Raw genomic sequence first — 60,948 nt, 5'->3', positions numbered from 1 at the left:
CCGCCTTGATTTCTCACCCTGTGAAGCAGAATCTGGGTGCGAGGACAAAGCCAGGTAGAAAGGGCGGCAAGTGCATTAGGAAAATGGAGTCAGAACAAGGACTCCAGTTTCCGCTACTGGAAGATGGCACCGGGCATACTGCGGGGATTAAGAGAGATTGTTTTTCTCCACTTTGGAGCAGCATCCAAGCTTCAAGTCTTAAGTTCCTATGTCTCAGTGAAAAAGCCCGGGAAGAAAGACGCATAGGTAGGTTCCCGGGTTGCACTTGCGGAACCGCGCCACCTCCCCACGGGGGCGGAGTCCGGGCCGGGCCTCGGCGGGCCCCGCCCCCGGAGGGCGGAAGCCGGTCGGCCCTCGCCGCCTGGGCTTGGGCGTGTCCCCGCGGGCGCACGGCATGCTGGGAAGGCGCCCGCGCGGCGGCCATTTTGTCTTATCGGCTCTTCTGTAGAGGAGGCTTTTCGGCCTTAGAGCGGGCCGGTGGCTGGGGGGTGCTTGGCGACGGTGTCGCCGGCATTTTCGTTGGTGGGTGCCAGGGCTGGTGGGAGCAGCCGCCCGAAGGAAGCACCATGATTTCGGCCGCGCAGTTGCTGGATGAGTTGATGGGCCGGGACCGAAACCTTGCCCCGGATGAGAAGCGCAGCAACGTGCGGTGGGACCACGAGAGCGTAAGTCCCGCGGGCCTAGGGCCTGCGCCCGGGCGCCGTGGGGGAGGGGAGCGGGCGCGGGCTTGGGACCCGCCAGGCCGCGGTAGTATTTGGGGCTTCGGCGGTGCCGGGGCCGAGCGTGTCCTGGTGGCCTAGGAAGCCAGGAGGACGCTCAGGAAGGACGATTCCGCCCTGATCTGGGGACGGGGTGATTTGTTTTTGTTGTTCTAGTATAGAGGAAGTCCAAGGGAGTCCTTGGTAGAATTGAAAAGCACCTTGATGAGGCGGGGAAACGCGGGAAAGGAAGGATAAGATAGCAGCATTTTATTATATCTAGCTGCTCTGAGTTTTCACCTCGTTATGAAATAGGGAAAAGGAGAGATTATTCCGTTATTTGGGTTGAGTGTCGTATTTAGACTAAAATTTCTGACCAGAATTAGTGATAAAATTGTCTCAGTATCTTACTTTCAAAGGTGATTCCATTTTGACGTTTGCACGGTAGAACAGATTTAAAAGAATATCTTGTGTTTACCGTGACAGTTTACACATATTGTTGGGTAACTGTTCTAATTAAGCCCTTCATGCATTTGTTAAGGTTTTTTCCCCCACATAAAATTCATTTGCTTCTCTTAACATTACGAATAAAAAATATTCTAACTCCAGTTTCACAGGTGAGGCTTTAGCAGCTCACCGAAAGTCTCTTGGTAAGTGGGGAAACTAAACACAATTTTTGTAGTCCTGTTCACTTTCTGTAATTCTGTGAAACTGATTCTCCGCAAATACTCTAATGTATTTTAAATATTTTGATCCAGTTTTGAACATGCAGTATAACCTTTTTTGTCAATCTTAACGTGAAGAATAGATGTAGAATTTAATTTTACTTTCCAGTTATAATCAAACACGGTAAAAGTTAAAACAGTGCTAATCAAATAAATAGGAAGAAAGTTGAGCAGAAATGCTTTTGTAGAAAATTAGTTGCTTCGTTTCAACATAGGATTTGGTTAAAGTAAAATTTCTTTTTTGCAATGCAGGAAAACAAGTTGATAAATGAGTCCTTTTATAAAACATAAGTATGATTGACTAAGGTGTGTAGTGAGGTGCTACTTGATTCCAAAGTGGAAGGAAGTGTTCTTAGAGTAGAATTCTTCGTGTAGGCTATGTGAATCTTTTAAAGAGATTGTTTGTTGTTTGACATTTGGGCTCCCCCCATTTGTTACTATAGGAAACTAAGAGTAACTCTGTTACTTGATTCTCTCTCTTCAGGCATCTGTGTAACAGTAAAGTAACTTTCTCAAAAATTTCTTACCACTAACTCAGTAATCTTTAAATCCAAGTTTTGCAAAGGTTAAAAAAGTAACATTACACTGTGATGTGATTCAGCTGATGTACAAAAAGGACATTTGTGTATTTTGAGTTCAAGAGAAAAATGCTTTTAGTTGCACTGCTCATCAGCTGGAGCGGCCTTACATCTCTACCCCCATGGGTTTGAACATGTCTTGTGAAGAAACTCTTTTCCTTTGCAATAGTAATTTATTGCCACATTGCATTGTATGTGATGGGCTTATGACTTTGCAATAATGAGGCTCTCAGAATAGCTATTTAGGTTTTATGTCATCTCAGCCGTAATCTGCTTTTCTTTCAGTTTTAATGCTTTTTACTGATTTTTAACTTTTAGTTTTTGTCACGAAAGTATTTCATGCCTTTAATAACCAAATGCACTTCATTCTAGATTAAAGGACATCAGGTTAATTACTAACATTTCAGGTAACTATCTACCAGAAAGAGGTTAGTGGTGTTAACCAGGAACAAAGCATTTGACTTCTTTAAAAAAAGTGGAATTATTGTAGGGTATGATAAAGTTAGGGAAGGTCAAGATAACATTTCCAGGTCTTTTGCATGTTGTTATTCTGTTGGCTGTTGGCACTAATTCTGGAGGGATGAACAAACTCACATGCAATAAAGGCTTTATCATCTAATGTTTTTGCATTCCTGTTCTATCTAGAAATTGTTCTTGACTGTTCTTTCGCTAAGTAGGAATAGCATTTCAGCCGAGCAAGTTCCTTTTCTTTCCTTTGGAATAGGGAGGAATGAATACTCCCAAAAGGAAGCAACAATATATTAAAACTCCAGTTGCCGTGGCATTTTAGATATTTAACAAAATGGAAACTACCTTAATGTTAAGAATATTCCCTAGGTAGCTGTATTTTACTAATCTGTTGTTTTAAATGATGATTTATGTATCTTACTCCCCTGAAAATCTGTTCTGGTCTGGGGGAAGGGCCCAGAAATCTGCATTTTAAAAAACAATGGGTTGGCCTGGAGTGGTGGCTCACACCTGTTGTCCTAGCACTCTGGGAGGCTGAGGTGGGTGGGTTGCTTGAGATCCAGACCAGCCTGAGCAAGAGCGAGACCTCGTCTCTAAAAAATAACCAAGCATTGTGGTGGGCACCTTTAGTCCCAGCTATTCGGGAGGCTGAGGGTAGAGGATCACTTAAGTCCAAGAGTTTTAGGTTGCTGTGAGCTATGACACTACGGCACTCTACCAAGGGTGACAGAGTGAGACTCTGTCTTAAAAAAAAAAAAAAAGGCTCCTTTTAGGCATTCTAAAGATTGTAAACTACTGCTTCCCGACCCATGTTGATTATTCCTGGGCTTTTAATTGTGCTGATGTACACAATTAAATTGTAATTGATATTAGTGTTACTGGAGGAAGAGGATCCAGCGATCTTTCACAGTCAGCCAATATGCAGAAACAGGGATAGGTCCACCAAACTTTTGTCAGAAGGCCGGCGATTCTGGAGAACAGTGATAGTAGCCTCTCCAAGATGGTTCTGTTCTTCCATTTCCAAAATCACAGTTTTATACATAAAAGTTCAAAGACCACATTAATCCTTATTTTAAATAATAATCAGCATAACTCAGTGATTCCAATTCAAAAGTTAATCTCCTAAATCAATCCATCTAAACTACTCAAGATAGGTTACTTAGGCCTAAAACTGACTAGACCAGCTTTGTCATTTTGGCCCACACCTGACTGACTCCATCTTATTTTCACTACATATTCTTTAATTAGTTTGGTAGACTTCATAGCTGTGCTTTTTCCTTCCTTGTCAGTGATGTGTGAGCAAGTAGTACTTGGGGAAACTTAATTTTATTTTATTATTTTGGGGTGGGTGGGGCAGAGACTCAAGCTGTTTCCCTGGGTAGAGTGTGGTGGCGTTACAGCTCACAGCAACCTCCAACTCTTGGGCTTAAGTGGTTCTCTTGCCTCAGCCTCCCAAGTAGGTGGGACTACAGGCGCTGCCGCAATGCCCGGCTGGTTTTTTTTGTTGTTGTTGTTACAGTTGTCATTTTTGTTGTAGCAGGCTTGGGCGGGGTTCGAATCCTCCAGCCTCCATGTATGTGGCCGGCGTCCAACCCACTGAGCTGTGGGCGCTGCCGGGAAGCTTAGTTTTAAGTGAAGGATGCAACTGTGATGCAAACCATCAACCATTTTTTTAGGCACATTTAACCATCACCAAGAAGCGCTTTTCTGGGGTTAGTGCTTCACAGGCATTTCCAACTTGATAGATTGCTAACTTCTGGATCTGAGAGATAGAAAGTAGTTTAGTTTTCAGGTAAAGTCAAATCAACTTTAAGACTTCCAAAGATTCATTGACACAGGCTCTTGCCTCTTTAATTTGTATTTTGCATTTGCTTGAGATAGTGGGTTTTTGTTGTTGTTTTGCATTAAGTAGTTTATGTCTGCTTTGTTTGGTTAATGCTAAACAGAAATGAGGAAAGTATATGATTGCAACTGCTTAGGATAAGGTTGTTTTAGTTAGAGTTCACGTAGGGGGAAGATTTCATTGTTTACCAGAGAAGGCATTAGTAGCCCATATTATTAGAAGATTGCAGAGAATTATAAAGTCTGGTCTGGAGCTTTTATTGTTTTTTATGTAATACAACAGGAATTTTGTAGTTTAAATTGAAGTTTTCACATTCTAGCTCTCACTCTGAAAATGAAATTATTTAACTGTTGATTTAACTCTGATTCTAATAATAACCTGAGATGAGATTTCTCTTAACATTTATCAGAAGCATGCCTTCTGTTCAGTGAAGGCTTAATAATTGATGAATGGAATTGAACTAAATTAAATATTCTTTTCCAAAAATTTTGGAATGTTAGCAGATACTGTCATTGACACTGAAAAATTGTTTAGAAAAGGAAGAACAGTAAGGCTTCCGTCCACATTTCTGTGAACTTTTTCGTTAACTCTCAAAAAGGTTAAAGAAAAGGGAAATTCAAATTTCCCTCGAATTTGGGAGGGAAATTGAAAGCAAAAAAATCAGTGATTATAGTACATGACATCTACTATAAGTATTTTATTAGTTTTCCTTCTGGCAGTCACCAAAACCTTCTTTCTGTTAGAAATTTAGGCATTTCTGCCTCATTCTATAGTAGTTGCCTTCTCAGAATTGCCAGCAGTCGATTTATTCTATTTGTATATAACTGCTATTTCTTTTTCTTCCCAAAAGAAAATTAGAGTGAAAGTATAATCAACTCTCAAGATACCCGCACACAACATAATTAAAAAATACCAACACATGGTAGTTATAATTTCCTCTATCTACTCCATTATTTTCAAGCAATTTTGTCATTTCAACTTGTAAGATACCTGTCTTTAAAATATAAGGACATTAAAGAAAAATACAACCACAATACAGTTATCACACTGAAAATAGTAAGGTATTTCATAAATATTTGGTTGCTTTCCTTTGGGTATAACATTATATGTGTTATTAGACTAGACACAAAGGGAGAAGGGAGCTTAAGTTTGTAACACCGTTTTAAACTGATACAGTGCTTCATTCTATGAAATATGCTTAATTTTCTCATCGTTTCATACTAGTTAAGTTGGGGAAGTTCTTGTATTCATTTTTTTAACGAAAAAAGTTCTTAGACAAAACTATACTGGTGTGTTGAAGCAGTCAATGTGTTGGTGACAAATGAAGGAGTACTGTGTGGTAAGTGCCACAAAACCAAGTACAGGGCGGCGCCTGTGGCTCAGTCAGTAAGGCGCCGGCCCCATATACCGAGGGTGGCGGGTTCAAACCTGGCCCCGGCCAAACTGCAACCAAAAAATAGCCGGGCATTGTGGCGGGCGCCTGTAGTCCCAGCTACTCAGGAGGCAGAGGCAAGAGAATCGCTTAAGCCCAGGAGTTGGAGGTTGCTGTGAGCTGTGTGAGGCCACGGCACTCTACCGAGGGCCATAAAGTGAGACTCTGTCTCTACAAAAAAAAAAAAAAACAAGTACAGTTGGCCCTTGAACAATAAGGGTTTAAACTTTAGTTTTAGTAAGTCCACTCATACACATATTTGTTTCCAGTAAATACATTGGAATTTTGGGGGAGCAATTTAAAAAAGTGCACAAGTGAACCACATAGCCTAGAAATATAAAAAAATTAAGGAAAAGTTAGGTATGTCATGAATGCATAAAATATATGTAGATAATAAGGCTAGGTGCAGTGGCTCAGGCCTGTAATCCCAGCACTCTAGGAGGCTTCCCTTGAGTTCAGGAGTGTGAAACCAGCCTGAGCAAGAATAAGACCCCCATCTCTACTAAAACTAGAAAAATTAGCTAGGTGTTGTGGCAGGTGCCTGTAGTCTCAGCTACTTGAAAGCTACTTGAAAGGCTGAGGCAGGAGGAACCCAGGAGTTTGAGGTTGCTGAGCTAGGCTGATGCCGTGACACTCTAGCCTGGGCAACAGAGTGACACTCTTCTCTCAAAAGGAAAAAAAAAAAATATATATATATATATATGTGTGTGTGTGTAGATAATAGTCTCATCATTTACAATCATAAGATATACACTAATCTATTATAAAAAGTCAGAATTTTGCTGGGCATGGTGGCTCACGCTTGTAATCCTAGCACTTGGGAGGTTGAGGCAGGTGGATTGCCTGAGCTCATGGGTTCGAGAACAGCTTGAGCCAGAGTGAGTTGAGACTTTGTCTCTAAAAGTAGCCGAGCACTGTGGCAGGTACCTGTAGTCCCGGCTGCTCTGGCTGAGGCAAGAGTATTGCTTGAGCCCAAGAGTTTAAGGTTGCCGTGAGCTATAATGCCAAGGTACTGTACCGAGGGCGACAAAGTGAGATGCTGTCTCAAAAAAAAAGTTTGAGTTTATTAAAACTTACATTCCAGGGCGGCGCCTGTGGCTCAGCGGGTAGGGCGCCGGTCCCATATGCCGGAGGTGGTGGGTTCAAACCCAGCCCCGGCCAAATTAAAAAAAAAAAAAAAAAAAACTTACATTCCAATTTATCAAAACTTACATAAATACTTAAAGAATGTATATGGCACCATTCACAATTGGGAGAACATAAAAGATGCAGTATTAAATCATAACTGGCATGTACTATATACTACTGTAATAATTTTGTAGCCTCCTTGTTTTTGTGCTGTGTTCAGCTGTTGCTAGTATCCTATCAGCTTTAAAAGCCCTGTGATGCTAATCATCTGCATGTGAGTAGTACATCTATCTAGTAAATTGTTGCAGCAGTAAAAAGCAATCTCTTGTGGTTCTTGTGTATTTTTTCATTGTACTTAGTGTGCTGTCATAAACCTTGAGTAACACCATGGGACCCATAGGAAGGGTGAGCTGGAATTGCTCCCAAGGAGCAGCATGTACAAGAAGTCATGTACAAGAAAAAGTTATATACTGTATAGTTTGAGATTTGAAGCTGTGGTTGCCCATCATTTCAGACAGATGATTCATCTTCTAAATAGATGATGTAAGCTTAGGATTCTGATAAATGCAGTATGGTATAGTAAATATATTTTGTTTTCTCTAGCTTTATTATAAGAATTGAATATATAATACAACAAACAAAATAAGTATTGATTGACGGTTAATGTTATCAGTAAGGCTTCCAGTCATTAGTAGGCTATTAATAGTTAAGTTTGGGGGGAGTTAAAATTTATACTTAGATTTTCAGCTCCTGGGGGTCAGTGCCTGTCTTAATCCATTTGTGTTGCTGGGGTTTATTTAGCATAGTACTTCAGGCTATATAAGAACCATGGTGCCAGCATCTGCTACTGGTGGGGACCTTAGACTGCTTCCACTCTTAGGGGAAGGGAAGTGGCCTGTGCAAAGATCATGTGGCAACAGAGCACAGGGGTCCAGATTCTTTCAGTCAACAGTTGGGGTGGGTGTGGGGACTAAATGAAAACTCATTCCTTCAAGAATGGCACCAAGCCATTTGTCAGGGGATCTGCCCCCACCTTCAACAAAAAAACTATATCCAAACAGGAGCAGCTCTCCTACCCCATTGGTTCAGGAGGCAACTGTATAATAGGGTGCAGAGAACACACAGGAGAGAGGAGTTACTTAACACATACTGGGATGGATATTCTGGAAAGCCTTGGCTGACAAAGTGACTCTAAAATACTGGGACCTTAGGGATTGATAGGATTTAGCCTAAGGGAGAATGGAGAGTAGACAAATGTTACTAGCCCGAAGAAAGGGCTGGAGACAATTAGTGAATTTGGCAAGTTGTAAATAGTGTTACAGCTTGTTTAGTTTTGTTAGGTGGAGGAGCGTGGCTAGATTGCTGGAAACCTTATTTTGAATGGTTTTTGTAAGCCCGAAAGTTCATTTCATGGGCGAACAATTGAAGGCTTCTAAACAAGAGAGTTGTTTGCCATCAGGCTGGTGTGTAAAATTGTTTTGAAGTTTTACTAGAACTTTGTATGGGCAATTGTGGCACAGATGAAACATAAAGTATAAGTTGTCAGGGACTGAATCTTTTTATTATAAGCTCTATTACTAAAAATTACTCCTCTTGGGCGGTGCCTGTGGCTCAGTGGGTAAGGCGCCGGCCCCGTATACCGAGGGTGGTGGGTTCAAACCCAGCCCCGGCCAAACTACAACAAAAAAATAGCCGGGTGTTGTGGCGGGTGCCTGTAGTCCCAGCTACTCTGGAGGCTGAGGCAAGAGAATCGTCTAAGCCCAAGGATTTGGAGGTTGCTGTGAGCTGTGCTGCCGCAGCACTCTACCAAGGGTTAATAAGTGAGACTGTCTCAAAAAAAAATAAAAGATTACTCCTCTTTGCCTACAGGCACTGGAGGCCCATCACTATATATGGCGAATGTATCCCACTTTGTAAGCTTTCTTACTCTGTAAGCCTATCTTTCTCTTCCTTAATAAACTTTGTTTCATGCTTGCAAAAAAGAAAATTAATCTCTTGTGGGGTTTATCTGGTTTTTTAAACTTGGCAAATGCAGTTATTTGAGCTAAAAGGAAGACATTTGCATTGTAAATGCCTGCTGTAATCAGAGTTGAACTTAAAGGAGGAAGTCATTTAAGGGTTGTTAATAGGTTCTTGCAACTGTGACTTTAAGGGATGTGATCCTTGACAAAACCAATTTTACTATAGGCTAATTTTTATAAACAAGAATAAATTGCTATGGCATATATCTGGTCACAAAAACTCACTAAACTTGTAAAGGCCCAAAACACCTCTAATATTAAACATTAAAGTAAATGCGAACTGTTCATACATTTAAGAAAGATTAATAAAAAACTACAGTTATTTACCCAGTTTTTGGTAAGTCAGTGATGGCAGTCGTGGTGATGGATTAAGTCAAGGAGTAAATGTTCACAAAGTGGAAATTGTAAGGAACACTTTCTACCACCTCATAGTTGAAATAAAACCAGTCTCATGGCAGGCTCCCTGAGTGGTTTTGGACCACATCATTTATTGTTGTGCATGTGTATGATTGTCATATACTTTATGAATTGTTATTTTATAATAATTTATATTCATTCTTTTCACACTTGGTTGTTCCAGTTTAGGTTGCAGTTGGCCATAGTCTTTCCCAGCAGCTCAGGGCACAAAGGCCAGAACCAATCGTGGACAGGATGCTCTTCCATCACAGGGCACACTCACACACCTACACTCACTCAGGCTGGGATTATTTAGACACACCAGTTCACCTACTGTGCACAGCTTTGGAATATGGGAAGAGGCTGGAGTACTGGGGAAAACCCATGCAGACATGGGGAGAACTTACTTGCAAACCCCACACAATGGCCATAGCCACAAATCAGGTTTTTTGGTTTTTTTTCTGTGGTTTTTGGTCCGGGCTGGGTTTGAACCTGCCACCTCCATCATATGGGACTGGCACCCTATACATATATATATATTTTGAGATGAGGCTCTCTCACTGAGGCTCTAGTACAGTGGTACATTTATAGCTCACTCTTTTTTTTTTTTTTTAATTGCCCTCAGTAGAGTGCTGTTGCGTCACAGCTCACAGCAACCTCCAACTCCTGGGCTTAGGTGATTCTGTTGCCTCAGCCTCCCAAGTAGCTGGGACTACAGGCACCCGCCACAACACCCAGGTATTTTTTTGTTGCAGTTTGGCCAGGGCCGGGTTCGAACCCGCCCCTCTTGGTATATGGGCCCAGTGCTCTACCCAGTGAGCCACAGGCGCGGCCCTATAGCTCACTTTTTTTTTTTTTTTGAGACAGCGTCTCACTTTGTCCCCCGTGGTAGAGTACTGTCGCATCACAGCTCACAGCAACCTCCAGCTCTTGGTCTAGGGCGATTCTCTGGCCTCAGCCTCCCGAGTACCTGCGGCTATAGGTGCCCAGCTATTTTTGTTGCAGTTGCCATCGCTGTTTTAGCTGTCCAGCTAAAGAATAAATTGCTATGGCATATAGTACTTTAGGTTCAAACCCGTCACCCTCTGTATCTGGGGCCGGTGCCCTACCCACTGAGCCACAGGCACCGCCCCTTATACCTCACTCTTGAGCTCAAGTGATCCTCCTGCCTCAGTCTCCTGAGTAGCTGAGGCCACAGGTGCATACCACCTTGCCTATCTTTTTTTTTTTTGAGGTAATCTCACTATGTTGCCCTGGGTAGAGCGCTGTGACATCACAGCTCACAGCATCCTCAAACTTTTGGGCCTAAGAGATTCTCCTGCCTCAGCCTCCCAAGTAGCTGGCCCAGGCCAGGCTCAAACCCTCCAGCCTCCATGTATGTTGCTGGCACCATAACCACTGTGCTATGGGCTCTGAGCCTAATTTTTTATTTTTTTGTAGAGACAAGAGTCTGGCTATGTTGCCCAAGTTGGTTTCAAACTCTTGGCCTCAAGTGGTCCTCTTGCCTTAGCCTCCCAAAGTTCTGGCCCTGGCTTGTTGCCAGTGTTTAGATTTTTAGGATTAGACTAATTCTAATATTATGGAAAATATTTGCTTACCTAAAGGGAGAATTAATGTTGCTTGCTGTTTGATTTAAATAGATAGAGAAGGAAAAAGTCATTAAGGTGTTCTTAGTGTACTTTTGTGATTAGAAGAAATTGATAATAGGTTGGGCAGCGCCTGTGGCTCAGTTGGTAAGGCGCCGGCCCCATATACCGAGGGTGGCGGGTTCAGACCCGGCCCCGGCTGAACTGCACCCAAAAAATAGCCGGGTGTTGTGGCGGGCGCCTGTAGTCCCAGCTACTCGGGAGGCTGAGGCAAGAGTATCGCTTAAGCCCAGGAGGTTGAGGTTGCTGTGAGCCATGTGATGCCATGGCACTCTACCGAGGGCCATTAAAGTGAGACTCTGTCTCTACAAAAAAAAAGAAATTGATACTAGGAATTGAGAATACCTATGTTTGAAGAAGTAAATGTTAGAGAAAAGGGACTATTTGTTAAGGTGTGTTAGCATTTTCCCAGTTAAATATATATACTGTACTTAAAATCAATACGTGTCTTCCTTACATTAAACGATTTTCTCATTTAATGATTGATTACATTAAGGTTATGAGAGAATTGATTTTACTGTTTTATGTTTTCGGAGCTTAGAATTACTAAAATTGCTTTAAAAATACTCTTTGGTTTTTTTTGTTTGTTTTTTTGAGACATTGTCTCACTTTGTTGCCCTCGGTAGAGTGCTTGGCATCACAGATCACAGCAACCTCCAGCTCTTGGGCTTAGGCGATTCTCTTGCCTTAGCCTCCCAGTAGCTGGGACTACAGGCACCCGTCACAACGCCTGGCTATTTCTTTTTTGTTGTTGTTGCAGTTTGGCCCGGGTCAGATTGAACCCACCACCCTTGATATATGGGGCTGGCACCCTACTCACTGAGCCACCAGTGCCGTCCTATTCCAGTATGTTTTAACATATTTGGCCGCCCTATTCCAGTATGTTTTAATGTATCTGAGCCACTTGTAGGATAGTTTCCTAGAAAGATGAAAGTAACGTACATTTTACATTTTGGTGGATCCTGTCAAATTGTCCCTTGGCCCTCTAGTATTTGGAGTGTCTCTTTACTATCACTGCATCTAACACCAGATATTGTTTTAATTTTTTTGACAGTTTATTTGTTTGTTTGTTTGTTTTGTTTTCTGAGACAATAGTCTTACTATGTCGCCCTCAGTAGAATGCTGGGCATCGCAGCTCACAGCAACCTCAAACTCTTGGGCTTAACCGATTCTCTTGCCTCAGCCTCCCAAGTAGCTGGGACTACAGGTGCCCGCCACAACACCTGGCTATATTTTTGATACAGTTGTCGTTGTTGTTGAGCTAGCCTGGGCCGGGTTCAAACCCGCCAGCTCTGATGTATGTGGCCGGCACCCTACCCACTGAGCTACAGGCGCTAAGTAACAAATAATTTTGATGTATTATTAAATGGTCATGCAGTGTCTTGAGTGTTGAAGAGTGGAAAGGGCACACTGAACTGAATTGGGAAAATAGGTTCTAGTCTGGGTTCTCTTAAGTAGCTGGATGCCTTTAGGGCAGGTCATGTGGTTTATTTCAGTTTTTTCCTCTCAAATGGGGTGATTGAACTAAAGTTGATAGCTCCTGGTTAGCCCACAGACGGGCATGTCTTATTTGGCCTACACTTCATAGTGCCTAAAAGCATTTTAAAAATTAATTGGTGGTGTTTTAAAAATAAGGCTAATTCACTCTTTTTCTCCAGTTTTAATATTCATTGTCCCAGTGGAGATAACTTATTATCTCCTTTTTTGTGTGTGAGTAAATCGAGGCAGAATTATTTATAACCTGCGGTTCTGTAGCAGTTAAGTGGCAACCAAGTTTTGAACTCTACCATGTTGCCTTTCCAAAGCATACCTATTACAGATGCTTGCTTGACTATTCCAGACTTCTGTCTTTTTAGTTATTGTATCAATAAGTAATGTATTGTTCTTTCCTAGAAATAGCTTGAAGTTTGTATGTGGTTTTATTTTAGAGTCAAGAGAGAGAATAGATATGGGTTTTAGTCCTCTTGATTTAATGATGAGCTTTTCTGAGACATTGTGGTAGTTTATACTTAAGAAGTAATAGTAGGGCAGCACCTGTGGCTCAAAGGAGTAAGGCACAGGCCCCATATGCTAGAGGTGGTGGGTTCAAACCCAGCCCCAGACATAAATTGCAAAAAAAAAAAAAAAAAGAAGTAATAGTATAGTTATGTTGTTAATGATGACTGTGGAAGTTGTATTGAAAACAGTAAAATCAATCTTTATTTATTATTATTTTTTTTTTTCTAGAGAGTCTCATTATGTTGCCCTTGGTGGAATACCGTGGAGTCATAGCTCACAGCAACTTCCAACTCTTGGGCCTTAACTCTTGCCTCACCCTTCCTAGTAGCTGGGACTACAAGTGCCCACCACAACACCCCGCTATTTTGTTGTTGTTGTTGTTGTAGCTGACATTGTTTTTCTAGGAGGCCCAGGCAGGGTTCGAACCTGCCAACCGTGTATGTGACCTGTGCCTTAGCTGCTGAGCTACAGATGCTGAGCCAAAATCAATCTTTAGATAAAATATTCTCCAGACCCTGGAGTATGGGAATTTCTGTTTCCTATTTCTATAAAAATGAGAAATTGAAATTAAAATGTTTATAAGCAAACATAAAATGCATAGTAATAGTTTCATATCTATAAGAGCTGTACACAAAATTGAGTTTTAAGATTATTATATAAGTATAGTTTATAGCTATGAATAATAGCAGATTCTGGCAATTGAATTGGCATATTCTTTGCCTCATCCTCCCCTAAATAAAAGGAATTCTTAAATATTTTAAAAAATTGAATATTGGCATTTGGTATTTTATCATGACACTTAAAGTGAACACAAAGTTTAACAAATTAGATGTTAATTTTACTTTTTCTTTTTTAAGGAAATGGTCTCAGTGTTGTCCAGGCTGTAGTGTACTGTCTGTTCCCTGTTACAGTAATAGTATCTTACAGCCTCAAACTTCCGGGGTCAGGCAATCCTTCTACCTCAATTTCTCTCCCAAGTAGCTAGATATACAGGCCTGTGCCACTGTGCCCAGTTGCAAAGAATAATCTGAAAAATCAACTATTGGAACTTATAAAGGAAAAAATAAAGTACGAAGATGCTAAAAGACATAAGGCTATGCCAGGATAATACTGGCATAAAACTAAATCTGTTGTTTAGGGCCTACTTAGATATGTTTTACAATTTTAATTCTTCTGACTTCAGTTTATGGAACAATGTTGCTTCAAATGAGTGTGTAAAGCCTTTGAGGTAGAAAACAATCTTTTTTTTTTTTTTGAGACAGAGTCTCACATTGTCGCCCTAAGTGGCGTCACAGCTCACAGCAACCTCAAACTCTTGGGCTCAAGCGATTCTCTTACTTCAGCCTCCCATGTAGCTGGGACTACAGGGGCTCGCCACATGGGCTGGCTATTTTTAGAGATGAGATCTTGCTCTGGCTCAAGCTGGTATCAAACCTGTGAGCTCAGGCAGTCCACCTGCCTTGGCCTCTTAGAATGCTGGGATTATAGGCGTAATCCAGGCCCAGCCCCAGAAAACAATCTTTTTCGTTTAAGCAACCATTCCTCAGTGTCTAGAAAGAACTCTCAGGTTTAAATTTAACACTGTTTTTCCTTTCATGTGATATAGTTGTGCGTTGATAATCCATGTAGTAGCAATGAAGTTATATGTGAAGGATGGGTGATGCTTTGGAATTTTGATTAACATGGTTTGGTTTACAGTGTTACAGCATTAAACATGGGATAGAGCAGATCTGGACTACATCTGAAGGAGTTATGAAAGTACCTATGAGAGAGAATTAAAAGTTGGTTTCAGTTTAATAGTTTTTCCCCCATACCATAGAAACTCACCAAGAGTCATTCAATAAAGTATTGGCATGTATGAAACTATCCAGTACATTTTATGGCGTATTACAAGATCTTTTAAGCAAAAATAATGGCACTGGGTTGCTTTAAATGAGTGTCACACGTATCTGTGATTTAGACAGATCCTAACCTGCAAAATAGTCCTAGTCTATTAAAAAATTAGAATAATGTTGATTTTCTATTTTAATATAAAGATTTTCCCTTTTTTCTGCAATGCCTTTCCCCTGCTTGTTTTTGCTATTGGAGAGACCAGCAGGTGGTATTAAAAATAGTAGAAAATATTGGTAACTCTGTTAGTACAGCACCATCTTTTCTTTTCTTTTATTGAAATTTGGAAGTCTAAGAGTCACTGATTTACCTAGTTAATATGATTCAGCATTTTTTTTTATTGAGACAGGGCCTCAAGCTGTCGACTTAGGTAGGGTGCTGTGGCATCACAGCTCACAGCAACCTCCAACTCCTGGACATAAGCAATTCTCTTGCCTCAGCCTCAGTCCTAGCTGGGACTGCAGGCGCCTGCCACAGCACCTGGCTATTTTTTGGTTATAGTTGTCATTGTTTGGCAGGCCTGGGCTGGATTTGAACCTGCCAGTTCTGGTGTATGTGGCTGGCACCTTAGCTGCTTGAGCTACAGGCGCAGAGCCCAGCAAATGAAATTGTTCTTATACTTACTTGGTTGAAAGATACATATATTAAGAAATTAAGAAAATAGTTATTTGGTACTCTTTTCCAAAATAGTTTTAAAAATGAACAACTTAAAAAAGTGAAGTACCTTTGTTTTTCTTCACTAGGTTTGTAAATATTATCTCTGTGGTTTTTGTCCTGCGGAATTGTTCACAAATACTCGTTCTGATCTTGGTAAGTGAATTTTCTGTGTAACTTTTATTAAATTTATGACTTTTAAAAACTGGTTCTTGGTAATTTGAGTTAAGCTTTTTTCTTAAAGATAGTCTAAGTAATTTTTGGCTTAGATATTTATGAACGTGTTAATGTCAGTCTGATTAAACATGGTGGTTTAATTAAACATACATGTCTATTTCCACTCCCTCCCAAAACCTCACTAAAATGAAAATTTTAAAAAAGATGTAAATGGAAGAGGAGATAACATTAGAGATGTCAGCAAATTTTTGGAAGATGACAAGTGGATGGAGGAGTAGCAGCAAACTCAACAAAGCAGAGAAACAAGTATCCTAAAATCCTGCAGAAGGGTCTACTAAACAGAAGCAAGTGTTTGAGCAGCAGAACCATGGACAGGCTCAGGATTTGAAGGCCACCAGGTACCACAGAAGGCAGGGTTGAGTCATGGATCTAAAAGTGAGAGAGATTAGTCTAGTTGAGGGTTTCTCAACCTTGATACTGTTGGGCCAGTTTTGGGAGGGGGCTGTTGTATACATTGTGGGATGTTTAGCACCATCCTTGGCCTCTACCCACTAGATGCCAGTAGCGCCCCCAATTGTGACACCAAAAAATGTCTTCAGACATTGTCAAATGTTCTCTGTGGGGTGCAAAAGTGGTCCCATTTGAGAGCCACTAGTCTAGGTTGTCCTGTACATCTATTGCTCTCCCACCCCAATATTTCAGGAGAATAGAGGTCCCCTCAACCCAGAGAAATTGAACTAGAGAAATTCTTCTACTCCACAAATTAAAAAAAAGTAATTGACTATTTTCCTCAATTCTCTCAAGGTTGATGCATAACTACTATCATTCTAAATACATAAAAGCAATTAATTCATTATGTGCAGGGTTTGCCTTAGAGCATTAGGAATACATTAAGGCAAGAAGAGTCTCGATTTTAAGATTCTAGAATTAGCACAGGGTGGTAGTGAGTGTAAAATAAGACTGTAAAAGAGATGAAATGAGTCTGTATTCTCAATAGTGAGCCTCTCCTCTACCCTGTTCCTAGAAGGATACAGCCAGATGTTTTCCCCCAGGCAGAAGAGAAGAAGATTCTTATCTAGAGAAAGTAATCAGTTCCAGAGAAGTGATCTCTACAGGTACTGACCCTTGGGGAATCTATTAAAAGAGTCTTAAACTGCCTGGTTTTCCTGTGGTGAAGCAGTAGTTGACAAACCCTGCCTATTCCATAGTAACTTCCACGGAGGTTTTTTTTTGTTTGTTTTTTTTTTTTTTTTAAACCAATTGCCAGCCAAGGAGCACCAGCCATGCATTTGAAGAAAACCCTCAACATGAAAGATCAAAACCAAAAGAGAAAGAAGAACTTAGGGGAATTAGAGACATTTTTAAAAATCTTAACTAAATGTAGTATCTTCAGAGAAATGAGGGGATAGTGTATTCATTAGAAATTATTGGAGGCCAAAAAAAAAAAATTAGCTCAGTCTAAGAGCTGACTAATAGTTCTGAACAGAGTAAACAGAAGGGGAAGGAAATTATCAAAGAAATAGCTTAAGAAAAAATTTTGCAGTACCTAAGGATGTCAGTCTATAAATTAGGTCATGCAAGTGATCAAGACAGTGAAGGAAAAGAATCTGTACCAAGGCATGTGCAGAACATGAGGACTGTAGGTAACAGGATTATGAATCCAAATGGCTTAAGACTGGTCAGTAATGCAGGAAGCTTGAAGACAACAGAGAAAGACACCTTCAGGGTTCTGATCGAAAGCATACTTTTTGCCAAGGTTAGGTACATAGCAAACAGCAATGTATGAAGGTGAAAGAAGACATTTTCAGACATAAAAGATCTCAACAAATTTATCTCCTATGGACTTTTTCTCAGGAAACCAAAATGTGCAAAGCTGAGGAGAAAAACAAGAGAATCTAGCCAAACTCATCTGATAAGAGGGCAAAAAAGGACTTCATCAAGATCACAGCTCTATAGTGAACTTAGAAAATGAGTATCCCAGGTTGAAGTAGGACAGAAGCTCATGGAAGAAAATGAAAGTGATCATCTGATGTATTTTGAGTCTTAAAGGAAATAATATTGAGATAGTTTCTGTAGCTGAGTTAAAGTGTTTAAGAACAATTTGAAAATAGATTTGTAGAAAACTAAACAAATGAAAACATTCCATGAAAAGTGTATCAGCAGTTTCATCATAATACATCTTTGTTTGGCGCAACAATGAACAGTACTCGCATAATCAAACTATAAACACTGGATGTTTGTTTTGCCTAACATTTTGATGTCTGAGATTGATAAATCAAGAAAAAGTGAAATAAACATAAACTTTAGAAATGTGGAGATAACTTCCTAAATAAACATAAAAAAGTTGAACTTGGTTGCCTTTTGGAGGTGGGAAGGAGTAGGACTAGGGTGTTAGTCTTGTGCTGTTTCTGTGGAGGTATCGTATGTGGTTCAGACCAGTGATCCAGAGTTTTCTGTGGTGGCAACAAGGCACAATTTCTTTCCTTCTTCCCCTTCTTTCCTTGCCTCCCCCCTCCCCATGTGTCTTTACCCTATAGTTGCTCTCTATTATATTGACTTTGAAGACTGAGTTTTCATGGGTATTTGGCCATAATGTTTTATAGTTCAGTAGGATCACTTTAGGTGCCTTCAGACTACTTAGTGATAAAATACATCTTTTTCTTTTAAAAAAGAAAAGAATAACTTCCTTTTTTTTTTTGGCAAGAGAAAGGTTGTTAGTGTCATGAATAATTTATACATTCTTATTTCTTTTTTCTCCTCCAGGCCCATGTGAAAAAATTCATGATGAAAACTTAAGAAAACAGTAAGTTGTATGTCTTTTTATCATTTTCCTCTCTAGTCATTTTTGGGGGACAAGGATGGAAGAAATGATTGAAATTAAGCAAAATGAACATCTGAGAGAGGTCTAGTCATTAGCTAGATAAGGTTATGTAGCTTCAGTAATCATTCTGTTAACCTCCATATGAGTATGCATTATGTGCCAGGCTTTTTTCCTGTGACATTTGATTTTTAACAGCCCTGATTTTATAGATGACCTGTTCCAGGTCCAGGGTTACAGATCCAGTACAGTGGTAGAGCTGGTAGTCAGACCCTTGTGTTAAACCTATGCTTTGAACCAAACACAATGCTCTGTATTTACTTCCCCTAATGGCAACCAGAAATTCACTTCATATTCATCTGGTTTTCTCTTTAGCCTAAATGCATCTGTTACTGAGACTGGTTGAGATAGAGTATGTGAGTAGTAATGGATAAATATTGGGAAAGTATTGCTTGTTTTGTTCTCATTTTTTTAGGTATGAGAAGAGTTCTCGTTTTATGAAAGTTGGCTATGAGAGAGATTTTTTGCGATACTTACAGAGCTTACTTGCAGAAGTAGAACGTAGAATCAGACGAGGCCATGCTCGTTTGGCATTATCTCAAAACCAGCAGTCCTCTGGGGTAAGTATGAAATGAATTTACAGTCATTGTAAAGAGCCTGTGTTGTCTGGAGACTCAGACCTCCCTAAACTACATATTTTTGAAACTCTCTTCTATTCATTACTTTGTTCTTTAAGGATGATTTAAAACTTAAAAAAAAAAAAACACAGAATGATTTAAAACTTAAAAGTCATTGTTTTTTTCAGTCTTTATTAGTAAATACAACATTGATACTGCCAATCATAAGATTTTCCTCTTAAATATCAGTAACTGGCAAAATATGGAGTGCCTCTTAAGTTGGTGTACAAAGGGAAAATGGGAAAATATATGACTTTTGGAATACCCTGTATGTAATTGACTAATAGAAATCAAAGATAATTGAGTTATCCTTTTGATTAAACATTTTAGTTATTAAACAGAAATAATATGTGTGGTATGTAAGAGTTTGAATGATTATCTTTGAATTTTACTTGTTTGAAATGTATTTTATTGTCTTTAACAGGCAGCTGGCCCAACAGGCAAAAATGAAGAAAAAATTCAGGTTCTAACAGACAAAATTGATGTGCTTCTGCAGCAGGTGAGAATTATGTGCACTAATGTCAGAAACTACTTAGGACAGGCACTTAACCAGCATAAATATAAAGATGGCAAATAGGAAGAGATCCTCAATGTTATTAGTCATTAGAGAAGTACAAATTGAAAGGACTGATCATACGAAGTGTTAGCAAGAATGTGGGCCAGCTGAAAATAGCATATACTGCTAGTGGAGGTATAAAATATTATAACCACCCGGAAAAGAATTTGTGTCTGAAAATGCTTAATGCGGCCAGGCATTATGTGTCACGCCTATAATCCCAGCTCTTTGGGAGGCTGAGGTGGGAGGATTGCTTCAGCCCAGGAAGTTGATATCAGCCTGGACAACATAGCGAGACCTTGTTGAAAATGAGCTGAGTGTGGTGACGTGCGCCTGCATCCTAGCTACTTGGGATGCTGAGGCAGGAATTTGAGGTTGCAGTGAGTGAATAATAATTAAACTGTGATATATCCGTATGTTTGAATACCACTTAGTATCAGGAAGGAATTAACTACATGTAACAATATGGACAAATCATAATTAGCCTGAGCGAAAGAAGCCAGACCAAAAAAGTAATGTAAACTGTATGATTAAAAAAAAAAAAAAAAATTTTTTTTTTTGTTTTTTTAAGAGACCAAGTTTCACTGTGTCACCCTTGGTAGAGTGCTGTGGCATCACAGCTCACAGCAACCTCCAGCTCTTGGGCTTAGGTGATTCTCTTGCCTCAGCCTCCCAAGTAGCTGGGATTACAGGTGCCCGCCACAATGCCCAGCTATATATATATATTTTTTTTTTTTTTTTTTTTTTTTTTGTAGAGACAGAGTCTCACTGTACCGCCCTTGGATAGAGTGCCGTGGTGTCACATGGCTCACAGCAACCTCTAACTCTTGGGCTTACCCGATTCTCTTGCCTCAGCCTCCCGAGCAGCTGGGACTACAGGCGCCCGTCACAACGCCCGGCTATTTTTTTGTTGCAGTTTGGCCGGGGCTGGGTTTGAACCTGCCACCCTCGGCATCTGGAGCCGGCGCCCTACTCACTGAGCCACAGGTGCCGCCTGCCCGGCTATATTTTTGTTGCAGTTTGGCTGGAGCCAGGTTTGAACCCGCCACCTTCAGTATATGGGGCTGGCACCCTACTCATTGAGCCACAGGTGCCACCCTGTATGATTCAATTTATATAAAATTCTAGAAAATGCAAACTGATCTATAGGGACAGAAAGCAGATCAGTGGCTGTCTAGGGATGTGTATGGGATTGAGGTTGAAAGGAAGTCCTGAAAAGAGGCTAGAGGAAACTTTTTGGGGGGAGTAATGGATATGTTCATTATCCACATGGCGGTGATGATTTTATGGGTATATACTTCTGTCCAGATTTATCAAATACTGCAGGATAAAAAAAATACATTGTATCACCCATCAGTTAAACTTACTTAAAAAAGCGTAAAGGGAAATTAAATCTAAAGAGCCTTTAGTAAATAAAAGTAAACAAAAAAAAGATAGAAAATAGACACTAAATGCTAATGAAGGATAGGCAAGAAAGAAAATACTTAGTTTGGTTAAAAAGAAGTCTTGACTGTTTTTTTTCCTCACCCTTCAGATTGAAGAATTAGGATCTGAAGGAAAGGTAGAGGAGGCCCAGGGGATGATGAAATTAGTTGAACAGTTAAAAGAAGAGAGAGAATTGCTTAGGTCCACAACCTCGGTGAGTATAATAACCTTATTTTAAATTGCTTACCCTGTTCATTATGAATGACTGGGTACCTATTTCTGTTTAAGAACCTTTGGAAACAGTTTTCTAATGTTCTAAATTGAAAATCTGCAAACTTCTTAAAGGGCCATATAGCAAGTATTTTATGTTTATAGGCCACGGGGTCCCTGGCAGTTACTGAACTCTGTTTTTGTATTATGAAATCAGTCTTAGTCTTTACGTATAAGTAAATAAGTATGGCTTTTTTCAGTAAAACTGTATTTACAAATACAGTCCTTTGGCTGTTGGTTTGCAAATTTGCCATGAATCCTAAATTATTTTCCTTTATTTACCTTAGTTAAAAATTGGCTCACATTTATATTGATCTCCTACCTTTTTTTTTTTCTTTCCTGCTTGTGATTCTTCTAAGTAAGATCTCCTACCTTCTTAACTTCTATGTGGCGAATATAATATATGTGTTTTAGATATTGTTGGTGGTAGAATATTGGTCATTGGTTCCTCAGTATTGAATAGGATATGTTCAGATTATACTCAGTGAGTTAGTATGTTCCTTGATAATTTTTAATTTTTTTTTCTCTTTTTTTTTTTAAACTAAGTGAACTGAATTAAATGATTTTTGAATGTGGACACCACACCTGTTGAACCTAAGCAAGAAATGAATTCAGACTAAAATAAGTAATTTTCTGAAAGTTAGTTTGAAATTTTTAAGGTGATGTGGCTGTTCAACAGTTGAAGAATAAGTATCAACGTATTTCCTGTACAACATGGCAGATTGGTTGCTGTTGCCATGGTTCCTTTTCTAATAGTCGACCAGTTGCTATATAGTAGTTTTGCTTTGGGAATACGGAAAATAGCAATTCACACACGTTAAATATCTGTTCTAAATGTTAAGTATTTGGGAGGGGATTTGTGTGTTTTTCTTCTTTAGGTATTATTGTAATAACTGATATATTATTTCAGACAATTGAAAGTTTTGCTGCCCAAGAAAAACAAATGGAAGTTTGTGAAGTGTGTGGAGCCTTTTTGATAGTAGGAGATGCCCAGTCTCGGGTAGATGACCATTTGATGGGAAAACAACACATGGGCTATGCCAAGATTAAAGCTACTGTAGAAGAATTAAAAGTAAGCTTCTTGTAAACATATTTTTAGCTGTGACTAAAAATAATCATATTTTAATACAGATAAAAATTGGTCACATGGAGATAGAAACCTCTCATTGGTAGTTTGCTGGTGTGTGTAATTATTTGAAGCACTGAGAACCCCTGTGAAATTTTACTATTAAACTATTAAAACACTTAAGTTTGTAGCCGGGCGTTGTGGCAGGCACCTATAGTCCCAGCTACTTGGGAGGCTGAGGCAAGAGAATCGCTCCAGGAGTTGGAGGTTGCTGTGAGCTGTGTGAGGCCACGGCACTCTACCGAGGGCCATAAAGTGAGACTCTGTCTCTACAAAAAAAAAAACAAAACAAAACACTTAAGCTTGGGGAGAACATTTCCTGAAGATTCAGTCAAGCAATGATTTTTTTTTTTTAAGTTCAGGACAGGATTGCTCTATTTGTTTATTTTAGGTTAATGTGAGGGTACAAAGAACTAGGTAACAGTATTTATGTTTGTTAGGTGGAATTCCCCTTGTAGTTGTGTCCTGCACACAAAAGGTGTGACATATATCCTTACATTGTGCCCATTAAGTGGGAGTACACCAGTCTCCACCCCTCCTTCCTCCCTCACTCCTCCCCACAACTAGAATTGAGTTTTTCTCTTATGTGGGCGAGTGTTGATTCATCAGCTGGCTTCATATTCATATTGAGTACATTGGATATTTGGTTTTCCATTCTTGTGATACGTTACTGAGGAGAATGTGTTTCAATTCCATCCGGGGTAATACAAAAGATGTAAAATCTCCATCTTTTTTTATGGCTGAATACCATGGCATACATAATACCACAGTTTATTAATCTGTTCCTGGTTTGATGGGCATTTAGGTTGTTTCCACATCTTGGCCATTGTAAATTGAGCTGCAGTGAACAATCCAGTGCAGATGTCTTTATGATAGAGTGAGTTTTCTTTTTTTCTGGGTAGCAATGATATCTTATATATATACACGGTGTTGGAATTTCTATGTTTCCCTAAAGATCATTAGATTCCTTCCATAAGTTGATCTACAGATGACTTCACATTAGGTGAACATTGTTTGACAGTATCCTTAAGGTCATAATTGTATAAAAATCCAACTTGCTTTCCCTAGGAAAAGTTAAGAAAAAGAACTGAAGAACCTGATCGTGATGAACGTCTAAAAAAAGAGAAGCAAGAAAGAGAAGAAAGAGAAAAAGAGCGGGAGAGAGAAAGGGAAGAACGAGAAAGGAAAAGACGAAGGGAAGAGGAAGAAAGAGAAAAAGAAAGGGCTCGGGACAGAGAAAGAAGAAAGAGAAGTCGTTCACGAAGTAGGCACTCAAGCCGAACTTCAGACCGAAGATGTAGTCGGTCTCGAGACCACAAAAGGTCACGAAGTAGAGAAAGAAGGCGAAGCAGGTATGTAAAACTGAAAACTGCCTGGTAATTAGTGTAATAAACAACGGTAATTGCCTAGTGTTATTCCTTGGAATGGTTTAATACTTAGGGAATTCTTAAGTATCTTTTAAGTGCTAGAATGGGTTGAGAAAGCTGAATCAGTGATGGGTTCTATCTTTAGAGCACCTTTCTAGGAGGGTCGACAAAATCTTTTTAGGAAGCCAGTGTACCTGATGGTCTCTTGAGTGCTTCTCATCCATCCTAAGAAGACAAAATATGAAATCAACCTCACTGTTTTAATTAGAGTTATAATTGGAGAAGAATCTTAAAAGAGCACAATGAATACTATTTTAGCACTATTTGAGACAAACTGAATTTTAGAATATTTTCTATTCTTAGGATTTCAAATGTATGTTTTAGTAGGTTTCATTCATTTGCTTTTTTAAGGGTAAGTTTTGCTTAATGTCGATCATTGAACAGCGAATCTTCTTAAGGTCTTTTCTCATTGTAATATCAGCTAAAGTTGCCTCCCTTTTATTTTAAATTAAGAAGTAGAGATCGACGGAGAAGCAGAAGCCATGACAGATCAGAGAGAAAGCATAGATCTCGAAGTCGAGATCGAAGAAGATCAAAAAGCCGGGATCGAAAGTCATATAAACATAGGAGCAAAAGTCGGGACAGAGAACAAGATAGAAAATCCAAGGAGAAAGGTTAGTTTATATGAGAATTGAGTTCCTTTAGCAGACTGTTTTCACACATTTTTTTGCAGACACAGGCAGAGTTCCATTTCAAAGCACAGTTTTCGTTTATAAGGAACACCATTCAGTAGGAGACAGGCATTCTTCCCCCACCCCCAGCTCTGATTTGTGAGAATGGCAGTTGAACAGGTGTTTTCTTAGGACATGATAAAATCACATCCTCAATTGGTAACCTGAAGTTTTTTCATCTGGATTCTTTCAAGTATTACAATACCTTTTAGGGTTATTGAGTTGTAGACTTTATTACCTTGGTTATTGGCTACAATTTTTTATCCACTGCAGTATTCTATAATGTCTTGCATAGTAAATGTACATTGTTATATTGATCTTCATTTAGAGCATTCATTTAATTCAGTAGAAGTTGAATACCTTACTTGTGTCTTAACTATGTTTTCTATCGAATCAATGTGCTCTTTTCACCTCTACTTTTTCCTTTAGTTTTTTGTGGCATCCCCAATAGCTGATTTACTGTGCTGTGAGCACCATTTATGGCTTTTTCATTTTGTCTGCCATGTTTTTATAAGAATATTCTTATCTTTTAACGTAGCCTTTATTGAAAGATATTTCTTTTAATCATCAGGGCTTCCTTTCTCCATTTTCTTTTGTTTTATGAGATCTTTTAGTACAGCGGTTCTTAACCTGTGGGTTGAGACCCCTTTGGACTATATTAAAGGGTTGCAGCATTAGAAAGGTTGAGACCACTGTTTTAGTATCTTTCATTTGGTATTACACTGGGCTGTTCTTCTTTGCATGGTTTTAGGAATGAGGGAAAAGGCCTATTTCTGATTTTCTCAGCTCTGCTTATTTATTCCATTCTGCTTCTCTGTGTCTGTGTTTGATTCTCAACATGTGCTGCTGCTTGAGTTTACTATGCTGGTCTTCTATGAAGTATTCATTAATTTTATTATTTTATAGAGAACTATCCTAGTTTCTTTGCTGGATTGAGTTAGAACTAGCAGCACAAACAATAGACGTAGTTTTGACTTCTGCTTTTATTTTTTCTTAAGTGCATCCTCCATTTTTAAAATATTTATTTTAGATATATTGGCTTTTCGTGTAACATGAGAAAATGTTAAAAAGTAAGAAACATTTTGACTCTTAGGAACTTTAATATTTGCTGTTCAAGTTTAGAAATGGCTTCTGTGGTTCAAAAGGGAATCATGATGAAAAGTTAACTGATTGTACATTAGTTTTAAGAACATTTCACCTAATCTTTTTGCACGACTTTGTGTGTAATTCATTTTTTGAGTGAGGAGTCAATTTTTAAGACCCAGATATGGATATCAGAGATTAAATTAATCACTTCTTTTTTTGAGAAAGTTTTTAGTCTTCTATTATTACTTTAGGTGCTCCATTCTGTATCATCATTTCTGCTGCTTAAAATAGTTGGGTAAAAGCTGGCTAGGTTTCATAACTACCTGAAACCAGAGTTAAGCAGTAAATGGCACTGGCCTGCCTGGAAACAAGCATGTTTTTATAATTCTTGAATAGAGCAAAAAGGTGTCATGAATTGTTCACCTATAATCCTAATTATAATGACAACATCATGGAATTTAGCAAAACTTTTATTTAAGTAAAATGAGCTGAGTTGTGGATAGGATAGACAGGGGTTTTCCTGGTGAAACGTGGAGGAAGGAGAGAGGACTGGATACCAAGAAAACTGTAACCCAGTGTAAAGTTACCTTGACCTGTAGGATCCACTTTCAGAAAAGGTATGACTAGCTTTTGAAAATGCCATGTAACCATCAAGATACTCCTAAGTATAAAAATGACTGAGATCTAGACTTTGGGCAAGGTATGAGCAGTAGCAGGAATTAGGTAATGGCAAATGAGCAAGAGCAAGTTCATTACTCCAGGTGCTGTGATGGAAGCAGTTACTCCACAAGTGAAAAGTGATTTCTCACACAAAGCTGTCCTATCAGCGTGCTCTCGTCAAGAGAGTTTCCATTTTTAATCCATAGCCCTAAAATCCACCACACGTTGTGGATATCCTTAGGACTATTAAGATCTACCATATTTACATAGGGCAGAAGATAAGATTATTGGACTGACTACTAGTCCTCTACGGAGCAACAAGACGACTCTTCCTCACTGAAGCTACCTGTGCACCGGAGAAGCCCATAAGGCACAAAGGGAGGACCTTCCCACAAGGTCAGAGCACACTGTACTGGCACAGTTCCCACAAGTGGACAGACAGGCATGAAGCAAGTCTTGCAGTTAACTAATTGGACATTGCTTTGTGTATTTTGCAAGTGTTGTGGACTGAATATGCTCCTTCATGTAAGATCTTTAGTTCTTACATTCTTTGGGTGCCCCTCCCATGCCATGTTGTTTTCATTTCCACCCCTCTCCCAATTAATTGGTGTTATGTCTTAGTAACTTTGTCCAGAAACTGTGTAGAGGGTTTTGCTTTGCTTAAAACATCTTTTGGGCTTAATGAACTACTCTCCTAGACCAACTGTTCTTAGTTTTAAGGGGGAAAAAATGATTTTTCCTGACAGGTTATGGTTTATATTAATCTTTTGTTAGCGGACTATTTAGAACCGAAAAGGCTAGAATATGCCTGCTCCATGTAACACTTTTGCCTCTAGCCTGAAGTTTTACCCTTCCAAAGAAAGTAGGAGAGGAAAAAGCTGAAATTACTTTTTTCATTCTTTTTTTGCAGCTGAGTTGAATTTTAATTTCTCCTTTTGGAAAAATCTCATATGGTACTTTTCTTAGCAAAGCACAAAAGTTCAGTTATTTAGATTGGAATTTAAGATCCATTCTCTTCCACTAAATGTATCCTTCTTAGATATTCAAATAAATAAATATACACACACACACATATATATAATCATTTGCATTTAAAAACATGTAGCTGAGTAAACATGCCTGTTAAACATTCAACTTTTTATACCTTTGGGGTTATTATTTTTGCCCTGACAACTTAATGATTTAACCTCATATGAACATTATGTACTGTCTTTTTTTCAAACCTTTCCAATTGCTTTCTAATGTTCTTTACCCAAAATGAAGTTTTACATTGTACAGTGTACCGGATAGCTTATTAGTTTAATCCCCCTTCTTGCCTTCTCCCTCCCCCATAAGCTACAAATTTTATCCCTTTGGTAAATTCACCAACCGTTAACTTGAAGTCTGTGGGAAATGGTTGTCTTTCATCTCTGTTATTTCATTTTTCAAAGAGTCGTGTTTTTATTGTTATGTTACTGTAAAATCCATGGTTAATGTCTTCTTTTATGGCAGAAAAAAGGGGATCTGATGATAAAAAAAGTAGTGTGAAGTCCAGTAGTCGAGAAAAACAGAGTGAAGACACAAACATTGAACCGAAGGAAAGTGACACTAAGAATGAGGTCAATGGGACCAGTGAAGACATTAAATCTGAAGGTGACACTCAGTCCAATTAAAACTGATCTGATAAGACCTCAGATCAGACAGAGGTAAGTGTATTGTTTCTCACTTTGATTAGGGCTTTTTGTTACTGTTTGACAGTGCAGCGTAAGTATGCACAGATGAAGATGGAACTAAGCCGAGTAAGAAGACATACAAAAGCATCTTCTGAAGGAAAAGACAGTGTAGTCCTGCAAAACATTTTGAGGTACATTGTTTTGTCTCAGCTATTTTGTAGCAGACTCGTGCCCCCATTAGTGTGCCTCTTTGGAAGTTATTGCCACGTTTGTAATATAGTCGCCATTGAAAAGTTAATTATCCTTTTTTTAGGGATTTTGCTGTCATTTCTTTTTTTTTTTTTAATAAAAAGGTTGAACTGTTTTTTTTTTTTTTCTTTTTGGTATTAAGTCCATCTTGTGTTGGTACATTGGCAGAGACATATGCTTTAAAACCTTAAATATTTCTGAGGCACATGTTGGACTACTTTGTTTTAATTAAACTGCTAGTATTTCATTGTCAAGGATGTTTCTAGTTTTTTGCTTTATTGCCTTGCATTCTAATGCAGTTTGTTCTGTAACTCGAGAGCCAGTAGCATTGGATTGATGGAAGTGTAGGGTTTATGAATTATTGCAGCTGACTACCATACCTCACACAGCGTTGGTGTTGTGAGCGGCCCATGAAAAGCCAAATTAAAAATCAAGGATTCAGTCAAACTAAGCAGGTACTCATGCCAGGTACTCCTTTCTCTACCCACATCCATGTTTGAATGCTATTGCCTGTGATCTTTAACGCTTAACTGTTGTGTATCTTTTTTTTGTTCTTTACAAGAAGCGCAGAGGGGTTTTTTGTGTATTGCGTGAAAACTTAAATGTTAACAGAATGGAATTTTTTTTCAACTGTATGTAGGGATGCAGTGGTGCCCAGAATTAGATATCTTTAAAGAATTTTATGTACAATAAACACTTCATATTATTCGCCTTGTTACATTCAATGCAATTCTCAAGTCTTTAAGAGGTATGTGTTTAATATTTCCTACTGTGTAGGAGACTTTGCAGTCAGCCATGGGTATATAGGTGTAATTACTGGCTGATACATTTAAAGCAGCAGTGAATAGCAAGGACAGACACCTTCAGTCTGTGAAGTGCAAAGAACTGATGCACTGTATAGAATAAATTTGGGTTTTTAAAGAACTATTAGAAGTCAGATTCTGTAAGTGTTCTTGAAACCTATAAACTGTTCATTCTTTGGGCTAGTGGCATGGGATAAAATACTAATGAAAGGAAGTACCATTTAGTTGATTTGTTGAAGGCATTCCTTTTCTGGGAAAGCAATATAGCTTTATGTCTGTGAGGGCCATTCACATGTAGGTAGGCAAGCATACACAGGCACATGGCTTTAAGAACCACACTGATGTCTTGATTATTAAAAAGAATACAGACATTCCATATATATTTGTTAAATTATAATTAGCAGTTAGTGACTGGACCAACTCTTTGTCTTAAAAATTAGCCTTTTACATGTTGTCTAATTATCATTTTTCCCCAAATTTTGCATTGTAGGGCTACTGTTGGAAGATTTCTGGAAGAATACTGAAAACGGCCTAACGTGAAGATCGACATTAAAATGAGGTGAAAGAAAGCTATAGTGGCATAGAAAAAGTATAAAGCTCAGTTAGTGTTTTTTAATTATTATTATTAAAAATTAATTCAGGACTGATGTGACCTACCAGATTTCAGAATATGTGTTAAATAGTATATATGCCACTGAAAACTTAGGTCCTGTATCATATTTTTTCTTTAAGACTTTTTAAGAAATATTACCTAAACATGTGGCTTGCTTTAGTGTTTAATTGCAAGTTTTCATTCTTGGACTTTGAAAACAGGATAAAACGTTAGTATTTGTGTGAATCAGACTAAGTGGGATTCCATTTTTACAACTCTGCTATACTTAGACTTTGGAATTAGAAAAATAAAGTATCTCTGACTTTCTGTTACAAAGTTGATTGTCTCTGTCATTGATAAGTTTTAGTATTAATCTTTTTCTAATAAAGTTATTGACTCTGAACTAGTCCCTTGTTTTAAATATAACAGGTACACTATCAGTAGAGGTGTTGGTGTACAGTTTTATCTACTTTGTTCTGTTTATAACTAATTTTTATAGACTTTCTAGTTTAATGTTTTAAATAATGGTGCTTCAATTTCGGGTGGTTATGAACAAATTTGAATTTTGCTTTTAATAGCAAAGATGTACAGTGAAGTAGAATATATTTTTACATCCCCAAGAGATTTCTTTAGTAGTAGAAAATTCCAAATGCCCTTCTGAGAAACCTCTCTTCATCTATCTAGCTATGAATGATGATGTGGAAGAATATTCAAGAACTTTTAACTAGATTTCTTTGTCTTTGTTTTTTTAAGTCCTGTATCAAGATTTCTTTTACCCTGGTCTTGTCAGTTTATAAATGTATTTGTGTGTGTGTGTGTGTATGTGTGTATGGGGTGTGTAGTATATATAGGGTAAAGATTTTTTTTTTTTTAAGTAGATAATTACTTTTATGTCACATAGAGGAAAATTGGCAGCATATTTCAGTTATACAGAAGTATTATTTCCAACTGCATTCAAACCTATCTGCATATCTCTCATAGCAGTTCCTTGTGATTTATAATTTAAATAACTGCCACCAGTTTTGTGGTAAAGGAATTGAGTAATGGGTTACATGACTTACCTAAGTTCCTGTGCTTTTATGTTGATGGAGTGCTAAGACATGGAACTCAGGTCCTCTGCCTCATGGTCCAGTGCCTGACTTTAGCCACTGTGTTCGTTTTAACAGGCATAATGAAATGTTACGGATTTACTAAAATATGTTTCGCAAACTTTAGAAAGTAATGAAGCCACCACCTTAGGGGCTCTGTATGAGAAAATACTATGGGAACAGAGCTCTTCTGACTTTCTAGCTAACGGTGGAGATGCAGGAATAGATGAGTGGGTTATCTCCAGATCTGTGAGAGATGATTCTTTGAGGATTAAGATACCATGAGAAACAAAATACAACAAATGCTAAGGCAGCCAGCTCCTAATCTCTGCTTTGTATAGTTTGACACGATTGTGGTTATGGCAGTAAAGGACTTAGAGTGGTAATTTATCATATTTTGTTATTAAATATTAAGATAAACAGATAAGAAATCTAAGGTATGAAAATGCCTGGTGTGTTCCGTTCTTCATCTAGAAATAGTAGCTAATTTAAATGAAGTATAGTGAATGAGCTCATGGGAAAAGGCTTCCTCTGTGGACACTTAAATCTGTTGATGACGATTAAAGTTCCCTAGGGTTTGAGGTGGAACCTGACCTCTTAGTGCCTCCATTACTAAAGTCTGGCCTTACTTATGTATATCTAGAAGTTGGGTTTCATACCATTTACACTCAAAATTGATCAGGCTCAAGAGGAACTGATTCTTACAAGAATTCAATATAGAGGCCAATTTGTTAGAAGATAGACGTTTCTACCATGCAGACCAAAAAGTTGTCAGTTGGTAAATGTATTTTCTCTTTAAAGCCTTTTTAAGGGGAGTCACTTACCAGAAGATTATTTGGTAAGATTTAAATTGGAGCCATCAGTTGATTGTTTTTCAAAAAAGAAAACATTACTTTGGAAATTTAAAGACATACATTACGCTAAAGTAGAACAGTATAATTAACCTGTTAACTCATCATCATCATGACCAGTTTTACTTCCTGTGTGCTTGTGGTTGTATCCACTTGCCTCCTACCATTTTCAGGCAGGTCTCAGACATACCATTTAATCTATAATTCCAGCATGTATCTAAAATATTAAGACTTACTAGATATAAAAGTTCATTAATATAAAACATTGGGTGAACTTTTAAATGCCTTAGCCATCAAACTATGTTACCGGTCCGGTTGCTTAATTTCTGTTGCACCTCTAGAGGACCAGTCTGCTGCTCAAGGCATCTTTCTGGAATGTAGAAAGACTATGTATCATGATATCATCATGTCCCATTTTGTTAAAGCCTGTTTTTTCTTCAAAGAGATTGTAGTTCACTTTTCAATTTGAGTTAGAATATCTTTCTTGCTATCTTGGTCTCAAGCTTTTAATAACCTAGTCATATTTTTAGCTCCCCTCTTTAGATCATTACTTGTAGGCAGTCTGGTTCCTTGAATATAGTTAGTGTCGACAGAGGATAACTAACCTTATTTCTAAGGTCTGAAAACACTTGGACAAAATAAGCATTGAGCTCAGCATTCTGATACAAGTTTTTAAAGATGTAAAAACTGAAAAATTTTATGGTAGTTTTCTCAGCTCGCATTCATTATATGTTTTTTGAATCCATTGTAGATGAGCTTTGTGAATGTTTTTGAACATCTGTTATGTGCATGAAACAAATAACACTTGAGAAATTATTGTGTATACATTCTATGGGATTGGACTTCATTCAGGGTTGGTTTTCAAGTTTGAGTTTCTGACTGAAAGAACCCCAAGTGACTGCTTTTTTTGAAATTTTGTATTACAATTGTAATGCTTGCATATGGTTTTTAAAAAAGTGTTTAGTGATCTATGTCTCCTTCTACTCCTGTCCCTCTGTCCTTCTCTAGGAGCTACTACTGTTAACAGTTATTCTCCTGAGTGGATATTTTGTGGGGAGGTGTGAAGTGGGGGTTATCAACATATGTATAGGTCTTTTAAAATATATGACAGTATACCCATATGTTCTGAGTCTTGCTGTTTTTACTTAGTAATAGTCAAAAACATTTATTAGTAATACTCAAAAACATTTATTTTGAGATATGGGAGATAACACTTTTAAGTTGAACCTGTAGTTTTTAAAAGTACATTTCAAGTAAGCCAAAGCAGAGAAATAAATGTATTTTTCATTGTTGTATCAGGATTTTGAATTTTCTATTTAAAAAATGCAATTCGAGAGTTTCATAGTTGATCTATTTCTCCCCTAGCCATCCCAAATTTATCATTTGTAAGCAGATTTAAGAATGTTTAGCAACAGCAGCTTTGGGAAACAGTTTGGCATAACTGGGTGTGCCCTTCACTCCTAGATACATACCATAGAGAAACTCCTGTGTGTGCCAGGAGATGGATGTAAGAATGTCTTAACAACATTGTTTGTAATAGGAAGAAAAGAAGAAAAGAACTTGAGAAGACCCAAATGTCCATCAGCAATCTGTTGGATAAATATTGTGGTATATTCCTACAGTGGATTTCCACAGAAGTGAAACTGAACACAGCTCCGCATATGAACATGAATGAGTCTCAGCGATATAGTGGTCAAAAGCAAGGTGCAGAAGAATGCATCCACAATGGTTCCATTTCTGTAAAAACCAAAAACAGGCTCTTAGATACATGATAAATGAAAGAAAAACAGGAAGATGATCAACACAAAATTTGATGTTAGCCATTACGTTGGAGGGATGGTGGGATATGTGATCATGAGGGCAAACAGGTGTCTTCAGAAGAACTGCTGATGCTCTATTTCTAAAATTGGGTGGGCATTTTCTTTTTTAAACTGTATGTTTATGTGCTTTCATGTGTATGATATTTCTTAATAAAATTTAAATTTTAAAAAACAGGGAAAAGGTCTTGGTGTAGGTAGTTACTAATAACATGTAATGTATTTTATAAAATTAACCCTCCAGTGAGTGTCAGATTTCAAAGCTACTGTTTCTTGACTATCACATTTAGTACCTTAATTGTAGTTAATCTAAATATAAATACATGTTTTCTGTGTGTTATTTTTATCTTGACAATTTGAATACCAGCCAGGGAGCTCATGCTTTTGTTTTCCTGTCTAGGCAGCTTCCAAAGAATCTTTTCTCTGAGATTTATGTTATTCCAGGAAAGGAAGCTGCTAGGCTGAGCCAGTTCTCCTTTGCCCTAGCTCACCTCCCAGAGGCTGCCGCTTTTTTGGCCTTGTTCTGATTTTAATGGGGGTACCATGAAGTGTTAACAAAACGTTTACTCTTTAAAAGGAGGGAAGTGATTGAAACCTGAAGTGCACCTGCAGATTCACAAGGTTCATATAGCTAAGGCCCTGTGCCATCAGTTCACAGTAGTCCTCTTCCCCCTAACCACGTTCCCCAGTTCAGACTTGGATCCTTTCCCTGTGGGCTCAGGGCTTGGCTGTGAGTTCATTCAACACATTCACAAGTGTTCCTGTGTGCCAGGTGGCATCCTATCACTCTGGATACCTTAGGTACAAAGTAGGTGCAGTTCCCTCCCCTAGTGAAATCTGTCCTCACAATAGTAGTAGCACTGTCAGGGCTCTGGGCTGTAATTAGGACTTATGTTCTGGTGAATGAGGAGCAGAGGTGGAAAGGGACAGTGTTGTGATTTTACCAATCACTCTATTAGTCAAAGTAGATTGTGAGCAAGTAAGCATTCCAGCTCATTCCTTATTTTATTTTTTATTTTATTTTATTTTTGAGACAGAGTCTCAAGTGGTCACCCTGGGTAGAGGAAGGTGGTGTCACAGCTCACAGCAACCTCAAACTCTTGGGCTTAAGTGATCCTCTTGCCTCAGCCTCCCAAGCAGCTGGGACTACAGGCACCCACCACATTGCCTGACTATTTTTTTTTCTTTTTTGGTTATGGTTGTTTGGTGGGCCTGGGCTGATTCGAACCCACCAGCTCCAGTGTATGTGACTAGCACCCTATCGGCTTGAGCTACAGGCGCTGAGCCTCATTCCTTATTTTAATTTAACCTAAGTGTGTGCTGGAGCAATTCTCTTGCTTCAGCCTCCCAAGTAGCTGGAACTACAAGCACCCACTACAATGCCCAGCAAGTTTTTGTTGCAGTTGTCATTGCTGGCCTGGGCCAGGTTCGAACCCGCCAGCCTCAGTGTATGGCCGGTGCCCTACCCACTGAGCTATGGGTGCCACCTGACTTCTTTTTTTCAAATTTATTTTATCATGTTGATTTTAAACACAACCTAAAAAAACCTTTTCCCACAAATGGTGTTTTCAGGCCATTAACATAACCGACCCCATGCCTCAGCCTAAATTTTCCTCATTGAAGACAAAATTGGAAATAACTTAGTGTTTGGCACCTACTGTCAAGTCTCCCAGCACTGAGCGCTCATCTGGCTTGCATTAGGGGCTACACTGTCTTTTGAAAACGTGGGACTTGGGTGCATGGGACTTGACCCTCAGTGCTAAAGTGTTCCTACTGTAAGAGGCCATAGTGCTGAGCACATTGCAAACTCTTACATTTACTCGTTAGATTTCATGAATGAAATAGTACATACTTCCTTCCCCTGGTTATCTAAACCATTTTCCTTTTTTTTTGGAGTTGGGTCAGGAAAGTTCGTGCAGTGCCTTTGTGTTCCTCCCCCACCCTTCGTCCAAGCTGAGCTATTGGGAAGTTGGAGATGAACGCATAGTGGCCTATTTTATGTATTAGGAATACGAGGAAGACATTTTGCTTGCTTGTAAGAAGCTCTTATACCTCTTTCATAAGGATGGAGATGACTTCGTAGTCTTTAAGGAACAGATTGGCAAAAAAGTGATGCTGGTGTAAATAGAAGTGGGTAGTCTGGGTCAGGTGACGAGTTTTGGTTGGAAGGTATAAGCAGTTATTAATCAGAAGTTATCGAGAAAACTGACTTAGAAGGATTCTAGGTAGTGTGCTAGGGAGCAACCTAGTACAGGATGTGATGACAGCCACGTTTGAGCACATACTTCTGAGGGTACCAACTTGGTAGGGGTTTTTGTTTTTGTGCTTTTTCTTATTTAATACAGTTCAGTGGTGCCAGCTGAGCCATGGCTGTTTTATAAGTCATATGTGAAAATAGCCTCCAAGATACTTAAGTGATAGAAGTCATGCCATTTTTATAAATTCTACCATAGGAGGCCATCATGAGTTAAGAAGTGTAAACCGGAAGTGATAGTATGAGATGCTTTTTGTGTTTTTTGTTTGTTTTTTAGAAACAGTTTCACTTTATCACCCTCGGTAGAGTGCCGTGGTGTCACACAGCTCACAGCAACCTCCAGCTCCTGGGCTTAGGCGATTCTCTTGCCTCAGCCTCCCGAGTAGCTGGGACTACAGGTGCCCGTCACAATACCTGGCTATTTTTTTTTATGTTGTTGCAGTTTGGCCAGGGCTGGGTTTGAACCACCACCCTCGGTATATGGGGCTGGAGCCCTACCCACTGAACCACAGGTGCCGCCCATAAGATGCTTTTTTAATGGAGAGCACAGAGGCAGTGTTGCCAATTGGTCCCTGGCTTTCCCAGCCTCGTCTGCTCACCCTACCCATGTGGGGTTCATGTGAGATCTGGCCATTTGTTCTGCCTGAATCCCGCAGGGCCTGACTACACCTGGTCAGGATTGAGGTGCAACTCTACAATACAAACTTGCTCTGGGTATTGTACTATACGATTTCCTTTTATAGCCATTTCTCACAACACTTTGAACTTAGCTCTTCTCTCAGTCCAGAGAAGTTGGAGAAGAGGAAGAGTTGAAACATGATGTTAGCCAAAGTAGTTATATGTATCCAGACTTCATTATTTACAAAATGATTCCAGTTTTTCCCTGAGATGATTTAGTAAGTCATTTTTGCAGCATTGCTATTGTAGCAGGGCTTCTCTATCAGAGATGGCGTGTGGTCTGTTAATTCGGTGCTTCCACTTCTCATTAGAATGAGTTCCACTTCCTGAAAGTTCTGTAGTCTTCGAATGTCTTTGTCCTTGATGTGGAAAAGAAATATAACGGTTTGTAAATAAATAATTCGTGAAGCTATTAAAAAAGGATTAACATTGGTAGCCATCTTGGGTTCTTGCCTAAACTCTGAAGATATTTCTATATTGTGTTTTCTTTCTCTATCCATGGTAACCTGTTAGCAGTTGAGAATGGAGAATGCTAACTTCTTGTTGTGTTTTTCTGGTAGAAGAGACTTTAAGGCAGGGTATGGTTTGGTTTTCGAAGGGTGGGGGTGTTCTGTTTGTTTTTAAGAGAAAGTGTCATGCTCTGTTACCCAAAGCTGGGGTACAGTGGCATCATCATAGCTTGCTACAACCTTGATTTCCTGGGCTTAAGCAATCCTGCCCCCACCTACCTAGCAGCTGGGAGTACAGGCATGTACCAGCAGACCAGCTAATTTTTCTAGTTTTCTGTAGAGACTTATGTTGCCTAGGCTGATGTCAAACTCCTACCTCAGCAATCTTCCCACCTTATCCTCCCAAAGTTCTGGGATTACAGGGTAAGCTGCCATGCCCAGACTGAACTAGAATCTTAAGTTGGGGTAGTCACTTGTCATTCAGAGGCTTTTAAAGGGTTTATGGATTGGGTGTACAAGTCTCTAAAAGCACCAGATTGAAAATGACCTAGCTTCTATATTTGGCCATTTTGCAGTCAAAATTTCAAGGGTCTTTTAATTTTGTTTTAATATAGGAAATGCAGGAGTTAAATGATTGGTTCCACAGAACGTAATTTTACCCACCAAAATTCATTTAGAAACTTAAGACCCTACCTTTCTGAGCAGTGTGTTTGGTAGTTTTCTGATCTTCGCCACTTGCTCTGGGTTAATCCCCAGTTCGCCGCAACTTACTTTCAGTAGGTTTTGATAACTCAGCTCTTGTCTGTTCAGTTCAATTTCAATGAAGTCATTTTCTTTGGGGTTCTGAATTCTGACTTTAAGTACCAGCTCTAGATTATCCATAAAAGCAAATATGTTTTGTAAAAACAAATACTCATTAAAGATCTTCAACATTATTATGGCATCGATAATCCCAAAATCTGAGCAATTTCCTAAGTAAACATAGAGCTTTTGGAAGATACACGTACATTTTTCATTAGCTGAGGCTTCTTGGAGTGCTGGGCAAGCTGTAGGATGCCTGCCCCCAGTGAGTCCAACAAACAGCTTGCATTTTGAAGCCTGCCAAGGATTTAAAATAAACTACACAGTGGACATTTAAATGCATTCCCTCTAGGCAAGTCATAGCAGTTGTTTATAGCTTGCCAGTTATCTGGAAGCTTCAAGGATATATGCATAGTCTTGGCCCCTTATGTAAGTCACCCCAAACCCCAGAACTCTCCAGTGAGAGGTAGACTCTGAGATACAAGGTAATTCACTTACCTTTTCGGATAATGGCATTGAGTGTGAGTCTAACAACTGTCCTGAGAAGGAGCAGTATGGACTACGGTTCCATTTGGAGGAAACCAAAAGTGTGAAGTTTGGCATTGCAACATGGTCACATGGTCTAGGGGCTGAATCCTCACCTAGACAGATGTCATCAGGTTTGGCATTATCACCTGGGTTAGTCAACAAGTGTGGGTTTGTGCCTTCTTGTTTATATTTACCTGGGAAAGAATTGAGAAAGAGTTGGAAAGCAGCAGTGCCTCGGTGTCTGGCTCTGTGCCATACAAGAGGCAATGATGCCCTACCTTCTCTTTAGGGAAAAAGCAAGTCAGGGAAAGGGCAGCAATTATTTTCAGTCTGGAAGAGCAATTTTTTCCATCATGAAAAGGAGTGGAGACAGTATTTTTAAATGGTGTGTGATCTGGGGAAGAAATATAATCTGTGCTCAGCTCACGTTTCTGCTTAATATTTTCAGCACCATGTGCTTTGTGTCTTCAGTTGGTCTAGCAGAGTTATACGATTAGAAAGCTCCCTTTATATGGAGAAATTTTCTCACCCAGACGATGGGAAGGGAATGAATATTTACAGAGCACTTTGCATATGCCAGGCTTTTTCTACCTGTTTCTTAAAATACCTACTGGACACATGTTGAAAACCTCTGCACCAGAGACTGGGCTAAGCCCTGGGGGGAAATGATCAAAAAAACCCCAAAGAAGTCTCTATCCTGGAATTTATAATCCAGTGGAGGAAACATGTTACTAAGTGGGAAACCACAACTGGCATGTGTGAAGCTGAAATACACAGAGGCATGAAAGCACGTAAAGGTTCAAGGAAAGCTTCCCTGAAGGTTGGTGAGGATGAAGTTCAACTAGGTCCGGGGGAGAAGAGCTTCCCACAGGACAGGAACAGTATCAGCCAACACCCTGTCGGGAGGGACAGTGAGATGAGGTGGGAGTATGTGTGAGTGCTGTGCTGTCCACTGAGGTAGCCCTTAATCACATGAGATGAGATAGGCTCTAACTGGGTTTCAAAGGCAGTAAGGAAAAAGTTCTTCATTTTTCATACCAATTATATATTGATACATTGAAGTATATTATGAACACTGATTTCACCTGTTTTTAAAATGTAGCTACTACACACATGTGGCTTGCATTACATTTCTGCTGGACATGACTGGTCTAGAGGAAAGGTTTTGGTCTTTATCCTAGACTGCCAAGCCATTAGTTTTTAGCAGGAAGCTGTCATAATGAGGCTTGCATTTTGGAAAAGACAAAAACACAAACCCTCACTCTCCTCAATCCTATAAGGTGTGGACATTATTATTTCCTTATTCAGATAAGAAAATTGAGGCTGAAGGTGAAGTGACTTGCTCAAGTTAGTTAATGATGGGACCTGGATGTGACCAGGGCTGGCTACATTGTGGAGCCCAGTGCAAAAGGAAAACAAGGATGAAGATAATCATCTCCCCCTGCCACAAGCCTAACCCAGGGCAGATGGAGACCCCCAAGGGATTTCAACCTCCCCACCTGAACTCGACCTTCCCACCTGACCCCCTGGATGGAGGTGGGCGAGAGGTCCCCACCTCTTCCCTGCGGTTGCCCTCACAGCATGCTGTGGCACTGTGCACCCCTCACAGCGGAATGAACTGTGGTGGAGGGTTGCCGCAGTGGTGGGACTGGTCTAGGTGTGAAGACCTTATGCATGAGCAGAAGCTCCAACTCCCACCCCCAGGCACATGCTCCGTCGTCTCATCTGAGTCCACTTACAGAACAAATCCAAAGCCAAAATTACGACACGTTTCAAGTCAGCAACCTCAGAACAAGCCTGAAGCAATCGCATTGATCAGAGGTTCATGAAGTCGGGCCTGCTTGTGCCACCCTGCCAAATGCTTTCTCAGAAATGAAACTCTCCATCTAGATAGTCCTCTCCCAGGACAGGAATAATGTCCCTTGCCCTTGTTCTCAGGGACCTGCAGAGATCTTTGCCCTTCAACTCCCAGCCCTCCAAATGGTTCAGCACTGTGGCCCCTCTCCCAGGCCACCCCTGGGGTAGCTTAGGCCCAGCCCTCCAAGAACACCAGTACCAGACTTGAAAATGAGGCCCTCCTGCCTCCGTTAACCAACACATAGCACCAGAATTTTCCCAGCCTTGTCCACCAAATTCAAAAGCAGTTAACTCTCCAATTAGTATGTCAGATCCAGCGGTGGATGGACAGGGTCTCGTAGGATGGGAAGCACACCTTTAAAGACAGGCAGATGTGGGCCTGAATCTTTCTTCTGACACTTAGCAGCAGTGATATGTTGGGCAAGTAACTTCTCTGATCTAGAAAATGGGGTCTAAGGTCTGCCTCAGGACTGTAAGACATGATGAGAAGGTGCAAGGAAGGCCTGACTACTCCCAGCATAGTAAATGCCGGGAATTGCTCCCTACTCTTACTATTATAGCGACTGGTACTTGCTTCTCTCTGAAAGGACCCTGGGTCCAGTAGCTCTGCTCTTGACTACACCACACTGTAAAGTAGGGGAGCCATGGACCCTGCTGGCCACAGGATCACCCCTATACCAGCCTTCCCCAGCCCCTCTCCCATCCTCCTTTGAGGACTGTGTTGGGAACAGGGCCTCCAGACTCACCTGCTGGCTTCTCCCTGACATCCTGTTCAGCTTCCATGTGTCAGCTCTGTAGTCAGCAGCTCCACTCACCTTTATGCACAAGCTCCCAACCAAATAAGAAGCACTTTATAAAGCCTCGGCACGACCGGCTGCAGTGAAACAGTATGTTCTTGTCATCTATGCAGTAGGATAGGGCAGGGTCATTTTTATTATTCATAGATAAGTGAGCTGAGCTCAGGTGTGCTGCAAGCCTTGTGGGGGAAGGTCCTGAACTTCTTTACTCAGAGTGTGTTCACTGGTAGGAGAGCCTGAGAAGTACAACCAGGCCCTAGGTGGGGGTCAGGCCCTCCTTGGAAAAGGTTACCAGCTACTACATAAGGGGCTAGAAAAACCAAACCGTTTCTGGAAGTGAACAGACTCCCCTTCCTCCCCAATTCTCTCTCTCTTTTCTCCCAACCCCTTCCTCAGCAGCTGTGCATGACAGGAGGCAGGAAGACCATGGCCATACCTGGGGAGACTGCCTTGGTGAGGATCCTGGATTCTTGATCCTAAACATCAAAATGGAACAGGCAGGGGCTGGACTAGAAGGTTCAACAAGGGTGGGTGGCGCTGGTCAAAGTCCTTGGTCTGTAGGGCTGCCTGGGAAGACAGGAAAAGGTATAGGGACCCAGACGTTCCAGTGACTCATGTTTCATTTAACCCTCCAGTGACAGAAGACCTCAGTGTGAAAGAGCTGGAGGGAGCCATGGAGATCACAGCCCACAGGCTTTCAAACTTGGCTGTGTGTTGCAATCACCTGGGAAATTTTAAAAAATGTTGGGTACCTAGGTCCCACCCCATAGAGACTGATTTAGTTGGTCTGGAGTGCAGTGTGGGCCTTGGAACTTTTTACAAGGTCCCCAGCCGATTTTAATGTTCAGTCAAGAAAGTTAAGAAATAGTGATATGGGGCGGTGCCTGTGGCTCAGTGAGTAGGGCGCCAGACCCATACACAGAGGGTGGCAGGTTCAAACCCGGCCCCAGCCAAACTGCAACAAAAAAATAGTTGGGCGCTGTGGCGGGTGCCTGTAGTCCCAGCTACTCGGGAGGCTGAAGCAAGAGAATCACCTAAGCCCCGGAGTTGGAGGTTGCTGTGAGCTGTGTGATGCCACGGCACTCTACTGAGGGTGATAGAATGAGACTCTGTCTCTTAAAAAAAAAAAGGAAAGAAATACTGATGTGGCCAAACTGCTTAAGGAACAAATGGGGGAGACTGGGGCCTAAGGAAGTGAAATGTTTACTGAAAGTCACATGGCCATCCCAGCACAGGCCTGAGAGGAGCCCTGGGTCACCTGGCTGCCAGGCTGACAGTGACGCCATCTTCCTACAAGATGAAGGTGAGGAAGGTGAGGCAGCAGACAGGAGGAAGTAGCAAGGACCTGCTGGCCTGGCTGCCTGGAAATGGGAAAGAAAGCAGACTTTGGCCAGTCTGGCTGCCAGGGTGTGGTCAGCCATAAAAAGAGGCATCCAGAACCTCCTGCCTGAGTGGGTGGGCCCTGGAGCTGCCGGGAACCAGCTGTTGGCACTCAGAGGGGGCCTCAGCACATTGCCACTTCCCTCACCTGCTCTGTTCATTCACTCAGCTCCCCATTCATTGACTCCGTGATTCATTCATTGACTCCCTGATTTATTCATTCACACATTCACTGCACAATATTCACTTTTTTTCTTGTTTGAGGGCACTCTTTTAAAATTAATTTTCCAGATTGCAGTACATTGAGCTCCATAGAGACAGCGCCGGGGCAAGTGAGAGCCGGACGGGCACTGGGCGACTCTGTGCCTCGCTGAGGAAAAATAACTAAACATGGGCAAAGGAGATCCTAAGAAGCCGAGAGGCAAAATGTCATCATATGCATTCTTTGTGCAAACTTGTCGGGAGGAGCACAAGAAGAAGCACCCAGATGCTTCAGTCAACTTCTCAGAGTTTTCTAAGAAGTGCTCAGAGAGGTGGAAGACCATGTCTGCTAAAGAGAAAGGAAAATTTGAAGATATGGCAGAGGCGGACAAGGCCCATTATGAAAGAGAAATGAAAACCTATATCCCTCCTAAAGGGGAAACAAAAAAGAAGTTCAAGGATCCCAATGCACCCAAGAGGCCTCCTTCGGCCTTTTTCTTGTTCTGTTCTGAGTATCGCCCAAAAATCAAAGGAGAACATCCTGGCCTATCCATTGGTGATGTTGCAAAGAAGCTGGGGGAGATGTGGAATAACACTGCTGCGGAGGACAAGCAGCCTGATGAAAAGAAGGCTGCAAAGCTGAAGGAAAAATACGAAAAGGATATTGCTGCATACCGAGCTAAAGGAAAGCCTGATGCAGCGAAAAAGGGAGTCGTCAAGGCTGAAAAAAGCAAGAAAAAGAAGGAAGAGGAGGAAGATGAGGAAGACGAAGAGGATGAAGAGGAGGAGGAAGATGAAGAAGATGAAGATGAAGAAGATGATGATGATGAATAAGTTGGTTCTAGCGCAGTTTTTTTTTCTTGTCTATAAAGCATTTAACCCCCCTGTACACAACTCACTCCTTTTAAAGAAAAAAATTGAAATGTAAGGCTGTGTAAGATTTGTTTTTAAACTGTACAGTGTCTTTTTTTGTATAGTTAACACACTACCGAATGTGTCTTTAGATAGCCCTGTCCTGGTGGTATTTTCAATAGCCACTAACCTTGCCTGGTACAGTATGGGGGTTGTAAATTGGCATGGAAATTTAAAGCAGGTTCTTGTTGGTGCACAGCACAAATTAGTTATATATGGGGATGGTAGTTTTTTCATCTTCAGTTGTCTCTGATGCAGCTTATACGAAATAATTGTTGTTCTGTTAACTGAATACCACTCTAATTGCAAAAAAAAAAGTTGCAGCTGTTTTGTTGACATTCTGAATGCTTCTAAGTAAATACAATTTTTTTATTAAAAAAAATAATAATAAAATTAATTTTCCAAATCAAATATTAAAAAGTCAAATGGTACTAAAAGCCAGGGCTCATTTTGCAACAAAAAAGGCAAGGTGCTTGTTGGGGAGTCAGTTGACTGCCACTCAGGCTTTGGCGTACGTCTTTTCGCATTGTGCTGGGCTCTTAGTGGGCCCTTTTGTCTGTGCATTAGCTTTTTTTTTTTTTTTTGGACATAGAGTCTCACTCTGTCACCCTGGGTAGAGTGTCATATCGTCATACCTCACAGCAACCTCAAACTTCTGGGCTCAAGACGATCCTCTTGTCTCAGCCTCTAGAGTAAAGAGTAGCTGGGACTACAGGTGCCCACCACAACGCCTGGGTTTTTTTGTTTGTTTGTTTGTTTGTTTGTTTTTAGTAGAGATGGGGTCTCACTCTTGCTCAAGAACTCCTGACCTCAAGTGATCCACCTGCCTCAGCCTCCCAGAGTGCTGGGATCACAGGTGTGAGCCACCATGCCCAGACTGTGCATTAGCTTTTGTATGGATGCCTGGGGGATGGCAGTTTTTTATTTGTATAAAGTTTCAAATTTATAAAAAGTTAGAAGAACATGCCATATACCTTTTACCAATTAATAACATTTTGCCACATTTTCTTTCTTTCTTTGCGTGTATATATGTATGTGTATGTATAACACACACATTTTCCCCCTATCCCAAACCATTTCAGTGTAAATTACAGACACCTTGCCCCTTTACCAGTAAAGATTTCAAACTGCATTTTCTAATGTCAAGTATATCCTTTACACATCCAAGACATAATGATCAAAATCAGGAAAGCTGACATTGATGTCCTTCCACTGGCTCAACCACATAGTCCATACTCACATTTCATCAATTAACCCAGAATCAGGCCTTGCATTTAATTTTTATGTTTTTTTATTTCTTTAATCTGGTACAGTTCTTCACCCTTTGTGTCTCATGATCTTGAGATTTTTGAAGAGTCCCAGCCAGTAATTTTATTGTTTTTCCTTCAGTTGCTTTTGTCTGATGTTTCCTCATGATTACGTTTAGATCAAGCATTGTTGTCAGGAATAACAAATGATTTGGGGTCTTTCTTGGTGCATGATATCAGGAGGCACATTGGTTTGTCTCATTTGGGGATGGTGACTTTAATCTCTCTCTCTCTTTTTTTTTTTTTTTTGTAGAGACAGAGTTTCACTTTATTGCCCTTGGTAGAATGCCATGGCGTCACACGGCTCACAGCAACCTCCAGCTCCTGGGCTTAGGCGATTCTCCTGCCTCAGCCTCCCGAGCAGCTGGGACTACAGGCGCCTGCCACAACGCCCGGCTATTTTTTGGTTGCAGTTTGGCCGGGGCTGGGTTTGAACCCACCACCCTCGGTATATGGGGCCAGCACCCTGCTCACTGAGCCACAGGCGCCGCCTCTCTCTTTTTTTTTAATGTTAAACTGTGTTAGTTTTTTATTGTTGTTGCAGTTTTGGCCAGGGCTGGGTTTGAACCCACCACCCTTAGCATATGGGGCTTGCGCCCTGCCCACTGAGCCACAGGCACCGCCAGTGACTTTAGTCTCTTGTGTGAGGTGGTCACTCTCAGCCTTTCCCACTGCAAAGTTAATCTTTTCCCCTTTGTAATTAATATGCTAATATGTAATTCATGGGGAGAGACTGTGAGACCATGTGATATCTCATTCCTCCCCCAAGCTTTACCCTTTAGCATTTAGCATCCACGGATGATTTTGGCCTGAATCAATTGTTACTGTGATTATAGAAGGGCGATTTTCTAATTCCATTATTCTTTCTACATTAATTATTCGACAGTCTACTGTACGAAAGAATTTTCCTTCTCATTCATTCACTTATCAGAATGGATTCATGGATTCTTTTTTTTTTTTTTTTTAGAGACAGTCTCAGTTTGTCACCCTCGGTAGAGTGCTGTGGCGTCACACAGCTCACAGCAACCTCCAACACCTGGGCTTAGGAGATTCTCTTGCCTCAGCCTCCCGAGTAGCTAGGACTACAGGTGCCTGCCACAACGCCCGGCTATTTTTTTGTTGCAGTTTGGCCGGGGCCAGGTTTGACCCACCACCCTCAGTATATGGGGCCGGCGCCCTACCCTCTGAGCCACAGGCACGCCCCAGGATTCATGGATTCTTATTTTATTCAATGGGTCATAATCCATCATTACCATTATTTTGATACAGCTTAACTTATCCCGACTATATTCAGCACTTTATCCTTATAGCTGTTTCCCATATCCTTTGACATATCCCCTCCATTTTATGAGCATTTTCCTGTTTTCTGACATACCAAGATGTTCTGGCCCAACCCAAATCAGGCATTTCTCCAAGGAACTTGGTTCTTTTTGATAAGAAACAGATGTGATCGCTCATGGAGCTGGCACTACCTCTAGGCTCTTTGAGTGTACAGAGCTAGGAACACATCCATGCAGAAACACATATGTCTATTTCTGTATTTTAAAATCAATCTTTCGTATTTTTCCTGTTTGTCTGTGTGCATTTAAGACCACAAATTGACATTTCTTCCAGTTCCATGCCAATACCACAGGGCTCTCTCCCTGGTGGCAAGCTTGCTTTCCTTTCATATTTCCTTCCCTCTCTCCCTCCCTTATTTCTTTTTTTCTGTTTTTAAATACCAGAAATTTATTCCTTCACAGTTTTAGAGGCTAGAAAACCAAGGTCAAGATGTTGGTAAGTCAGGTTCCTTCTGGAGGCTCTGAGAGAGAATTTGTTTAATGTCTCTCTCCTGTTCTGGTGGCTGCCAAAATCCCTGGTGTTTCTTGGCCTACCTTTCTTTTATTCCGTTCTGTAACTCTCGTCTCTAGCAGCAGGAAATCTGGCTCCTAACATCTTTAATATATATACTTTTTGCTCAATTCTCCAATACACAGAAAGGTGTTTCAGAATTGCTTATTCCAAATACAGTTAGGTTCATTGTTTCTATCTGTGTATTAGGATTCTTCCCAATCCTTGTTGATTTATTATGTTTTGAGCATATAAATAAAACATTAACATGGCTCTGGAGATAGACTCAAAGCCACATGAACATTGATTTTTGTTTTTGTTTTTTTCCAAGGTCCATCACTTCAGAATGAACATTGATACTAGGTAGTTTTTGAAGTGTCATTTAACCCCTCCATCTGATCCATTTTGTTCCCATCTAACCCCAGTAGGAAACTAATATCATTAGCTTCTGACTTATACTTCTTATATTTATTCTTTACAAAATTAAACACATAAATATATATCATCTTCTTATTTCCTTCGTACACAAAAGATACTACATGTTCTTTTTCTGTTTTGCTTTTTTCCCCTAGACAGTATATTTTAGAAATTCCATATCAGCTGATAGAGATCTTTCTCTCTCCCCTCCCCCAATAGTGTAGGTATTCTGTAGGTTCTCCACCAAACAACATGTGTATAGGCATTTAGTAGGTTTTGTAATTACAAGTAATGCTACATTGATAATCTTATGCCTATGTATTTTTATTATTGTTGGAGGTGTGTTTTCTGGGTAAGTTCCTAGAAGTACATTGGTGAGTCAAAAAACAAACATAGCTAGGCATGGTGGCTCATGCGTGTAATCTCAGCACTCTGGGAGGCTGAGGTGGGTGGATTGCCTGAGTTCAGGAGTTCGAGACCAGCCTGAGTAAGAGTGAGACCCTGTCTATAAAATAGCCAGGCATTGTGATGCAAGCCTGTAGTCCCAGCTACTTGGGAGGCTGAAGCAAGAGGATCGCTTGAGCCCAAGAATTTGAGGTTGCTGTGAGCTGTGATGTCACAGCACTTTACCTAGGGCGACAAAGTGAGACTGTCTGAAACCAAAACAAACAAAAAATAAACACACATGTAATTTTGTTAGACCTTACCAAATTTCCCTCCCTAAAGTTAACCATTTTGTGTTCTCACCAACCATGTACAAAAGTTGTAGAGAGCCTCACCCCAGAGCCAGACCAAGAGAGTCTATTGTCAAGCTTTGTATTTTTGGCAATCAGATGGTAAGAGTGTAAAATGTAGGTTTTATTATTATTCATGTATGGTGAGACCAGCAGATCAGGAGATGGCTGACATTGAAATGACAGCTGCTGGCTCACAGCTTCCAGGAGGAGGGGGAACCATGCCATGCAGGGTCACTTGGGGAAGCACCAACAGGGAAATGTGGACAAGAGCCTTTATTTCATGGAAGGAATAGGCAAGGCAGGTAAGCAGGCTAAGCAGGTTTAAGAGTGGCTGGCTTCAACAATTTCAGCAGGCCCCAGGTATAGTGGCTGCCCCTGACTTTCTGGTACCAAGCCCTGGGGTGTTTAGGGCAGGTGAATGGTGGATTGTCTTTTCACTTTCTTGATGTACATGTGTTTTTAGGCCATTTGGTGCACATTTGACCTGCTGGGGTCTTGTCCCCGTTAGCATTTCAAAGAGATATGCTTTGTTTCATACAATTGTTTGAGTTGAATTAAACTCTGATCTTTATGTCTTGACTTCCATTTTCTTTGGTTTTGCATCCTTTCTAGAAAGATGGTATCTTTGCCCCCCCTCCCTTTCTTTGAGAGTCTCATTTGGTTGACCCAGGCTACCATGCATTAGCCTAGGTCATAGCAACCTCAAACTCCTGGGTTCAAGTGATTCTCCTGCCTCGGCCTCCTGAGTAGCTGGGACTACAGGCACTGTGACACAAGGCCAGGCTAATATTTTTCTGTCTTTTAGAGACAGGGTCTTGCTCTTGCTCAGGCTGGTCTCCAACTCCTGAGCCTGAGCCCCAGGGGTCTGCCTGCCTCTGCCTCCCAGAGTGCTAGGGTTATAGGTATGAGCCACTGTTCATCCCTACTTTGCCCATTTTAAAAGTTTATACCATTATTTTTCACATTTCTCTTCTGAGCATATAGTCAACGCTCAGTGAAGGATTTTTTTCCTTCCTCCTCTGTCTTCAAAGAAAGCCCCTGCACTGACTGGGCCGTCATGGAGTAACCACTGCTGTCACTGTTTAGCTCTGGTGTCCCGACTCCACACAACGTGGCAGCCAGGTCTGCAGTTCCTCTGAGCCCGCCCCTCCCACTTCTCTCTTCCTCTAGTCTAGTCCAAGGCCATCCGCAGGGCAGGTGTGCGCCATTGAGATGCCATTCTCTTCATGCCCACCAGGGGCCGCCACACTCCTGCCTGAGTTCTTTCCAAGAACTTGTGTTTTAATTAATCCAGTCTTTGCCTGGCGGCCCATGTCTCCCACCACCACCTTCGGGTTTAAAGCCCCACAGCAGTTATACAGGAGCTCATCTTTACAGCCACCACAAAATAAACTGCCCTTTGCGCTGCAGTTTCCTCATCTGCAAAATGGGAACAATAATTTCCACCTCAGAAATAACATTTGGTAGAACATGGGTAGTTAACCACCTCCCTATGTTGGCCACCACCTTAATTCTCACAGACTGGACATGTACCACATGTACGTATCAGTACAGCAGGTCTCGTTCCTTCTGTTGACCACCTCCATATGTAACCAGTTTGTTGCAGTCCCTTGGGTGTTCACCTTACCCAGGTTCTATTGTATGTAATGTTTAGCATTGTACCTGGCATACAGTAGGTGCCTAATAAAAGCAAGTTCAGGTGGTGCCTGGGGCTCATATACTGAGGGTGGTGGGTTCGAACCTGGCCCCAGCCAAACTGCAACAAAAAATAGCTGGGCGTTGTGGCAGGCGCCTGTAGTCCCAGCTACTTGGGAGGCTGAGGCAAGAGAATCGCCTAAGCCCAGGAGCTGGAAGTTGGTGTGAGCTGTGATGCCACAGCACTCTACTGAAGGTGACAAAGTGAAACTCTGTCTCTAAAAAAAAAAAAGCAAATTCATTTTTATCTTAAAGCCTTCAAAGTCTGTGTCTCCACACCTCTCCTGTAGGCTCCCCAGGCCTGTCTGTACCCTTTGATTTCTTAGGCAATGGTGGTTACAGGGTTTCCTTAACACTGGGATCCCTTTGAGTTGGGCACAAAGTTCATAGGCCATGAAGTCAGATGTGTGAATATTTTTATTTTCCATAACTGATTTTCATTTCCATCACCATTTTCCATGTGGCATCGTCTGGAAATGTTCATCTTAAAAGAATTTAGGGTTTCTCCAGTCAATTTTAATTTCTGGCCTTCCTTTCACCCTGGGGCTCCAGCGGGTGGTATCAGAAGGGAGAGGGCTTCTTCTCTTGGTCACACGTGCCCCTGCTGGGTACCATTTGCTGGTATCTCTCCACACAGCAGGATTCATTGCTGCTGGTGTCCACCTCTGTCAGCATTCACCAGAGGACTCCAGGGCCACCCAGCTTCCCCACCCATAGCCTTGTGTAGTTCTGGAATTCTCTCTCTGCCACTTCTGTGGGAAATGTAGGGGAGGGGCTGTCTCGGGCTCTTTCTGCCCAGACAAGCTAAGCCATCACGTCTTCCTTACATGCAGATACACGGAGGGTGTTCCGGGAGGTTGGCACCTCAATGCCTTCCCTGGGGAGTGAGCCACTCCACTCCTGCTCTGGGGTGCCCCCATGTCAGCCCAGAACATGTGGGAGGAGAAGGCCTTTGCGTGGTTAGCATTTTTACTGGGGTAAGGCCCTGAACTTTGAAGGTTAGAACTCACGACTTAGCTCCTTTTGTGTCTCCGTTTCTTCTGGAACATCTCTGCCCTGAGGGCACCCTTGCTGCGCTGCCATCTTCACAAGTGTAGAGTGATATGATATACAAGGGAAAGAAATCCAGTTAAATATTTCCAAACAGCAGCTTGCCACACCTTTGCCCCACCCTTGTCCTATTTCGAGGAGCCCGGAGTATAGACTGACTCATGCCCCTTAGCAACCCAGGAAGGTTCTGTGCTCCTGGTAACGTATAGGGTGGAGCCAAGGGTGATGAGAGAGGTTTCCTAAGGGTTGGTGCTCAGCCCCTTCTGGGAAGGTAGACAAGTCAGAGTTTGTACTTGCAAACAACAGAAAACAACTCTGGTTAACTTCAGTCTTATAAGAATTTTCTGGAAGGATGGCAGGTGGTCTGTAGAATCTGTAGAATCACAGGGTGATCTAGAGAAGCAGCCTTATAATTGGGCAGGAACCCAGACATCTGGGAGGCAGAATCCCAGGGAGGGACTTACAAGGTCCATCCTGCTGACCTCATGGCCACCACTGCCCCTTGGTGCTGGCAGCTGGGCCCAACACCCCGGGAGTGATATCTCTACTCAGTCCCAGCTCCTTCGTGGCCCTCAGTCAGTCAGAGTCCCATGCAGGATGAGCCCAGGTTGATTGCTGCAGGGATCTGGGAGAGAGGGTCTTTGGCCCCCCTGGACTTCTGCCCTGGGAGACCCTCCTCCAGCTCAACTATGTCTCTCTAATTTCCCTGCGTTGGCATTTTCCAAGAGGCAGCTTCAAACCTGCCTCATCTAGGTGGTCTGGTACTGGAGTGCCACTTGTCTCTATAGCATGGAAAGCTTGCTATATATAGTGATGTCATCTGTCACCATAGCAAACGTCAACTGGGCACTGACCCACACCCTGTACATGGATGATCATGCCAAGTCTTAGGGACATTTTTCCAAGGGCGGAGCTGAGGCCAGGTGTTGTAGTAGCTTTCCTGGGTTCCCACGGGTCTAAACATGAAGAGCAGAGATTGGAACTGGGTGGGCTTGGCAGGCCCTGTGCTCTGGTGACAGACAGTAAACCTGTAAGCAACCTGGATGGAGCTGGAACATATTCTTCTTAGTAAACTATCTCAAGAATGGGGAAAAAGGTATCCAATGTACTCAATACTACTATGAAATCGATACATAATCACCTACACACTTAGACGAATGGCAAAACGTAACTATAGTCCAGAAAGCAGAAGGGAGGAGGAGAGAGAGGGGAGGGTAGAGGGGAGATGGGAGGAGGGAGGGTATTTGGGGGGACCTCACCTAATGTGCATGATGCAATGGTACATTTCAAAACTATTAAGAAATGAGGATAATTGTGGTGGATGTGTTACTTAGTTCAGTGTAAGCATTTCACATTGTAACCCCATAAATGCATCAATGTACAAAGTTATGCTTTAATAAAAACTAATAATAAAAAAATAAATAAACCTGTAAGCACAGGATCACACACATTTTGACATGGAGCACTGGAAGGAAAGGGCAGGGCCAGAGGAGTAAGATCAGAGAAAAAAAATCCATAGAGGTGGGGTGGGGGCAAGACGGTCTCTGTAAGAACTTTTCAGCTGTGACCTGAATGACAAGGATTCAGCCAGGTAAAGGGCTAGGTGAAAGAGGCAGCGTCAAGGGCCTGAGACAGGAGAGAATCAAATGTATCCAAGGAATGGAAAAAAGGGCCCAGTGCGGCTGGCCCAGAGAGCTGGGGTTCCTGGGTGGGACCCCAAGGCCGTTCAGGCTGCGCCCCAGTACTGCCCAGTGCTGCTCAGAACTCCTCATCTCCCCTCTCTGCCTCCCCAGGCTCTGAGCTCTCACCTCACAGGATGCCCAGCTGAAATCTGACCTCTTCTCCCCACCTCCATGCTGCCACCCAGCCACCATCGCAACACCCCTACCCCATCCTCACGGGGTTCCCTGCCCTGCCCCACCCCACACCTATTCTTCTAGGCCTCAGCTTCTCATTTGGCTCAGAGTAAAAGCCGAAGTCTGCCCTGGTCTACCAAGCCCTCCATGGTCAGGGCCCTGTGCCCTCCTATGTCCATCCTCTCCTGCGCTTGGCTGCAGCCACACCGCCTTCTGCTCTCTCTCAAGCACACCAGGAAAGCTCCTGCCTTGGCAGTGGCAGTTCCCTCAGCCTGGAATGTTCTCCCACATCTCTGCAGGTCTCTCATCCTCTGGCCGGCTCGCCCGGGCATGTTCTCACCGTGACGTGCAGGATGAGAGCAGCCGGCAATGCGAAGTCTGCTGGTCTCTCATCTGCAAACCTACTGGCCGCAGCAAGGAAGAGCTGAGCCCAGAGCCCAAGGGGGAGGCCCCAGGATGACGGAAGAGGGAAAACAGTGAAGCCACAGGGAGTGAAAAACTGGAGCCACTGGGCACACGAGCTGAGCTCCAACTCCCATCCCTCCCTCCCGCACAGGGACCCAGCACCATCCGCATCTCTCTCCTTCAGTCTCTTTTCATTCAGTAAACACTTATGCAGCATTTGCAATATGCCAGGCCCTGGTCAGGATGCTGGGATACCGCTGCACAGAAAGTAAACAAAGACTCTGTCCTCTTTGAGCTTGTGTTTTAGAGGCAATGACCCAGGATAAACAGAAAACACAAATAGTACCGAGAAGAGCTATGAAGGGAACAAGAGTAGGCAGGGGCTCCGCCTTCAGGGCGTGGTCAGGGAAGTCCTTACTGAGGACACGGAGAGCTGAGAACTCTGGGCACGAGAGTGGGGGCCACATGATTATCCGAGGAAGAAATGCCAGGTCAGGGCAGCGGCGATTGCGAAGGCTCTGGGGTGGGAATGTGCTTGGTGTGTTTGAGGAGCAGCAAGAACACAGGTGGCTGGAGCAGAGGAGCGAGGCGGAGAGAGTGATAGTAGAGGGGGTGAGATCTTCTGAATTCTGTTTCCAAAAGGCTACCTACCCTGAGCTGCAGAGAAAACGTAGGGAAGGCCCTTGTTGCTGCAGCCATCAAGCTGGGAGTTGGTGGCAGCCATGACAGTGGATCCAACAGGACTTGCCAATGCCCTGGAGGAAAGGGAGGCAGGCATCAGGGAGGGCTGGCATTTTGGACTTGACAAGCAGCTAAATGGAGTTGCTGTTTACTAAGACGGGGACTATGCAGGTAGGGGTTCTGTTTTAGATGTATACGGCCTTCTGAAAGGAAAGGGTCTTTGGAACCGGGACAGGGAGACTGGAGTCTGAGGTGAGGATGGGGGCTCGGGGAGCCCGCCTTCCACAGTGTGGGAGAAGCAGGAGGCCGTCAGGGTGTCACAAACCACTCACTTCCTTCCTTCCCTCCTTCCCTCCCCTCCCCTCCCCTCCCCTCTCCTCCCTTCCCCTTCCTTCCTTCCTTTAGGAAAAACTTATTGAGTGCCCGGGATAAGCCAGATACTTTTCTGGATGCTTGGGAAACAGTAGAGAAGAAGAGAGATGATGTTGCTGCTCTAATTTGGTACCTTACCTTACAGCAGGGAACAGGGGTACTAAGTAAGCAAGCACACGTAGAAGAGAAGATTATGTTACAGAAGGATGGTTGTTACAAGCAACAATAAGGGCAGAGAAAGACCAGGGAACCAGAATTGGGCAGGATGGTCATGAAGACAGCTCTGCGGACCCATCCCAGGCTGCCCAGGAGGGCTCTGGCCCAGTTCGTCAGCCTTTCGACAAAGCGGTTGTGGGCCTGTAGGAGGGGGAGAGAAAGACGAGACCACAGGGACCCTCCGGGTCTTTGGGAAAGGTTTGTTTTAGTGGAAGAATCCCTTGAGGCAAAGTCACCTCTGTGAAAATGTCTTGATTATCATTCTCTGGGATTAGGGACAGACAGGACAGGTGGAAACAGAGAGCAAAGCGAAGCCATGAGAAGTGCACTCTGCCTTCTCACAGAGCAGAGCTGCTGAGCCCTCTGCAAAATTCTTCTCTGAGTATGTGGAACATGACTGTTCACTTTATGCTGTTTGAGAGTTTCTGCTATGCAAAGAATTTTCTTTGTGTTTTTCGATGCTTTATGCTATAAAGGATGAGGCAATGGAGCACCCAGCCCTTGAAGGCTCATAAACCAAAGTTGCCTTCTCAATTCTGCCATTGGCTATGTGGGTGATGTGTTTGTGTCCTTTGAGGACAGTTCACACAGGGGAGCAATTTAGTCAAAATGGACAAGTTCAGGGTGGTTAACATCTTCGAGACAAGACAGGAGGCTCATACAGGAATCTAAGCCAGGCTGTAGAAGGCTGAAGAGAAGAGGGATGAGATTTGGGAGCTACACGTTCCAATGTGCTTAGAGAGTGCTGGATTGTGGGCCTGAGGGATTGGGAAGGTCATGGGAATTCCCAGGGTTTCTAGTTTGGGTGTTTGAGGGAATGATGGACTATCAACCTAATTATGAACTATGGAAGGAGAAGCAGGTTTGGAGGGAAAATAATCCAGTTCCTTGTGAGAACATGAAGTGTGAGAAGTCTGGCCCATTGCTGGAAATATGGATCTGAAGTTTAGGAGAGAAGTCAGACCCATACACACTGAGTCAGAAGTCATCGGGGCCTGGATGGCGTTTGTGGTAGGGAATAGCCAGACTATAATTCTGGGGATATGTGGAAAACACACTTTTCAGGCTCCCTTATAGCCAGGTAGACCAGATGGTTCAGTTCTGACCAGCAGAATGTGAATAAAGTAATAATACCACTTCCAGGCCTGGCCCATGAAAATCTACCCTCAGCCTATCAATCCCCCACTGCAGGGGCTGACAGACTTTTTCTGAAAGAACCAGATAATAATGATTTTAGTCTTCATAAGCCACACAATTTCTTTCCTTTTTTTCCTTTGAGACAGAGTTTCACTATGTCGCCCTCGGCAGAGTGCCGTGGTGTCACAGCTCACAACAACCTCAAACTCTTGGGCTTAAGCGATTCTCTTGCCTCAGCCTCCCAAGTGGCTGGGACTACAGGCGCCCACCACAACGCCCGGCTATATTTTTTGTTGTTGTTGCAGTTGTCATTGTTGATTTTAGCTGGCCCAGGCTGAGTTCGAACCCACCAGCCTTGGTGTGGTTTGGGTGTTTGAGGGACCCGTTGAGCTATGGGAGCTGCCTAAGCCACACAATTGCTATTGCAACTAATCGACTCCACCCTGGTAGTGAACACAGCCATGAGCAATGTGTAAATGAACATGTCTGACAGTGTTTTAATAAAACTTTATAAAAACAGGTCAGCCCCTCTGCTCTCTCTTCTATTTGCTGCCTGGATCCTGACGTCCAGATCTCCCTTAGAAGCCATGTGGAAAATGGCACAGCCTCAGTCTGTCTGGGTTACTGAATAGCTCCAAGGAACAGAGGCCCCCAATTTCTTGCCCTCCACACTCCTTTTTTAAAGTAAGGAATAAACTGTCATTGTGTTTAACAACTGAAATTTTAGGGTTTATCTCTTACCTAAGTTAGTATTACCTAACCAAGACAGAAATTGGTAGTAGTAGGTACTGATAGTGCCACAATGAAAATCTAAAATGTATAGCACTGGCTTTGTAGTCAGGTCAGTGGGTGGGGAAAGCAAGTCATCAGAGTCTGGGAAGATGGAGACCCGTGCTATGTAACAGCAAAACCTTGGGTAAAACAGTTGCCTGAGATGAGCAGGCCATCTCCCCTCTGATCCTCTAGCTCTAGGGGAAGAGTTATAATATGGAACATCACTGTGTGCTTTGGTGTTCTCAGTAGCACTTAAGGTCTTAGAAGGATAGGAGGGGCCCAGGTGTGAACTGGCTGATCTGCAAGCAATACTAAAGTGAAATAGAAACTCTAGAAATTTGGGGCCTTGGGTTGGGAAAGTTGACTGCTGCTAGGTGCCAAGCAGAAGGAAATCTTATTTTTAAAGTCTTTGAGCAACCAAGCCTCATTAAGCCTCCGCGTCAGGGAGTATTCTTCCCCAGGCCTGAGCATCTCAAGATTGCCACCCTTGCAGTGAGAAAGAATGACCTGAGAACAGAGAACAAAAAAAATTAGGCTGGAGAACTGTATCTAAAAATAAATTTTGAGGCTGAGCACGGTGGCTCATTCCTGTAATCTCAGCACTCTGGGAGGCCGAGGTGAGTGGGTCAACTGAGCTCACAGGTTCAAGACCAGTCTGAGCTAGAGCGGGACTGTATTTCTAGAACTTAGCTGGGCATTGCAGTGGGTACCTGTAGTCCCTTCACTGCAGTTAGATGTGGCCATGAGTGGAGTTCTGGCCAGCAGAAGACAGGTGGAAGTTTTCATCTGTCATAAAACCCCACATACCTTCCACCTTGCTGCTGTCTGGATGTAGATGTCCAAGACCACTGTGGAAGCCACATGTCAAAGAGGATAGGGGCCGGTCCCTTCATGATGTTGTGGAACACAGCCAATTGGATTTTATATGAAGAAACACACTTCTGTTACATTCAGCCACTGAAACCTTGGGGTTTGTCTGTTACAGTGGCTGGTATCACCTTAACTGGAGTGGAAGCCCTGGGAGCAGACCAGCCAGTGCAGGGAGAGGCAGGAAGAGAACGGGCAGCAGCCGGGGCAGCGCCAGTGCTGAAAGCAGGCGTGAGAGGGACGTGGCGGCAGCGGAGACCAGGAGGCAAGAGGAGACTGAGGGTAGAGGGGGCTTCTGGGAGAAAAGGAGCCTGTGTTATGCTCCAACACCAGAATACCTGAGCTCACTTAGAAGGAGCAAAGATTTATTTCTTACAGTTCTGGGGGCTGGGAAGTCCAAGATCCAGGGGCTGGCAGCAGGTGCTGGCCTTTCAGCTGCATCATCCCACAGAAGGGAAAAAGAGGGAGCGGTGGGAACTCATCCTTTTAGAAGGAGCCCACTGCTGCCGAGGGAACAGCATCAGTCCTTTCACCTCTTATTAGGCCTCACCTCCCAGCACTGTTGCTCTGGGGACTAAGCCTCCAGCACATGTTTTATTATTGTTGTTGTTTTTTTCCTAACTCAGGTGGTCCACTTGGGTACCAACACATGCTTTGGAGGGAAACACATTTAAACTACAGCAAAAAGGAACACTATATATATACATACATATTATATATAGAGAACTAAAAAGGGACTTTTAAAATTATTTATGCAAACAATATAAAAATCAAAGTTTATCATTTAATTAACTTTCCTTTCTCTGCTTGTCAAATGTACATTTTCTAAGGGTCCTGGTCTGCTCATGAAATCTTCATACAGCAGGAGGCTGTGGGGCAGAGATCTCAAGCCACTCTTCGGGGGACTCTTCCTCGGGGGGGGCAGTTGCTCAGTTCTGCCTCCTCCTTTCCCTTCAGCTCCTTGTGTCCTGCAAAACAGCCACTGCACAGAACGGTGAGCAGTTAGTGAGAAGTTTGGAAAGCCCATTCTGCTACCTTGGTGCTGGTTCAGGCCCTTCGTTATTTTGTCCAGAACCAGGGGGGCTTTTTGATTTTCCAGAAATCCAGGGAATGCCTTTCCCACCAGGACTCTCAGGCCCTCCTTCATTAAGTAGCCTTTATTCCCAGCAAATCTGTGAAGTGTAAACATGGTGGTTTCCATGGCGCGTTCCACCTGACTGAGGTTGTTGGTGAGGTCTGCTGAGACTGGCTAGAAGGCACAGGCTGGGACTCAGGACCGGTGGGAAGGAGCAGGATTAAGAACCTATTTTACAAATGACTCCTGGGTCAGGTACAGGGTACAGGGCTAAACCTGCGGGAGTCCCTTTCCTCACAGGTCTTTAGGAAAGGCTTTGTTTTAGAGGAAGAATCTCCTGAGGCAAGGTCACCTTTGTGCAAATGTCTTGATTATAATTCTCTCGTTTGCCTTCTGGTATGAGACAAGCCACCATCCCACTGGTAAATGCAACTCAGGGCAAGACACAGGTGCGGGGAGCCCCACAAGAGATGCTGAGCACGAAGGGGGCTGATGTGATGCAGTGTAAGAAGATTTCCATGGGGGTCTTGACTTCTTGAGAACAAGATAAAAGTGAAGCCCCCTAGGATGGCAGGGTAGCCCCACTGGAGCCATGTAGTTGAAATAGGGAGAAGCAGCCCCCAGGAGAAAGGGAACATTCCCTGGAGGGGTAATGGGGCAGATCAGAGGGCAGAGGTGCGCCTCATGGAGGGACCTGGTTGATGTTGCCACATCTCTGTGTTGGACTAAGGTCCAGCGCTGTTTGGTTGGGCACAGAAGCTCATGGACCTGCTGACAGCTCTGCTGCCCCCTTAAGGAGGTGAGATAGGGAGGGTTGGGGCGGGGAGGGTGGGGTTCCAGCCAGAAACAGTCCAAAGTAGAAAACAACACAGGCCAGGAGCAGTGGCTACGCCTGTAATCCTAGCACTCTGGGAGGCTGAGAGAGGCGGATTGCTTGAGATCAGGAGTTTGAGACCAGCCTGAGCAAGAGTGAGACCCCGGTCTCTACTAAAAAAAAAAAAAGAGAGAGGGTGGCACCTGTGGCTCAATGGAGTAGGGCACCGGCCCCATATGCCAGAGGTGGCGGGTTCAAACCCAGCCCTGGCCAAAAACTGCAAAAAAAAAAAAAAGAGAGCGAGAGAGAAACAAAGAAAACAACACAAATGTCCATCAACTGATGAGTGGATCCACGGAATATAGTATATAGAAATTCAGTATTATTCAGCCACTCAAAGGAACGAAGAGTCAGTGCCCACCACAATATGGATGAACCTTCAAACCATGATAAATGACAGAAGCCAGGCACAAAAGGTCAATGGCATCATTCCATTTATGTGAAATGTCCATAGAGACAGAAAGTGGACTCGTGGTTGCCAAGGGCTGGGGAGAGGGGGAGCAGAGAGTGGCCACTAGTGGATTTCCTTCCCTTACGATGAGGAAGTTCTGGAACGGGACAGTGGTGGTGACTGCACAGCAACGTGAGCATGCTCGATGCCCCTACATCGTATACTTCTATGTGGTTAAGACACGGAATTTACATTATGTGGGTTTCACTACAATGATGAAAATAAGAAAAAAGATAGGCCTCCTTCAGACAAATGCATGGGGGCTAACATCTCCAAGACTCAGGTGAGCACATTAGCAGGACCAGGATGGATCCCTGGCCTGGGCACAGCGAGGCACTGGGGATATACTGGCCATTAGGCCTATCATGGGGACAGCATGGGATGGGCTTGCAGGAGTGCCGTTTGGCAGGACTCCTGTCTTTACACACTTGATCTTAGCCAAAAGGCCGAGAAGTGATCCCCCTGTCTTTATAAAAGGCCTCCACCAAAGATTTCATGTTCCCTCTCAGCAAGGTCGTCCATCTAGAAGCACAGAGACACATGCAGGATGCGAAGAAGGATCTTCCCAGCCTTCAACGTAGGCCCTGTTCCTAGACTATAGCACCCGCCATGAATTAAAAACACAAATTCTATAATTACCTGCGCATAACACTGTTCTATTTTAGGCTATTTTTAAAAGATTTAAGCTATAGATTACCCGTGTGAGGTTGGCAGAATAATGGCTCCTCGCAAAATCAGGTCCTAATTCCTGGAACCTGTGAATGTTTACCATCTAGAGCAAGAGATGTGATTAAGTTAAAGATTTTAAAAGGGGGAGATGATCCTGGATGGTCTGAGTGGACCCTCAATGCCATCACAAATTTTCCTTTAAGAGGGAGGCAGAGAGAGACAGTCTCACAGGATAGGACAAGGAAGAGGCAGAGCTTGGAGTGACGCGGCCAGGGCCCCGGGGCCAGTGGAGGCTGGAGAAGGAAATGAGCTTTAGGCTCTGGCCTCCGGAACTGTGAGAGAATAAATTTCTGCCATTGCGAGCCACCCAGTTTAGGGTAATTTGTTAGAGCAGCCCCAGGAAACTAGTACACAGTGACCCATAGTTATCATTAAACCATAATTAGTGTAATACTGTGTCCTACTTAAAAATGCAGAATTAATGTAATTTTACTACAAAACTTCTGACATTTTGCATCAGTCATAACTACAGTGATTGTTATAACTTTTTTTTTTTTGAGACAGGGCCCACTCTTTCAGACAGGCTCAAATGTCATAGGGTGATTACAACTCACTGTAACCTGGAACTCCTGGCCTCAAGTGATCCTCCTTTTTTCCAAAGTGTGGGGATTACAGATGTGAGCCACCATCCCTGGCTCTGATTATTATTATAGTTTTTTGGGCAGAGAAATAAATATTTCATTGCTCATGTGTATGTGCATCAAAAGCACTAATTTAATAACTATAACACTTAAAATATGCCACCGTTTTAGAAACTCTGTTTTGAAATTTCTTGAGTTTTTCAAAACACACAGGGAGCCTCAGAGAAGGGAGAGTGGTCTAGGCCTCTTTTGGCCTGAGAGAGCCTGGCTGGTCCCCTGGGAAGATCCCTTTGAAACTCTGGTGCACTGATCACCATCACTGGGTGGTCTGTGCACCAATTGGGATCGTCCCACGGGGCTGGCCTGGCCTCCTCCGGTCACATCTGCACTACCATCCCAGTGGCAACTTCTATTACCATTCCTGAGTTCTTTCTGAGCTGTGCTAAGTCACCAGCCTATGGCATTTCCTTTCTTGCTTTCCTGGCCCAGCATACACACTCTCTGATTCTTCAGAGAGTCTGTGGGTCACCTGGGCAGGGGCAGGGATCTAGGAAGGTACTGAGGGCATCTCCAGCAGTGAAAGCCTCTTCCTTAGGTAGTGGGGAGAGAGACCTT

General features: G+C 42.1%; 2 protein-coding genes across 9 annotated transcripts; one reads left to right on the top strand and one right to left on the bottom strand.

Annotated features, from left to right (window-relative positions):
- Positions 1-395: 395 nt before the first annotated feature.
- Positions 396-33,502, top strand: LUC7L3 (LUC7 like 3 pre-mRNA splicing factor). 8 transcript variants are annotated; one of them, XM_053567975.1, is made up of 13 exons: positions 401-665; positions 15,567-15,633; positions 18,418-18,457; positions 18,948-19,092; positions 19,574-19,648; positions 21,240-21,344; positions 22,311-22,472; positions 23,595-23,878; positions 24,407-24,567; positions 27,862-28,002; positions 28,108-28,213; positions 29,565-29,633; positions 33,070-33,502. In XM_053567975.1, exons 1-12 carry the CDS (start codon positions 567-569, stop codon positions 29,596-29,598), a joined length of 1,419 nt encoding a protein of 472 aa, XP_053423950.1. In that variant the 5' UTR covers positions 401-566; the 3' UTR covers positions 29,599-29,633; positions 33,070-33,502. The 8 variants fall into 8 exon arrangements, with proteins under 8 accessions (XP_053423948.1, XP_053423950.1, XP_053423949.1 ...); XM_053567974.1 differs by lacking the exon at positions 33,070-33,502 and having other exon boundaries at positions 29,565-30,002; XM_053567976.1 differs by lacking the exon at positions 33,070-33,502 and having other exon boundaries at positions 28,661-30,002.
- Positions 33,503-36,310: 2,808 nt separating this feature from the next.
- On the bottom strand, positions 36,311-50,457 carry ANKRD40CL (ANKRD40 C-terminal like). Its single transcript, XM_053567982.1, has 5 exons — positions 50,276-50,457; positions 41,223-41,353; positions 40,736-40,863; positions 37,497-37,672; positions 36,311-36,713 (listed from the first exon to the last, which is right to left on the bottom strand). Exons 3-5 carry the CDS (start codon positions 40,770-40,772, stop codon positions 36,570-36,572), a joined length of 357 nt encoding a protein of 118 aa, XP_053423957.1. The 5' UTR covers positions 40,773-40,863; positions 41,223-41,353; positions 50,276-50,457; the 3' UTR covers positions 36,311-36,569.
- Between the last annotated feature and the right edge of the window lie 10,491 nt (positions 50,458-60,948).

The sequence above is a fragment of the Nycticebus coucang genome, chromosome 18 (assembly GCF_027406575.1).
Source record: "Nycticebus coucang isolate mNycCou1 chromosome 18, mNycCou1.pri, whole genome shotgun sequence".
Lineage (NCBI taxonomy): Eukaryota > Metazoa > Chordata > Mammalia > Primates > Lorisidae > Nycticebus > Nycticebus coucang.
The sequence above is the reverse complement of the archived record's forward strand: the minus strand, read 5'-3'. Positions and strand labels throughout refer to the sequence as shown.

Excerpts from the sequence above, each read along its gene's own strand:
- LUC7L3 (XM_053567973.1), top strand. The coding sequence starts at position 567 with ATGATTTCGGCCGCGCAGTTGCTGGATGAGTTGATGGGCCGGGACCGA. Across the intron at positions 19,093-19,573 it reads AAAACCAGCAGTCCTCTGGG|GCAGCTGGCCCAACAGGCAA; the intron begins GTAAGTATGAAA and ends TGTCTTTAACAG. Across the intron at positions 22,473-23,594 it reads CTACTGTAGAAGAATTAAAA|GAAAAGTTAAGAAAAAGAAC; the intron begins GTAAGCTTCTTG and ends TGCTTTCCCTAG.
- ANKRD40CL (XM_053567982.1), bottom strand. The coding sequence starts at position 40,772 with ATGGAAGCTGAACAGGATGTCAGGGAGAAGCCAGCAG. Across the intron at positions 37,673-40,735 it reads TGTCAGGGAGAAGCCAGCAG|AGCTGGTACTTAAAGTCAGA; the intron begins GTGAGTCTGGAG and ends TGGATAATCTAG. Across the intron at positions 36,714-37,496 it reads CAAACACACTGCTCAGAAAG|GACAAAGACATTCGAAGACT; the intron begins GTAGGGTCTTAA and ends TTCCACATCAAG.